The sequence below is a fragment of the Dreissena polymorpha genome, chromosome 2 (assembly GCF_020536995.1).
Source record: "Dreissena polymorpha isolate Duluth1 chromosome 2, UMN_Dpol_1.0, whole genome shotgun sequence".
NCBI lineage: Eukaryota > Metazoa > Mollusca > Bivalvia > Myida > Dreissenidae > Dreissena > Dreissena polymorpha.
Window position 1 is genome coordinate 115,581,940 of NC_068356.1, and position 54,120 is coordinate 115,636,059.

Sequence of the window (54,120 nt, forward strand, 5' to 3'; positions counted from 1 at the left end):
AATTCCATCTCGCAGAAAGTTTAGGGTCAGTTCTCGGTCAGTTGGTTTCTAGTTTTTATCATTATAATATAAATAACAATAATGTTAATAATTATTATTATAGAATAATAATAATAATGTAAATAATAATAACGGTAAATGATAGTTATAATGATAAAAGAAATGAAAGTAAAAAGTCCTGTCCAGCATAGGATTATTGTTAGCTAAGTTATAAATCGTTTTGTGGTATAAATATATCTTTGAACTTCGTTAAAAATGAATGAGTTGTTTTCATCCCCCATAACATTCAAATCCCCCATAACATTGGCCACATCGCAGCGTCAAGGTACAGCGACATGATGTTACACTTTTCACTCTAGGGAAGTTGGGATTACTCTCTGCATGTTCATAAGACACATTAACGCATAATTATGCTCAGTTACATTGCACATTAAATTCCGCCCGCAGAAAGTTCAGGGTCTGTTCTCGGTCAGTTAGTTCTAGTTTTTATCATTATAATGATAATACTTATTATTATATTATTAATAATAATAATATAAATAATATAACGGTAAATGATAGTTATAATGATAAAAGTAATGAAAGTAATAAGTCCGGTCCAGCATAAGATTATTGTTAGCTAAGTTATAAATCGTTGTGTGGTATTAATATAACCATGAACTTCATTTAAAATGAATGTGTTGTTTTTATCCCCCATAACTCTGAAATCCCACATAAAATTGGCCACATCACAGCGTCAATGTACAGCGTATAGGATGTTACATTGTTCACTCTAGGGAAGTTCGGATTACTCTCTGCAGGTTCATACGACACATAAACACATAATTATGCTCAGTTAAATAACGCATTAAATTCAGTCTCGCAGAAAGTACAGGGTTAGTTCTCGGTCATTTAGTTCTAGTTTTTATCATTATAATAGAAATAACAATAATGATAATAATTATTATTACAGTTATTATAATGAAAATCATAATAACGATAAATGATAGTTATATTGATAAAAGCAATGAAAGTAATAAGTTCTGTCCAGCATCAGATTATTGTGAGCTAAGTTATAAATTGTTGTGTGGTATTTATTTATCTTTGAACTGCGTTAAAAATAAATGTGTTATTTTCATTATTTAATGAGGGGTCACCAAAAAGAAGCAGTTCACAATTAAGGGGATGAAAAGATCTTAGCGCAGTAAAAAGAGCTATTCGTTGCAAACGGTAAGTAGGACCATGAAAAAAAGTAGTACTCAACATTTTCGACCTCATTTCCGGATGTACATTAGGAAGTATTTACTTAGGCCTTTAAACCCTATCAGGGCATAGGCCGCCAACAACTGCTCTCCAACGTCTCCGGTCCTGTGCCCTCTTCAATTTCTCCCCAGCTGAGGCCTAGTATCCCAATGTCTTCAATGAGGTCTCCAAGAGTTATTGGGCCTTCCTCTCTTCCTCTTGCCTTGTGGATTCCAACTTAGGGCCTGCCTGGTAATACTGGTTGCTGGTTTCCGGAGTGTATGGCCTATCCAGCCCCATCGTCTTTTCTTGATTTGTATGTCTATAGGTTTCTGCTTGGTTTGGTCTGGCCAGTGTGTCCTAAGAATTCGTCTGAGGCAGCTGTTAATGAAGGTTTGGACCTTTCGTGTGGTGGTTTTTGTTGTCCTCCATGTTTCCTATCCGTATAGTTAAACTGATTTAACACTTGAATTAAAGATCCTAAGTTTAGTGTGTGTTGATATTGCTTTGGCGTTCCAGATATTTCTGAGTTGGAGGAAGACTGCTCTTGCCTTGCCGATCCTTGCTTTGACATCAGCATCTGTACCACCATTCTTGTTCACAATGCTACCCAGGTATGTGAAAGCTTCAACCTCCTCTAGTTCCTTTCCTCCAAGTGTAAATGGGCTGTTGTTGGTAGTGTTGATTTTTAGAAGCTTGGTCTTACCTGTGTGTATGCTCAGTCCTATCTGATCAGAAATGGTTTCCAGAGAAGTTTTGTTTTGTATCTGTTGGTGTTGGTGTGATAGGAGTGCCAGATCGTCCGCGAAATCTAGGTCCTCTAGCTGCGTCCACATTGTACATTGGATTCCATTTCTTCCCAATGAGGTAGTTGTTTTCATAATCCAATCGATTGCTAGCAGAAATAGAAACGGTGATAGGAGACACCCTTGTTTGACCCCGGTCTTCACTTGGAAGCTGTCTGTAAATTGGTTTCCATGAATTACCCTGCATGACATTCCTTCGTAGGAGGCTTTTATTAGATTTATTAATTTGGTAGGTATTCCAATATGTCGAAGAAGTTTCCAAAGTATTGCTCTATTTACACTGTCAAATGCCTTTTCATAATCCACCAAATTTATGTATATAGGTGAAATCCACTCTATTGATTGTTCAAGTATTATGCGTAGTGTGGCAATCTGGTCTGTCACATGAGCCATATCTTTTAAAGCCTGCCTGGTTATCTCTTAGTTGAGGGTCCACTGCATCCTTCATCCTATCCAATATGATCCTGTTGAATACCTTACCTGGTACGGAAAGTAGAGTTATTTCTCGATAGTTGGCGCAATTACTAAGATCTCCTTTTTTCGGTATTTTGACAATATATCCTTCCTTCCAGTCTTCTGGCATTTCCTCATCTTCCCAGATCTTTCTTAATAAAGGGTAGAACATCTGAACTGATGTCTCTATGTCTTCTTTCATAGCTTCTGCTTGCTGGGATTCCATCTGGCCCAGTTGCATTACCATTTTTCAGCTGCTTTATTGCTTTCCTAATTTTTGCTTTTGTTGGTGGTCCAGAGTTGATAGGCAGGTCAGCTTCAGCAGGAAGTATTTTAGGTGGATTCTGTGGAGTTGGTCGTTTCAATAGCTCATTGAAGTATTCAGCCCATCGCTCAAGCTGTTGTTCTATTCCAATGGTTGTATTTCCATCCTTATCTTTTACCGGTCTTTCTGATTTGATGTTTAGGAAGCTAAATGATTATTATATAGGTCTGAGTTTAAGTTGCTCAAATTATTTCTTAAACGGGCATGTAAAATTGATGATTGTTTCTATCTCCGGTATAAAAGTACATGGGATTGTCGTCGCATTAATTAAATAATTATTTCAGTGAAGATTTAAATTTTGAAATAGTGTCAATGTTTCGGATATCAATTTGTAAGGAATTCCATAGATCTATAGCAGATGATAAGAACGCGCGTGAATAAATTAAAGTTCTTCTTGATAATATAATGTAGTCTTCCGCGTTTCTAAGATTTCGAGATGACTGTTAATGAGCTGTTTGTGAAAGAAGGCTTGTACGGTAATTTGGGCATTGACTGTTATGCATTTGAAAAATATTTATTAGTTGTAGATAACTTCTTCGTTTGTCAAGACTTGGCCATTTAACTTCAGAATAAAGATTTCTAAGCGAGACGGATCTAGCTAGACCGATAAAATACGCGCGGCTTCGTTTTGGATTATCTCTAATAATTCCTTGTCGCACAGAGTTCATCCATCCCATACAATGCACGCGTATTCTAATAATGGTCGCATGTGTATGAAGTGTATTTGATTGATTGAGACATTTTCTCTGAGAGTTTATGCTTTACGCATAAATCCGGGGATTTTCGACACGGATGACAAAATATTATTAATACGTTTGTTCCATTCGCCATCGCTGCTCAAAGTCAGACCAAGATGTTTATGATTATCAACAAAAGCAACGGGTACATTACCACAAATTAAACTGAAAAAAAGAATTATTATTTTATGGTATAAATAAAATTGCTTCAGTTATCTGGGGATTAAAATCGACAAGCCATCGCTTGACTCATATGTTAATCAGGCAGAGGTCATGGTTCAAAATACTCTCGAGATCAACTATTGTAGATGTAGTACATACGGAATATTACGCTAGTCGATTGTTCCAAGAGTTTGCATAAGTCAAGTGGCTTGTGTGATGACGTATCACACGAGAGGCGGAGCCTCGAGTGTGATGCGAAATTGCACAAGCAACGAGACTGATACAAATACTTGGAACAATTGACTAGCGTAATATCCCTTTTATTAAATACAACAACTAACGAAAACAGGTAACAATCGTATACTTTTGCTTTATCAATATTGACTAAAACGGTACGCCATAGCTTTTTTAAGACGCGTATGAATACAGTTTATGTAAATTAACGTGTAAACATTTGAACAGGGAAAACACAGATTTCCGACACGCTTACCTTAATGACATCGTTAATCGATTGTTTTAAAAAATGAAGTTGACAACTTTAATCCAATGTTTATAACAAAAACGTTGAAACGATATGCACTTCCACTTCTATTCTTCCATGTCTTCATCGAAACTTTAAATTAACACTACTTTATTGTAATCATTTCGAAATTTACATTTATGCTTGATAAACACACACTCCGAAATACATTTTGCATTCGTTCGATTTTTTAAACAAATAGTTTACTGTTTAAAACACCACGTCCGGCATGTCCTTAAATTCCAGAGAGTTTAAATAAAACTATTGTGTTTCGTCACAGAAATGACGTCACACGATGTACTACGTAATGTATTTCGTTTAAATATAAAATAGGCGTTTCCTATTTTTGGTGCGCATAATGTGACGTCATTAAATGGGTCGAAGGAAGTTGTCCGGCTAGTATTGTAATACGGAATCGGAAAACAGCGAGTAGCATAATACGGGATTTATTTCAACGATTGATACAACCCGCATTTTGTTAAACGCATTAAACAGGTATATAATAAATGATAATGAAGTATCGTAAGCCCGGGGGGGGGAGTAACTTCCCAAATTTTAGGGTAGGGGTGTCCCACTGAGACTTCCGAAATGTGACCCATTTTGATACCGTAACTTTGATAAAGTAGACCCATTTTGATACAAGATTTTTTTTAAGCAGACCCATTTGTATACGATACCATTGAGAAAGTGGACCCATTTCAATACAAGATTTTCGATAAACTCGACATATTTCAATACTAGAATTTGATAAAGTTGACACATTTGATACTTAAATTTTTATCTCTATCATATCAATACAGTATACTTATTGAATTTGCTTATATATTTTTATTTGTAAATTCCATATATTTTTGATACCCATTTACATACAAGAATGAAATTTATCATGCCCATTTTGAAACTGATACTTTTAAATTTATATGCATTTATATACAAGCAAATGTCTGATTTCAATACCCATATCTATACTGAGATGCTCAAAACCATACCCATTTCTATAATTTTATTCGAAAAACACACCCCATATTTTCGGCACACCCCTATATACCCGTATATAGGAAGTTACCCCCCCCCCCCCCCCCCCCCCCGGGATCGTAAGCAAACAGACGTGTAATACTAATACGATTTTTTCAACATATCACAAACAAAAATCAAGTAAACCAACGGTCCTAATACTGAGCCCTGAGGGACACCTGCATTTACTTCTAATAACTGAGACTTGGAAACATTTTTTGGAACGGAGGGACAAGTAACTTTCAATCCATTGTAGTATATTTCCAAGTATGCCATTTTTGTATTAGTTTGAATAAAAGTCCCTTGATGCCAAACTCGGTCGAAGACCTTCGATATATCACAAAATATCATACAGAATAAGTTTATAGACTGTTGAGAGCCCTCTTAGAAATCCGAATTGTTTGCAACAAATGAAGTAATTTGCTATAAAATGATGATGTAAGTGTTTATATACTACACGATCCATACGTTTTTCTAAACAGCTTAAAAGAGAGAATGGACGAAAGTTTGAAGGTATGTTTGGGTCACCCTTTTTAATAAGGGTATCACAATTGTATTTTTTCCTTAATGAAAGAAAAGTGTATTCGTGTACTAATTTATTCAGCAATTAACATAATCGTTTCGAAATAGACTCCCATTTACGCTTTAGAACTAGATGACTGATTAAGTCTTCACTAAAAGTTTTGTTAACTATTAAAATTTTGATTATGCCCATTATTTAAGTTTCAGTACTAGACACATTGTGAAAACTGACAAATGGAAAGTGAGTAGGTGACATGAAGAACTCCCGCAAAATGTGTCGAAAGTTTAACTGGAAACAAAATAATTGTTTAAAGTGAAATTATGGGCTTTTTTTCACTGTTGAATTGAGCTGAAAAGAACAGGTCAAAAGAGTTAGTTAAAATGTGGTGACTAACCAATTATCTACATCTCATCTTGCTAACAGTTGTTCATAACAATTATATGTTATATTCGATATTTTACATGACTGTCCCAGCCCTCTAAGCCGAGCGGAACTGTCTTTTTATTAGGATCGGAGTCAGTGTTCGTGTGTCGTATGACTGTCCCAGTCCTCTAATGCCGAGCGGAACTGTCTTTTCATTAGGATCATAGTTACTGTTCGTGTGTCATATGAATAGATATCGTTGCAGGAAAACGAATCATTTCTGTCGTCAGTTGTCAAACGAAAGTACGGTAGTATTCAAATGCATTATTTTTCTCTTTCCGGGATATCGTTTTAGTATGTTGATGCTGCATTAAAGTGATATTATGCGCATCTAACAGTATATGCTATGTTTATAGGTGTCTATCGCAACCGATGGTTATTTTTGGTGTTTTCACTTCATATACACTTATATTTGTTAATGCAGCATCAATATACTAAAAGAATATCCCGGAAAGAGAAATATAATGCATTTGAATACCAACCGTATTTTTGTATGACAACTGATCATACATGTACGATGTGAATCTAAATTTAGTTTTTAGTGCAGATTCGTTCATTCGACACAAAGACACACACAAAAATTACGGATCATTTTAATTTTCTGCAACGATATCTATTCATACGACACACGAACACTAACTCCGATCCTAATAAAAAGACAGTTCCGCTCGGCTTAGAGGACTGGGGCAGTCATGTAAAATCTCGAATAAAATATACAAACAACTGGTAGCAAGATGAGTTACAGATAATTGGTCAATTACCACATTTTAACTAACTATTTTGACCTGTTAATTCTTTTCAGCTCAATGCAACAGTGAAGAATGCGCATATCACTTTAACAAATATAAGTGTATATTAAGTGAAAACACCAAACATAAACAACGGTTGCGACAGACTCCTATTAACATAGCATATACTGTTATATGCGTCTAATGTTGATTTTTCTTCATCGGACGTATATATAGTTAAGTTTCCTTGAGATTCGACAGATTTAAGGGACGGTATTACCATTTACATCAGAGTGCGAATGTGAGTTTATGAGATGTTTTAATATCTTCCAGTATTGTTTTGAATTGGTCGATAGTAAATTAGTTAGTGTAATTTATTTCAATATTTGAATTAAATTGTTCCTTTGCATGTTAAATCATATTGTTGACACTGTTACGACTGTATTTTAATTTTGCCCAGTCGTTAGCAGAAGGTTGTTTTATAGCGATAGTTTTAAGTCTTTCTCGTTTACGCGCAAATGTATGTATCACGGCGTCGTACTAAGGTTTATCATTACTGTAACTAATCTAAATGAAATACAAAGTTTCATCAGTTCTAAGAGATTTCTACGTAAATAAAACAGTAGCATCCTCTACACTCGTAAGTGTAATACAATTCCAATTTTCGATGTTAATTAAATAGTTGAGAATCACTTCGCTTGTACAACCAGACATGTCTCTGCATCGGTGTACTTAGGACTGTTTGAACTTAAATATGCGCAGCCGTGACGTGGTGATCACTAATAGAAGTGTCAATTGAAATTACCTCACTGTTCAGAACAATTTAATTATCAGAGTTAATCATGGGGTCAATTAAAGAAACTATATTGGTGGTGACTTTGGTTGCTTCAGTTATAACGTTGCTTAAATTAACGATGATCAATGACTGTTAAAGACGGGTTCAATTTTTAATTTGGTCTTCGTTCATATCACCAAGCATAATAACATTTTGGTTCCTATCCAAGGCTGTATCATTATAAGTTTCATGGTCATTCCAAAGCGAAACATCAGAGTCAGGAGGAGGATGAAAGCAGCAACGTTAAGCGGAGAGGTGGCCTGTATTAAATTTTAATCGATAATGTGTGCATACGCGGACATTCTAACTCAATTACACGCCGCGACAGCATAGACTCATTTACATAAATTAACAAGCCGCTGCAGTGAGGTGTAAATATTTTCGGTGAAAACTGCATTGAAACCTGTAATTTTAAAAACATAATCGAAACCAACATCAGTAAGATGAGTTCCCGTGAAGCATATACTGTCAAAATCACACAGATTTCTTGCGATATAATCGAGTTTGTTCCGCATTGACCGCACGTTCAAGTGCTAGACACTAAGTGCCTTGTAGTCCGGTCCACGATTTGGCTAAATATCCCCTGACATAAGTAAAAGAACGCGTAAAGCGTCAATTAATATAAGATTCATTTCGAAGACAAACGGTCGAATAATGTACCTTTAGTATAACGCACGCAAGAGCCCAAAAAAGAAGATAAATAGTAATACAAAATCGCGTGTTGCACTAAACGTGTAAACTTATATTTTATGACAAAAATAGTTTCTTGAACAAGAGATGTGTTTGTCAGAAACACAATGCCCCCTACTGCGCTTCTTTGAAGCCATATATTTGACCTTTAAGGATGACCTTGACCTTTCACCACTAACAATTTGCAGCTCCATGAGATACACATGCATGCCAATATTAAGTTGCTATCTTCAATATTGAAAAAGTTATCGCAAAACTTTAACCAAGGTTAAAGTTTTGTGACAGAATGACAGACAGACAGAGAGACAGACAGGCTCAAAGCAATATACCCTCGATCATTCGATCAGGGGGCATATAATAAAACAAGAAATGTGTTTGTCAGAAACACAATGCCCCCTACTGCGCTGCTTTGAGGCCATATATTTGACCTTTGACACTTGAAGGATGACCTTGACCTTTCACCACTCAAAATGTGCAGCTCCGTGAGATACACATGCATGCCAAATATTAAGTTGCTATCTTCAATATTGAAAAAGTTATCGCAAAACTTTAACCAAAGTTAAAGTTTTGGAACAGAAATACAGACAGACCGACATACAGTACAGGCCAAAAACAATATACTCCCGATCATTCGATCCGGGGCATATGATAAAACAAGAGATGTGTTTGTCAGAAAACACAATGCCCCCTACTGCGCTGCTTTGAGGCCATATATTTGACCTTAAATGACGACCTTGACCTTGACCTTTCACCACTCAAAATGTGCAGCTCCGTGAGATACACATGCATGCCAAATATTAAGTTGCTATCTTCAATATTGCAAAAGTTATCGCAAAACTTTACCCAATATTAAAGTTTTGAGACAGAATGACAGAAAGACAGACAGAAAGGCCAAAAACAATATACCCCCGATCATTCCATCCGAGGGCATTAAAAAAAAACACAGTCATTCGGTTAGCAGCAAGAACGTCACCGATTATGTAAAAGATAAGCACAAAAACATAAATTACTGAATGGCCGTGAGGTAATAGAAAAAATAAATTAGATTTCGTGTAACTTCTTGAATAATGCTGGACATGACTAATAAGGTACATAAAAGAATAAGGATCAGCAAAACACAATGAATTATGTTGCAGATGAGAGAGTTGGATAATATAGGTTTAGAGAAAAATTAAAGGATGTTGTAAGATATTAGTTAGCATAAACAACGAGCTATACGTTTTGAGTTCCAATCAACGAAACTACAAGTAAAATGATAACATGTTTTGGTTCAGAAATATCAACGGTTACAAACAACTCCTCAATGCGAGTGGTATAAGAGTATACATTATAAATACTGCATAGTCGACCAAACCTTACAAATCATTTCTAGGTTTACATTATAAAAAACTATTAACCTGAAAGGAAAAATAATGGAGAGCGTAATTGCGGACATATCAACAACATTGAAAGATTAAAAGAACATGAACAATAGAGCCGTGTATCAAGACCAAAATCCCTACGATTGACTATCTATGCAAGTCGGAAAGCATAGATAGTGAAAAGGATCAACACTTTGATTTAGAGTTAGTTATCAATATAAGTGTTAAATTGTAACATTGTGTGTAGTTAACTAAAAACATCGGCATCAGTATCCCGTAGTACAAAATGAAATACTCCTTTTCGCCATTTGTTCGAAACGAAACAATGGAAGGCAAAAGGAGATTAATACATGTATTTGTATAGCGTATATATCAAAATTAGTTCAAAAGTGTACATGATACATGTTAACATAATGACATAACGTGTAACAGCATACCTATTATCAATAGCTACAGTAAAAAAGCTACAATAAATTGGAGTCAGCATATCTACTTTGTGTTTAAAATAGGAGACTTCAATCATATCTCAACTTATCCCCAGTTTACACGGCTAGTATCTTTTATAAATTACGACACATTACTATCGGGATACAAAGGGATGATAAAGGATAGTGATTGCTTTAAATAAATAACAATACTACTACAAAAACCGTGGACCTAGGTCAGCACGTTATGTAACGCAACAAAAATGTTTTCAATAAAATCTGAAAATCACTATTCTTACTCAATAAAAGTGATGGTATATTAATGCATTTTAGTAAAACTTTCAGGACGACCACGGTGTTCGCATGGTTAATACAGATAACTATTAATCGCGTGGTGAGTGAGAAATCATGTAAAAGACGAGCTTTGATAGCAAAATTAATATTGTGTCATATTAAAAAAGATCATGATGTCCGTAAAAAAAGAACAATGTGTAGACTTATTATTTAATATGCGATCGTCGATACCTTAGTTTTGTTAAAAGGAATTCAGGTAATTTAAATTTCAGCGATGCAAGTCGTCAGGTCTGAATAATTTTAAGTCGTCATTATGGTTGACTCTATGGATTTTTGAATCCGAGTACTTGACTACGATGTTACCGTCAGATGACCATGCACGAAGTAGTCGACCGGATTTCGCTACGGCCCTTGCGTTGAATAACAGGATGCTTTTCTTGGACATTAGGTCCTAATTGATGAACGTGTTCTTATAGCCAACGTCTTTTAGTTTCGATCGACTTAGGTACAGTTTTGGTCTTGCTCTGTACGAGGTTAACTTGACTATAATGTCCCGGGGTTTGCTTGGATTTGGTTTCCCGGCTCTGTGAGATCGGTCTATTTATGACAAGGACAGACCGGAACAGTCAATGGACAGTGGAAAAATGAATTTACTATCGATAAACGTTTTATGTTTATAACACAGTATTGCTTTCAAGATATAAAATTACAAAACTTTAGGTAAAAAAAGCAATGAAAACCTATCGGTAAATGCCGAAATAGTACAGTGTCATGCGAAGAGGGAAAACTCGCGTCATGCGAAAGTGGGTATTTTGCCATATGCGGCCAGCAAAGCTCAAATCCAGCCTGCGCATCCGCGCAGTCTGGTCAGGAGATACCTAATGAGACCACACACCCTTGCTTAACTTTATAGCGGACATCGTATTGCCTGACATAACGATGCAGTGCACAGGTTTGACTTGAGCTATGCTGTCCGCACACGCAATAAGACCCATTTTCACATGACGTGGCTAAAAGTTGTGATTTGAATATGAGGAAAAAACTGCTTCTTAATCAAATATTTACATACCATATATTTCGATGTTGAACAAATTAATTCATAATAAACCATGTGAGGATGTGATCTCACGAAGTATACTTTTATATTCGAACACTTTCGTGTGGTTTAATTACACGTGCACTAAAGAACAGAAATACCACTCACAAGTGAAAAACGGCAACAACAACAATTACACCTTTGTTTTCTATTCAATTATTAAGAAACGTTAATTTCTGCCTTTAGTTCTAAGTAATGATATACGCCGAATCTTTAAAAAAAAATATTTTTAGTTAATATTTGTTTTAGAACCAATATTGTGTCTTTGTGTCGTATGTACAAATGAGCAGACTAATCTGGAATTGCAAAAGTTTTAATTGTCTTGTGGACATGACAGAGTTTCCCGCTGCACAGCAGACAATTATTTGTATTTTAAAAACCATTTATTTCCTGGTACAACTTCTTCTGAACTGTTATTGTAGTATTTTGTTAATCGACGTTTCATCTGTTTTGAAAAATAGACTGGAAGATGGTATATACTCGCTTTAAACATTCCTATCACAGCGCTTGATTAGACAAATGCTACCGTATTATATATATTTTCATGTGCATCTATATATAAAACATATCTAAGCACTCCGAAAGTGCATAACAACTCTAACAATTTCAATTCAGGCTTGCGATAGTATTAAATGGACCATGCTAGTGTACACGTTTGCGCATTAAAGGGGCCTTTTCACAGATTTCGGCATGTATTGAAGTTTGCCATAAAATGCTTTATAATGATAAATGTAAACATAGGATCTAAAATATCTGTCACAATCTGTGAAAAGGCCCCTTTAAAGAAATAAAATAACGTAACCCTCAACTGGGCTCGAGCCACTAACCCCTGGAGCACTTGAGTAAAAGTCAATCGCTTATACCACTCGGCCAAATTATTTAATCGTTCCTATTGCAACGCTTTATAATTTTCAGGTTTGTAAATCGTCAAAATGCATATAATGGATATTTAAGAGCATGGTAATGTTCAGTATTACTGTTTTCTTGCAAATATCATAACAACAACGAAAATTTGCGATTCTGAAATTATTTTTTTTATTTTGTCAATATACCAAAACGTGAAAAGGCCCCTTTAAACTTTCATTAATTTCTAACCGACAACTTTATTTTTATATTGACGCCTAATATATAGTTTGGTGTTTCGTTTCATTGAAGTGTTCTGGTTCATGGTTTCTAACGTGCGTTACTGTTATGTTAAACTACCTAATAGGGACAATTAACAGTTACAGATCCAAATAATGTGGTACTTTCTGTAGTAGGTTCAAGCTCTGCTAATTGAAATGTGTTTGATTTTTGGTAATCACTAACACTCGCTCGAGAACAGACAGTTCAACATAAGACATTTTTACATGTGAATGAAAACAAGGCGCTTATATGATTTTAATCAGTCGGACAAATGTATATTATATATCAAGGATTTCTCCAATTACGTTTTACACAAAGTCGGTTTTGCAATCGTTTACGCAATTGCGGTATGTTCGACCGGGTACGAGGCTTATGTACAAGTGAATACATACACTATAAAAAATATGGTGACTTTAACATAACATTCTCGTTCATATGCATTTAACGCTTAAAGATTGAGAGAATAAAATCTTAACACTAAAAGCGTGTAAACTCACTTCAAAGCCAATAAATACGATGGTATAACTTTTGATGAACCAAAAACTGTAATACATTTAGAAGTAGAACCAGATCATTAAGCAAGATAAGAATTATTGGGTTTCATTGTTTCTGCACAGAACTCCTCAATGTGCTCTCTATAGAAATTTGCTCCATTATTATAAACAAATTATTTGACATTTCTCTGTCATATTGATTCAAATGTTGGTTAAAGATTGCGAAAATAACAAAATGACATTTAAATAATATATACTCGCTTAAAATAACATTTGTCATTCTTTTTCTTATGCTGCATTAAAAATGCGAGAATAAAATGTAATTAAAATATATATAAAGTAACCATATAAACATACGTGTAACAAAATAAAATATACACTTTGCATCATTGTCTTGTAACGTTTTGTTGAGCGAAACATTGCCGGTGTATATGTCAACGAGTTATCCTATTTTCAATATAGCCATAAAAATCTAATATTTAGTTAAAAAGTGAGGAATAATTGTAAGCAACTTTCAGAAACATAGTGAAATATGTATTTTTATTGAAATAATAAAAGTCCACTGAAAGAGACATCTAACGTAACTTGTCAATTTCACAACTAAATTTGTGTTCGTCTGTTGCACAACTAGATCAGAAAGAGCATTTGTATGCTATGGTTAACAGCCACTTATTCTGTGAAACTAATCATAGTTCAAAGTCACCACTTTCATTAAATAATGACTGATATGTATGTGTCAATAAATAAAATTGTAATGTATCATCTTATAAAGTTAAAATAAATGACACAAATAACAGCATTTCTGTTACATTGTTTGAAATGCTACCAGTACGTGTATAGTACCAGAATCCTTAATGAGAGACCGAACAAGAAACAATATTGACATGTTTTGTCATGATCTCGCTAACAAACGAAGGAGAAGAGCGACATTTGGTTGAGCATATCGTGTACATGACTGACATCTAGCAGGATTAACTGTTGCATTACCTCTGACGTGCAATACAAGGCTAGGGATTATGCAACCTCGCAAGGTAATACCTTTATGCTACAGGGCGTTCGAGTCAAGGCTGGATGTATGCCTCATTTAAAGATGGGATAAGTTGAAGATTTTAAAGCCTCAACGTCTGTCATTATCAAGAAGCAAAGCTGCAAACCAGATATCGGTCTACACGTATTTCACAATGTTAAATTATATTATGAACTTCCACAATCTTCTCCCATCATCAGGAAGAATATGTGGAATTGATGAATCTGTCTTTTCAACTGAACACAATCCACCTAAAACAATTTGTAGCCATAGATTACGTCAGCACGGACGAAATAAGTCACCGTCATCAGAGTTGCTAATAATCATGGCCGCCGCATGCCACCTCTCAACATATTTCAACGGAATTGGCAGTGTGTTTAGCTGTTTAAAGGTAGTGCTCGTGGGTAAGCCGGTAGCATTTCAGAAAATGCATTTTAATAGGGGATTATTAAAAAGGACTTGACATGCCATTTCAACAACCACGCTGTACTATTAATAGGTGCAAACGTGCCGAAAACATTGATATTGTATGACGGTCATAAGTCACACATGCCACATGTTATTCTGTAGTACTGTTTGTACTTCCACCATACTGATTTAACTCTTTGGTGTTGGTATGTTTGGGCATATGAAACAGTGTTACAATCGTGTTTGCATTGGAATCTTGAAGTATGTATCACTTACAATAATTTTCCAGGTTGACTCCAAGAGTCTAATGTATTCTGAAAATCGGGCACATCTCCATTCATTTCACCCCCACCTACTTTAATTATCGTATCAACAATCTACATACAACAACCAGAAATGTATTCTCACAATCGTGATGTTCCATCATCAAGTCCTTCTGAAAACACAGACAAGATAGCCAAAGTCCAGAGAGCGCTCACCTGAGACTCAAGAAAATGTAAAATCTCATCTGCTTTTTTTATTTTTGTGTAATAGATATGTCATCGGGCAAAGATTTTTAAGTTTTAATACCCTTTATGACACACATATTATGTGGAACAGTGAAGTGTTGGGAAAGCTCAAGTTTGATAATGAGGCAAAGAAGGCTTCTGGTTGATTGACAATCTGAAATCACTAAATAAAAGTCGAGTTGACATATTGTCATGTACAAGAAAAAGTGCACCTCATGACATTCAAGTATTTTATCGGCATTTGCTTTAAATATCCCGATAATCTATGATAATATAACAGCAAACGTTCTTCGCGAGTTGCATAATTAGTATAAACATATTATTAATTGTTTGTTCGAAATGTTTAAATAAAGTCACACAAGAAAATTTGTCAGGAAGTAATGTTTTAAACGGAATGGAACCATGTTAAAACTCGACATGAATATCAATAGAAGAAAATAATCTTTGAAAGTCAAGTGATTAGGAACAATAAACATCTTTTAAAAAAAGATATACGTCGAGGATTGTGGTCGATGTTGATGAACGATCAAAAGTTATATCTATGACATACAATGTAGCGAATGCCTTTTTTTTCGAAGTTCTTAGCTAAATCACACGCAAATCAATTACGGGGTGTTGCGGCAGATTTCGTGGCTTATTTTACTTTTTTAGATATTATTGATCAGATATCTGTATTTGCAGGATAAAAAAACAAATAAATAAAAGCATATAGGTCAGCCGGCAACACGCGAATCATCTATAAATTATACGCGCGTTCTTCGAACAGATCTGTGTTAATGGTTTGTCGGACATTGTTATTTGATTCGATTATTAATAGTATCGTTAATCATCGCGCTCATGCTTAATAAATCGGTCTATGTGGTGGAATATTTCTAATTAAATAGATCAAAACTGGTACTTATCATGCAATTGTTGAAAACAAATTAAGAATCTTTGATTGACATACCATAATAATATCGCCAAATATCTTCATTTAATATTTTTCTGATCAAAATTAACTTCAAGTTCACAAAGTTAACGCGATTGCGTTTATATAACGATTTATTTTACTTACCGCGAACTGACCCTGATACCTTGCGGATTGGAATGCAATGCATTAAAGCATATTGTTTAGGTCCCAGATAAAAGTGACGTCTGCTGGGAGGACTGCTTGTTTAAAGTTTCATACATTAACATGTCGGTCATTTTCGAAAACAATTTAAACTAGAAATGGCGCGGCAGAGGCCGACGCGTATCCCCACGCCGCATGTTTGACCCAAGGGCGCCCCAGGGTTGATCATGGGGCCATGCATAGTTGAGATTGACTGTATTGTCATAAGAGAAGTTCAGTATCAATTAGAAGTGAATGGGTGTAAAAATAAAGAAGTTATAGTAAAAGGCAATTTTGGGAGGGTGTGGCCTATGTGGGCGGGGTGCCCCAGGGTTGGTAATGGGGCCATGCATAGTTGAGATTGACCGTATTGTCATAAGAGAGGTTCAGTATCAATTTGAAGTGAATCAGTGTATTAATGAAGAAATTATAGTAAAAGGCAATTTTGGGCGGGTGTGGTCTATGTGGGCGTGGCGCCCCAGGGTTGGCAACGGGGCCATGCATAGTTGAGTTTGACCGTTTTGTCATAAGAGAGGTTCAGTATCAATTTGAAGTGAATCAGTGTAGAAATGAAGAAGTTAATGTAAAATAACCTAAATTTTTTTTATAGTAAATGGATTTTTTTGGTGGGTGTGGCCTATGTGGGCGGGCGCCCCAGGGTTGGGATTGGGGCCATGCATAGTTGAGATTGACCCTAATGTCATAACAAAAGTTCAGTATCAATTTGAAGTGAATCCGTGTAGAAATGAAAAAATTATAGTAAATGGAAATTTTTGGTGGGTGTGGCCTATGTGGGCGGGGCGCCCCAGGGTTGGGAATGGGGCCATGCATGGTTGAGATTGACCGTATTGTCATAGGTGAGGTCCAGTATCAATTTGAAGTGAATCGGTGTAGAAATAAAGAAGTAAATGTAAAATAACCTAAAAAAATGAGTGATAATTTCTGACGCGGCCCCACCCCAACCCCTATAACTTTTGACCCAGGGGTCAGATCAAAATTCCAAATAGTGCACCGTCGCACATATGCTCATAGCTACCATGTGTGTAAATTTCAAGGTTCTAGTGCTTTTAGTGTAGGAGGAGATAGTGGCCAGGACGGACGGACGGACAGACGGACGGACAGACGGACGGACGGACGGACGGACGGCGGAGATCACCACAATATCCCCACCTTTTTTTCAAAAAGCGTGGGGATAAATAGTTTTGTCAAATCGTATATGAGGTTATTGAACAACAATACCTATATGATCTAAAATATACGAGTGCACAGAATGCAACTGTAATAATTACTTAATATAAGGACAATCTTCTAAATATAAAGGGGCACACACAAACTGTATAGATGTCGAAAGTTCAATGTGAAACTGCTCTATCTCTCAAGCCTTATAATTATAGATAAAAGTGTTTCATGCTAAACACGCAGTTACCATCGTTGTTAAACGCACTGTAGTATCCCTTGTCATACCCTATACTTCCCAAAAATAGAAAGTCGATTGAATAACATTAATGCAAATGTGAAAACTGTATGTAGGTTGCACGTTTTCTACTTCAAAAAAGTTCAGGGCTACCGGCGGGAAATTTTATATTCAAATTGATTGGTTGTTTACAAAGTCAGCTAAGGCGAAAAGCTGGGTTAAAAAGCTATGCCGAAAAACAACGGGCTTATTACCACTTATTGTAAAGGTATTTCAAGTTAATATTACTACCTAGTTTATGAAGCCTTATTACAGAGTATAAACGTCAGCCGAGTTATAATACAAACACAATGTAATGAGAATTGATTTGATCAATATTTAAGAAGTTTGGCAAATGATGTAGTATTTTAATCACGATGTAATCAATGAAAACGGCAAACAAAATTACCATATGAAAAGCTACATATGATCAGATAAAACTATTAATGTTTGTACTTGATGAGTTTAACAGGACTTTGGAATAGTATAAACAAAATACAGACATGCCGATATATTGTCAACTCTTGTTAGAATAGATAATTTCAATAAAAATTCTTTTGACACATAAATATGTCATTTTCAGGCACATTATTTTCACAATCTTTTGATAATTGACAACATTTTCAGAAGAGTATCATGTATATGTACATATTTTAACCATAGTTTAACTTATGTGTTTCAACTACACTGGAACAAGTCAGTTACTCAGTATGTTATAAATCTGTTCTGTACAAGAGGCTGTCAATGCAATTTTCGATAGGTTTTCATTGGCATTTTGTAAAGATCAAATGGGGGAGATTAAAATTTTCAGCCCCTGACATGTATATAGGAGAAAAGGTCCAATAAGATTCAAATGAAACAGTTCTTATTGTTTTACTGGTTTAAACACTAAATGATAAACACTATGGCATTTTCTGGGAAAGTATTAATCCGAAATAAGGAGATTATATGAGTAATTCAATATTATCAGATAATTTGGTGTGTTTTTTAATCAATCCAAAGTATCATCACTATAATCATTATAATAATCATAATCAGCCAAAACAACTTCAACATAAGACAACCATAGCCATCACTTTAATAAATAGTCATCCTAAATAAGAAGCAATACTAATATATGTGTTAAAATGTTGCGCGTTAGCAAAAAGTACAAGGTTAACTAAAGCCTCCTGTGGTAGCTATATTTTTCATCAGATCAGATTACTTTTCATATTCAGATATTTTGAGAAAGTTTCATGAAAATAAGGAAAAACTGCGACTTCTAAAGTGTTTACAAGGTTTGCCTTTAGCTTCAAGGTGTATTGCAATCCAGCTTTCTGCCTTTTGCCATGAACATATATACAAAAGAAATATGGCCAAGACAGGGAATCATACAATAATACAAATTAAATATGAGCAAATATTACAATCATAACAAATAATGTGTGTGCCTATCAAATACAATTATGTTCGCTAGCATGCAATATACAACAACTAGACTATTTAAATTCTAACCTCTAAGTTTGAACGCTTCGACCAAATAATTTGCAATGTTTTTGAGTTTAAGAACATTAGTACAAGACATCATTGATATGTATTACTTATGGTAGGCCATGATATCCGGATATTATATTTTATACGTAAAACGTTATATAATGGACATCATAATAAAAAGTGATATTCGGATTCACAAACATTCTGGTTACAGAGTTTACACGTGCGTTCTATTCGGGACAACCTACTTTATCTACCAACTTCTATTTCAAGACAATTGGAACTTAATCGAAATTGGCTCATTTGGGTACTTGACTTTTCATTCAGACTCTTAACCATATAAGGAAAACACCCACACCCTGGAGGCTTCTCAACATTCAGGATCAAATATCAAATTTGGCATAGATAGCGTAAAAAAGAGTCTTCTGAACAAGTTTAATGATGATTGGACAACAAATATGCCTTTTTGAGTGATAACATTATTTTACTATAGCCTCATGAGCTAAACTGCACCGCCCCTTGCGGCCATGTTTTTCAAAATATCGGAAATATTTGTGAACTCGGTCGAACTACCTCAACATAACTATTCTGAACAAGTTTCAAGAAGATTGGAATAAAACTGTGACTTCAAGGATGTAAACAAGACTTCGTTTACGCACTTAAGCAATATAAGAAAAATTGCCCGCCCTCCCACTAGGAGACATGTTTTTCAAAGGACCGGAATCATTTTCGTATTCATATTAGCTGAGACATCACCAGAACAAATATGCTGACCAAGTTTCATGAAGATTCGACACTTAATATGACGTTTACAGTGTCAACAATCTTTTTTCTTTCATATGTGCTATTGATATTGGTTTTGGCCTCACGTGACCCGGTTTCGAACTCAGCCAAGGTTTTATCGGGACAAGTATCGTTTTCTAGTTTTATGAAAATTGGAACATCAATATTGCCTCCAGAGTTTTAACATGGTAAATGATGACGACGCACGACAAACAAAAGGCGATAACAAAAGCTTACCCGTTGTGCTTAAATAAAACGACAAATTTAAGATAACAATTAACAAAATCACGTTTTTGTGAAGAAAAAAAGACAAATCACGACTGCTCATGTAAAGCAAAAGAAAACAGTTGACCAAACATAATCGATGCAATAGTATCTATTGCCACATGCAAATATTAAACAGATTGAATAGATGCAGCTACAAAAGAAAAATGAACTGGAATAAAACCAAACACGTAAGGAGCATGTATCTAAATGTAAATACAATTTATCAGATGATGAGTGCTGCCACAGTTGCATCAACATAACCAACGACATCTGGACTGTCCACACAATCTTCAACGTGAAAACACCTCTTAAGACGGATGAAGAATATAGGACGGACTTTGTGTTTGCGAGCATGAATTAGCCCCACAGTTGAATTATATTCAGACTCAATTCGTCATGTAATGGGGTCAGTGCGACAGCTGCAAGCTATGGTTCCACCTGAGCCGATGTTCAGATAACCAAATGTTAAGAAGGGAAGGATATTTGTGTGCAAGCAATGTCCAGAAAATAATAGAAATATTACTGAATATGTTAATTACGACTACGTTACAGTTTAAGACAATCTTTTGTACACATAAATTTTAAATACACAAACGTGTTTTAAATCGAGTATATGTCAACAATATTTTTTCTCAAACAAAAAAACTACATGACTTTGAAATAGCAATTTTAAACAACAAATAACTATCGGATAACGGAACCATTTATCGAAGAGTGTTTATTTCAATTCAATAGTTTAATCCTAAACGACTGAGTTTACCCCGGAACAGATAGATTTTAAGATTTTCTGTTGCAGAACAAAACATGTAGCTTTGTGTCGTATGAATAAATCTGCAAAACTAATTGGGATTTCCCAACAGCGAACATGTCTTGTCGGAACTTATATGCAAATTAATAAATCTCTTCTATCGTTTATTTTCTGGCACTTCATCTCCTGAACTTTCTATTTATATATTGATATTGCAAAAGTTCTCAGTTGCCAGCTTGAATTTTGACGAATTCCGACACGGCTACCTTAAGTGACCATTGGCAACGAACCTCAGCTAACTACATACTTCTAGTGCGACCGGAACTGGCAGGCTCGACATTTTATTACGACCGAGTTCTTCGTAACATATATTACATATAAACAGAATAAGCGGTCTTGTGAACCGGTATCGTTTTACAAGTCAATGTCCCAATACATTTCCAACGGATCAGTACAGTCGAGAAATAATCTATGAACTAATAAATTTAGGTTACAAGTGCGGCGGCCATTTTTGGAATGTCTACGTGCTTAGAACGTAACCGGGGTAAATCGTGATTTTGTTACGTAAGTCTACACATTTTAACATCGGTATTTGATACTTACCTCATGGTCTCATAGTTTGCAATTAACAATTTGACTTTTCTTCAATTAAGCTGACTAAAGCTCAGTTTGAGCCTGAGTGTGAAGCGTGAGCTAAGTTAAAAAAAAACAGGGCTCCTGAAGCTAAGCTGGTCGCATATGGCCTAAGGCCGCAGCTCATTTACAACTTATATTTCAATTTTAACATCTTTTCGTTATTAAAATGTGTATGTATAGTGAAAAATGATATATTGATAGTCTGTGTCAACTTATATTAGACGGATCCTCATTTTAAAATAATGTAAATAACATAATTTCCAGTCACAATTGTATAAACATATTGTTATCAGGAAACAAACAATGTGTTAATGCTTGAGCGCCTTTAAAGGAATTGTCATCGGTTCTTTTGTAAGTTTAATGTTATGTATGTGTTCGTTCGAATGGGCACTGATAATATCCTTATTAAATATTAAAATAGCCGTTCTGTGTAGGTGACATTTTACGTTTGAAGTGGGGTTTTTAACGTTTGATGAAAATTCAGTCAGACTGTAAAGCACCCGACTACAAAATAAATGCATAAAAAGCGTTGAAGCTCTAATGAATGTTCATGATGTTAATTACAGTAAAAAAAAAAAACAGTAAATAATTTCGATTTCGAACACACTGGGTGTGAACGAAATATAGACTACTTTTTCACGTGATATTAATATTAAATTCCCTTCGATCGTGTTATGTTCGTCTGAAATAATGCAAAGGAGCTTCAAAAGAAGAGATTCTCGTCGGAACTCAACTAATGCTTTAGTACATTTTTTTCTATCACGGGCTTCTATACCATGATGATTTTTTATTTGAGGTCGTTTAAGTTTTACCTCGTATACTTGCATTAATTGTGTGTGTACCTAATTCAAATTAGAGGAAAGCACATTATTCACCAAGATTCGAATAACAAACCACGTATATGATAAGTGCCCTTTTTGAATCAACAATAGTGTGTTTGTTCTTTCCTTCACGACATACGAGTCTGTTCGGTCTATGACCTTTTCATTACCATTTAGGACAATACATGAAAAGCGTATTATTTTCTAAAAAAAATGTATATTATGTTTAGAGAAATAGAAACTTGCATTTAATGGTAAATTAAATTATGCTTTATTGATTTAAAGTATTTCTTGATAATATTCCCCTGCTATTATAACACTGAGACCCATTAGCATATATAAAACAAGAAATATCTTTAAAAAAGATATACGGCGTAAATAGTTTAATGAATGAGATCAAGGATAGCGAATGTCTTTTTCTGTGCAGTTCTTAGCTGCATCACACGCAGTACGGGATGTTACGGGGAGTTTTCGCGGCTTATTTTACATTATAACATATTGTTGGTCATAAACCTATAGATACAAAACAGAAAACCAAAAGAAGAATGGAAGTGAAATTCAAACATATGAGTCAACCGGCCACACGAGAAGTATCCGTATTTATAGGCGCGTTCTTCGAACAAACTTGTTTTAGTGGTTTGTCGGGCATTGCTATTTGATTCGATTATTAACAGTATCAATTATCATCGTGCTAATGCTTAAAGTGATATTATGGGCATTTTGCACTGTTGAATTGAGCTGAAAAGAATTAACAGGTCAAAATAGTTAGTTAAAATGTGGTTACTGATTAATTATCTGCAACTCACCTTGCTACCAGTTGTTTATAAAAATATATTTTATATTCGATATTCTTACGTGACCCACCCAGTCCTGTAAGCTAAAATGATCCGTAAAACAATTTCGTGTCTTTGTGTCGTATGAACAAATCTGCACTAAAACTTAATTTAGGTTCAACTCGTAAACGCATGATCAGTTGTCAAACGAAAGTACGGTTGATATTCAAATGCATTATTTTTCTCTTTCTGGTATATTGTTTTAGTATGATGATGCTGCATTAATTAATATAAGTGTATATGAAGTAGGAACATCAAAAATAATCAACGGTTGCGATAGACACCTATAAACTGTTACATGCTCATAATATCACTTTAGTACATTAAGCAATATGGACGAATAATTATTGTTAAATTTATCAACAATAATATTTATCATTGTATTGTTGAAAACACATTAAGAATCTATTATTTACATACCATAATTATATTGCTGAATATCTTCATTTAACATATTTCTGGTCTAAAGAAAATTCCAGGTCACCTAGTTCACGGATAGCGTCTTTATTATATAACGATTATTTTACTGGCCGCCAACTCCGGTGATGACCTGTATATAAACTCTGAATGTCCGCGAATTGACCCGATATACCTCGCGGGTTGAAATGCAATGCTTTAAAGTGAGACCTCGCTTCCATTGCTCTTTATACTTTTACATGTTAACATGTTGACAGAAATAAGGAAGTAAGTACTAAATATGAGAACATAGCCTTTAAAGTATAAACGCTCTTGCGCTGGTAATACTCTGAAAATAAAAGGTGTACGCACAAACTGTATTGATGTCGAGAATTGAGTGTAAAACTGTTCTATCTATTAAGCCTTTTCATTCGAGATAAAATTGTTTCATACAGTAAAACAGTGTTACAAAGACGCGGATATGTTTCCAATGTTCTGGTGGTATACTCCAGCCAATGGAATAAATGAAGTGTATTCATTCGTACCTAGCCGCGGGAAATTTTATTGGAATTTTATTGGACACTTACAAAGGTCAGGCTAAGGTGAAAAGCTGGCTTAATACAGCTTACGCCGAAAAAACTCCAATCTACCAGCAGAGTTATCGTCGCATGCTCCCACTTACAAGAGAATGTAATGTAATCGTCGATCTAGATTTTGGTCAAATACACGCGTGACCACTTGTTTTCAGATCTCGACATCTTTTTTTGAAAAAAACAACAACAATTGTATCCGGTAAAAAAACGCTGACACAATGCATGCATCATTGAAATATTAATTCAAATAAGCTCGGTTTGTATATGTTACTTGCTCGGTTGGTATGATAGGGATTTTAAAAGGATGTTTAATTGGTCGATATGGTTTGTTCCTACTAGATATTGTTTTCCCAAAATCTAGCCCATTCCGACGTAAGTCTATATACTAGTACCTTATTTCGAACCCAACTAATCGTTAGGAACAACGTGTCGTTGTTACACGCACTAGTGGCGCATTGAAGTTCTCATATTGGAAAAGATTTGGTCTTTGAATGAAATTGAATAAAATCATGGATTAATGTCATTTTTATTTGTAAATCAGCGGAAAAAATAATACTCTCATATTTATTTCGAAATAATAAATAGATTGTAACGTCACTGCGTTATTGAAAGTTGTGTACGCAACTTATAAATACTAGGTTTAATATCGTAATCGTGTACATCGTAATTTTACTTAAGTGAAATAAACGTTCATTAGTTTGCACAGAAAGTAATATATTCATGTAATGGTAGAGAAATTTTATATTCATGTGAACGGGTCAGCGCTATATCTATAGCTATAACTATACATACTTAGAGGCTAAGTTTTCAAACCACGTACATTTCGATTATTTAGTGCGATTAACCATAAGTTACATAAATAATATATTATAAAAGTAAACTAGAGTATTAAGAGTCATATACAATGTCCCACTAAGAAAAGGTTTTTACTTGTGAAACACGTGCATAAAAAATCCATAATCAATACAGGAAGCAAATAAAGTTTGTTATTGATTGTAATATAGTTCACGTTTATCTAGGTAAGGCTTATATTAACCAATTCCCTTTAATAGATATCTCCAGCGAGCTGTAAACCATTAGGCATGTATACGTTCACCAATAAGCGCATTCAGTCAAAACTAGGTATTGGAAAAACGACATAATCGATCAAATCGAACATATTTAGAACGGCTAGTGGGTATGTTTTGAATATATGCCTGGCAGACCACGATGTGAGCTGAGTTTTATGATGATATACTTAGATAAAAAACGAATGCCCGTCATTGTTAACAGCGATTAACATTTAAAATGTGTCAAAAGATTTATTAAGTGTGATCGGGGTAAGTTTACATTTGAAAAGGACTTAAACTGAAACAGGTATGATTTCTTACTGCGTATTACACTTCGAAATAAATGCTAGACGTGTATACCACGTAGAGAAATGCTTGTTATGAAAGTCAGATACTCCGAAACTCGATATACAATTTTGCCATGTAAATATTTTGGTGATATAATAACTTGTTGACAACTTTATGTTTCATACTTTACATGCACGTACTGTTTGGCATTCAATTCGTTCAATGTCTGGTTAAAATTCTAATACAGAAAGTGTTAAAAGATCGATCCGTTATGTTTGTAAAGTTGAACTAACTAAGGAAAATTTGTAATAAAAATGCTCATTCATATTTAACAAATACATCTAGAGTCATGTTATTTGTTGTCTTATTTTCAACCAATTGTCAAAGCAGGGTTGTGGATTATCTGCTTTATAACTCTCATACTATACACTTAATAAATTGTATGTCCATGTGCAAGTTAATATATATTGTTTATTCATTAAATGGTCATTTTGTAGATTATATAATCGATCAAATGGGTATTTTGAGCATAATGTTAACATCCTTGAACATCATTTAAACAATGCACTTTCATATTTGGTCTCAGCTGAGGTAGTTATTGATTTATAACATGTTTACCGCATAAACGCATGGACTCACATGAACGCATTAACTCGCATGCACTCAGTAACTCGCATAAACGCAATCACTATCATCTGATTATGGTCAAAACTGCGACTACGGCAAAGTTCACATTTGAGCAGGTATAATGCTATAGCAACGTAGCATAGCTTCATATCACTATCACCCTGTGGCAAATAGTGTCTTCAGTTAATTTAATGTACGGAAATATCTGTTTTTATACGCTCGAGTCCGGCCCAGTCTAACTGACGGCGAAAATATAACATACAAATAAGAATTAGTGATATAATTTAAATAAACCATATTTGGCTATATAGTAGTTAAATTTGTTATGTCGCTAATAGGTAAGCTTTTAAACTAGAAACGCTTGTTAATATAATTATCATCCATTATTTTATCAATTAAATACCATAAATGCACTCATCCAAGGCGTTAACACACCAAGATAAGCGTTCATGTGGGCGGAAGTTAAATCTTATTTCAAAAGTAGTTCCTCCCACTAGCCCGTCCTCACCTAATTTTTTGTATTCAAGGTTGAGATTTCGATCATAATTGCCACATTTGATTATTATCGCAAAATTCACATTTCAACATAAGATTGATATGTATCACTTGACAACCTTTTGAAGCATGAAACACACACGCACGCATGCACGCACTTATCCCCACAACCTTTTGAAGCATGAAACACACACGCACGCACGCACGCACGTATCCCCACAACCTTTTGAAGCATGAATCACACACGCACGCACGCACGTATCCCCACAACCTTTTGAAGCATGAAACACACACGCACGCACGCACGCACGTATCCCCACAACCTTTTGAAGCATGAAACACACACGCACGCACGCACGTATCCCCACAACCTTTTGAAGCATGAAACACACACGCACGCACGCACGTATCCCCACAACCTTTTGAAGCATGAAACACACACGCACGCACGCACGTATCCCCCTCCCCCCCCCACCCACAATCACACAAACAATAGATAGAAATAACTACATGTGAGTTCATGTAGTTTATTAAGTACAATAAATTGATTAAAATACGATATTGTATTAATTTTAAAAATTATATCCAAGTTTAAATAATCAAATTTAGGATGATTTAGAAGAGTAGATTTCACATGATCTGTTCTCTTTTAAACATCATTTGGTTCAAAATAGACCACGATAATTCATTGTATTGATATGCACGTCAGTCAATTAAAGAACGACAACTCGTATACAGTAATGGGATAAGCGGAAAATAATGGGGTTAACTTTATATAGTTTAACAACAAGGCTAATTGTGACTTATTTGGTACAGACTTTTTAGTAAATTCAGTCACACTTAATTCACAAACTTAATTGTATGAAAACATGCATCTTAATTATGGACTTTACATCTGATGGTAAGATAAATCAGTATTTTGTGAAATTGTTGATAGCATATACGTCTTGTTTCGATTTCAGATACGAAAATAATGGGGTCTTCTGCTAGTAAGGGTATGTATCTATACAATATTGAGCGCTCTCAACAATCGATGTTGCATGGATTAGTTGTACTTTAAGTATTTAACACTTGTGAAAGCCTAGAAAAATGCAAATCTTTAAAAGAATTTTATTTTAGACCACTCGTACATCGACTCGTTTTCCCGTTTGTAGTTGAACTAAATGTGATGGTGTATTTTCTAAGATTTTGTTACTGAAACAAAACCGGGTGTATATATTATGTTGCACACTGGAAATCAAAAACAATAAAAAAAACATAGTTAATTATAAGTATACAACGCGTAAAATCATGAAGGTTTTATATTGACATTTTTATAGATTATAATTAGACCGGGTTTTCTAACTTTCTGTTTCGGCAACTTTCTATTCCCACTTGAATTGAATTGAATTGTAAGTGCATGCGCAAGGAAGAGTATATAAACACAATACGTATAAAAGTGTAAAATATACAAATACTATTATTCCTTGTGATTGGAGAGTGTTTGAAGTAGTGTTTTGGGTCGTATTTGGAGGTCATGATACTTAGCATTGATTTGGGAATTACGAATCCTCCTTATGCCTGGCCGATCAATCGCCCCCACGTAAACCATATTACAACACTTGTTAGAAACTGCCACGGACTTGTGCTTGTTGCAACGATGTGTTACCAAAAGATAAGGCCTAACATTGAATGCAACAATAGGGTACCAGTGTTAATAAGTTTGCAATACAAACACATTATTACAAGCATATGTTGTGTGAAACTACAATTTTAATTCGTCGACACAATATTCTTGTTAATGTATTTTCATACAGCTGAAAATTATGTTGTTGTTTTTTCAGAGCCCGAACGCGAGCGCCAGACCCTACGGCCAACAGCGGGAAAAGGTAAAGATTAGGGCAAAAATGTACATTTCAAAGCATACATGAAGGGTCAAATTATCCTTCTATCAATAAGCTAGGGGTACGGACGTTCAGATAGACAAACGATGATTAACCCGCTATGTTCCATTGAGTTTCCCTTTGCGGGCCTTAAACAGGTCAGACAGACGAACAAACGGACATTTTGAGTAAACTGACTACTTGTTCATACGTATAGGCTTCCTAATTGCCGACGATCATTTTTAGTTAAGCTAAATTTATCTTCCAGAAATATGTTTGAAAAATAAGGTCCAACAGAGCCAAGAGAAGCCATTTAGCATTACTGTTTTGCTTTGCATCAGCCTATGTTTCGTTTTGAAATGCCATCATTGTAGTGTAAATATTAAATTCAGCAAAACCATTATTGAAGAGTGTCCACAATTTGGAAACAGAGTACTAATATGTCGGTACACTATTTGGGGGCTTTCTTGTTCCACATATGTTTAGAAGCGTATCGCGGGTTTGCACGACTTACTCACTTGTCTGTGTTACTGTCCATTGTATTTGTTCTACAGAAGGTGTGGAATACCAAAGACAGATATCACACTCGAGTTCCTCTTCCGGCCCAAGTATGTCACAATATGTCCTTCGTTGTTTTCGATGTTGTTATATAATCAGGCACCATATAGTTTCTTACCCCACCCACACCTGTGTACACATTTTGTTCAATGTGCACCTCCCGCTTGACGCTACCGCTCGTACCATTTTCTCCTTAGATATAGTTTGTTAACGAACAGCTTAATTAGTAGATATTGCTTGTAAATGTAATTATACTGCAATATTCTTCACATATATTTATCACCCTCGGAAGCCCGGATATGTTGTGAAAAGTTGGATGTGCTTGGAAAAGTTGCCGATAAATTTCGCTGAATTTCGGTAAGGTAAGTAAATCCAGTTCTATAATTGTTTAAAGGCATTTTTGAATTAAAATATATTTTGGTATATGCAAAGGAGGTATTACCATGTATGTTACTAAAATCCTGGTTACTATTATTCAGGATTTATTGAAATATGGCTATTTAAAGTCGAAGATGCAGGGATTTGTCCAATATTTAGCCATATTTACAAATTTACAAATTATTTACAAATATTTACATCTTTCGAACTGCACCAGGTCATATCATGTTTTCATCAACATGTTGAATGTAAAGTCGAATTTTTTCCACCAATACGGTTTTTTTTAAAACCCTGGCGGATATGTTACTCGGGGACATTGGTTGATATAATTGTCGGTGCAAAAACTTTTTCACTGGCATACCTTTAAAGAAATTTGTAAATAAAGTGCTAAATATGGCGCAAATCCCTGCATCATCGACCTGATAGAACTGGATTTACTTACCCTGCCGAAATTCAGCGAAATTTATCGGCAACTTTTCCAAGCACATCCAACTCTTCCCAGCATATCGGGTTTCCGGGAGTGTTAAAGGTATTCAAACCTTTTTCTTTTTTTAAACATGGACGCTTTGAAGCACGATTTGTTGACACATACTGTACACCTCTCCTAAGGGTCAGTAATACATATTGTTTACTGTATCACCATCTCAACGCATACCACATTATAAATACTTTTAAGGTTTCAGACAAAAAATAACGTACTCATAATCACTTTCGTACTATATATGTTCTATACTTGTTATCTTTCAGCAGAAAATCGATTCGATTTATGTAAAAAAAAAGCGCGTTGGCAGCAGAAATGTACTCGTATATTTTGAAAAATTCTGATTTACGTACGTCTGCGTCTGTAATCATTCTGTAATAAAACATGAGTTAAAGTCATTTAACAGTACACCTTCAGTGTGCATCAAACACTTTTGTTTGGTCCAATACTGTTTCCTGATTAAAGTACCGTTAAATGACATAACATGCAATATTTTCTGAATAAGAGCAAACGGTATCTTATGTTTTAATTGTTCAGTCAAGTTCCAACCACACCATGTAAACGTTTGCATTTTGTAAACACCCGACCTTCCATCCTATAAACTAATTTGAATATTCGAGATAAACTCTAGTAATGCAATCTAATATCTATTGTACCTGGTGGCATTGTTTTACTAAATAAACACATAAACAGTCGTTATAAAGTATACGCGTCAGTCAAATATATGTTTTTTTCTATGCCAATAGAATAATGATATAACGGGCATCATTTATTCATTTATTGTCAACCTGCGTGTTTTATCTGGACTATTTCTGATAGCCGGAACCCCGTTGCAAAGAATCAACAGTAACGTAGCGCTGTACAGGGGTAGCGACAATTCAATCGAAACCACGCCTGCAAACACCTTCTATGAACACGTGTTCCTCGTTACCATGGGTACGTATCACGTTTTGTCTATCAAATGGTCGGCAGGTTTATGTTTTAAATGTGAATTTTTCTACTTTTTTTCTTACATCATATGCGTCCAGCACTGGCTCATTCTGCGTAAGAGCTAGCTCTCCGCTTACGAGTCCACTAAAACCTTACGCGACTTTATGGCGGATAGCTCCTTAGCGCTTATTGCATAATTTCTGTTTTCGCATGACGCATTTGACCAGCTTGTTTAAGTAAACAACAACATTAATGTTCATAACGACACAGTTGTGTTTTATTTTATTTTAGGTCGAACCACTGGAGGTGACCTACCAGAAACGTGTGTACTGGTGTCGCAGTCTTCCAAGCGGAAAGAGAAGAACAGTCAGGGCCTCCTTACGGACAACAGTCTCGGGGAAGTAAGATCACTGACAAATGAGTATAACGCTTAATTAAATTTATTGTGTTTTTTGTGCCGAGATTAAATCTTAACGGGTAACGGTGGTTTATTAATGCCTTCAATTTATCTTTTTTCGAGTCCCCCCCCCCCCCATGATTTTAACATATAAAAGCAATATAGAAAAAACTTTTATAATTATCGATTAAATGTCAATGTTGATTAAATTATATTTCATAGTTATTTCAAAAGCCGAAATATGACCTATCGCAGGTTATCTCTTTTTAATTGACTTGCGTAGTCACCGACACAATAGAGTGTTATTAGTATAAACCTATTTATTTTAGCTCGATTGCATAAACAGCCTAAGGCTTATTTGAAACGCTCTCGAGTCCGTTTCCTAGGACTAGAAGCAGTACTTGATGTCTATGGAGGAGACCTAAAAACGCTCCCACAGTGGGGAGTCGTGACCTCCCGGGCGCTAGGCGGACACTTTATGCATAACGCCACGGCAACCTCATCCAATGTTATTATAATTGAATGCAATAAATTAACTATAATACGTAACAACCAACACATTTATAAATTTTAAACTTTGTTTAAGGACGTTTTTACATTAAAAATTTGACTACACAATTATTGTATCTAATGTCTAATCTAGGCTGTGTATGAGCGGCTGATGATACAGAACCCCAGCGTCAAGCTGGTCCGCTCCAGTCCCGGAGGCACGTGGTATACACCGGTAGGGGCGGCCCGAGATTACCCTGCAGACGAGGCATGTTCATTGAAATACATGTACCATTGCTTCGTCCGCTGGAAAACTGTGAAGAGAGATGCCAAGGTAAACTTAGCGTCCTAGACTAATATAATGCTGATGTCTTTTATTATTCATAGTAGAAGTATTCTTATTATTGCTAGTAATTTAATTACAAGTACGATTATTATAATAATCATAATCATAATCCTAATAATAATAACAATTATATTATTATTATAATTATTTTTATTAAGTATTTATATTTGCCTAGTTTTCGTCCATGGACAAGGAGTTAGAAAAAAGCAAGGAGGTGATATTGCAGCAGACACAGATGTGTCTGCAGCAGCCGGAATTGTTTGCCAAACAGAACGTGTACCACCAGTTGGTTGGCATCTGTATCGACGCCGGAGACGCCTTGCTAGGTAAGGTTTTGCATTCTTTATATTAAAAACTTATCAATAGAAAAAAGAACACGACTTAATGGATGGTCATCATTCGAAGTCGATAAAATAACAAAACGTGTGTAACGCTTTTCATCAATTATTTGAAAAATACGTTGATTTCTAGCACAGGTGTTGATGTTTCGCTAATAATAGTTAAACCCTGCGTGGCGCAGTGGTAGCTCATGAGCTTTAGTTTTCATAGGTCCCGAGTTTGTATCGCCGATACGTGGATAGTTTTTATTAAACAGTTTTTCTTGTTTTTGTTAGTTGACACTATTCAAAACATTACAGATTTCTTAGTGAACTTATTTCACTACATTTTCAAACATACGAAAATCTGTGAACAAATTTCTTTTAGGTCACAGCGTCTTGTTACATAAACAGTTTTCACACAAAATATATTTGTAAAAAGTACCTACGATTACCGGTATATAAACCAGTATATTTGTTGGTGTTGAGTGCAGCAAGACTTGACACTGAAGGTCAAATATAAAGGTCATAGGGTCATGCAATTAAAAACAAATAATTAAAACAATTTCAAATATTAACTAACACTTTTTAATACATGTTTGTTGGTTGTTTTAATTTTCCTTATTATATCACGACAAAGATGTTTTTCTTAGTTTTCTATAAATATAAATATAACGCGGGTTTGTCGTGTTCAGACAAGGCAAGTGCTTATCCACGAGTTCATTATGGGGCTGGTTCCCGTACTGGAGGCAGAAAGGCTGTCTCGCCCAGTGCCTCTGTCCAGTCTTGAAGCTGATAAGGACGCGATTGCTCACCGAGTTCAAACTGATGCACGCGGCCGAGACGTCACAAGCACGCGAAACGTACTGAAGCTATTTACGAACTCTGAAACGCTGGCAAAGGTACATCTATTTAATAGTTATCCACGATGTCATATATTAAAGTAAGTAACTTAATAAATAGTATTATGGTTTCATCGGAAGCGGTATTTACATAAATTACAATCATAATCATAATCATCTTATTCATCAACATCACCACCTCAATTGAATATTTATGAAATAATTATTATAATAATTATAATAATCGTCGTCTTCGCCGTCGTCATCATCATCATCATTATCATCATCATCATCGCCGTCGTCGTGTCGTCGTCGTCATCACCAGCATCATCATCAGCAGCAGCATCATCATCACCAGCATCATCATCACTAGCAGCATCATCATCATCAGCAGCATCATCATCAGCATCAGCATCAACCTTATAATTGTTATTGTAACTGTACTTGTCTTCATCATCTTAATTACCATTGCCAATAGAATCATCACCAGCGGATACAACAGCGGGATCATAGTCATTTTGCACTTACAATTTCGTCGGCGTCGCCATTTATTCATGTTTTAACGAGCTTCATCGCCAGTAAGACCATTTGTTTTCAAGTATAACTTCACTCCTTTTTTCAGCTGTTCATGGAGTTCACTGCCCCTGACGATTGGTCCAAGGGCAGCGCGTACGAACGGACACTTCTGGGATCCCTGTTGGCCATGAACCCGTGCCCCCGGGGCAGCGAGGAGGAGTGCGAGTTCTTCTCAAGGAATATCATGGACGCTGGCACCCATGAGACGCACACCACCATCATGTTCATATGGCAGGTCAGTGATTGTTCTAATATGGTTATTGGGCAATAGACTAGACTAGTTGGTATCTATATTTCTTAAAAAAGAGTTTGGTTTTAACCAGCATGAACACACACCATACCTGGATATGATTGATTTAATCCACCCCACGTGGTATCGTTTAAAAGACGGTTGCATGACATTCCCGTTTGATTATTTCATTACTTGGAGACGGCTGTCTTCATACTGGTCAATACAGGTGATACAAATCCAATACTAACAAATTATTTTTTCTTATAGACATTTTATATATTTATTCTTATTAAAACAGGACTTTATTGCAGATCCCTAAATGCATAATAAAATCAGATAGCACATTATAAATGTGTACAATAATTATGAAAATATACTCATCAAATAAAAGGGCATACACAAATTCACCTACCTCCTAACAAGGAGTGGTCTTGAAATTAGATGCAATAATCTAAGTCCAAGCTACTGACCCTCAGGGTCGCTGTACGTATGTACTTGTAAAAGCTAAAATCATTTAAGAAGAACTGGTCGTGCCTTTTTCATGTTTACATTTTGACGTCATAATTGTAAGTCATAAATTGACTGAGTTTCAAGCGTTGCATATTTACCTAGTAAGAACCATGTGTTATTCTTGATAAATATATTGGAGATTTTCACTTTTTAACAAAAAATACAGAAAACTAAGTAATGCTAATTGCGGCAGTTTTTCTTGTACACTTCAATTTAAATCATGTATTTATAACATTATTGATTACGTTGGAGAAATGTTTATGAAGACTTGGTTTATGCACGAAAAGCCTGTATTCCAGCGCCTTAATTCTATTTGCGATGACATTCACCGGATGCTGAAGTCCATTATCAAACTGAGTTCGGAATTGCGTCATCAAGTCCTTCACTGGATCGGGCGATGTCTGGAGGCCAACAGAGGTACATAGTGTGAATATATGCAGCCGGGTTCTGGAAAAAAAACTGGGCTAAATGCATGTTCGTAAAGTGTCATCCCAGATTCGCCGGTGCAGTCTGCACAGGCTAATCAGGGACGACAATTTCCACTTGATGTCAGTTTCGTTAACAGGAAGTATCTACTGAGCCAACATCCAGTTTAGGCAGGAAAGTTTCGTCCATGATTAGCCTGTGCAGACTGCAGAGGCTAAGCTATGATTACACTTTATACACATGTATTGAGCCCAGTTTTCCCAAAATGCGGCTTTAAAGCTTATTGAATTGTAATTTCTGGCACTTGACATTTCCTGTGTATAGTATCTCCATGCTAGGTAAGCCTTAACATCGTCGCTCGTCATTATGTTTGACAACAATTTATGATAATACACACTTCCACAAACGAACTTGTGTATCTTCAGAAATCAGGCGTTCAACAAATGTTTACTTTTGCATGATATTGTCTTGTGAATGCTTAAATATTATTTCACCGTTTTCAGTGTTTTTATTTTATTTATTAATTTATAATTGTGATGTGATATCCATATTACACAGATTGGAAGAATCAAGTTTTTAATAGTTGCTTTTAAATGACGTTTTGTTAAAACGTCAAAAAGTAAAAAGGACAACATTACTTGCCACTCTTGAATTCCAGACTCACAAAATGTATACTAAAGTGGTTTTCTATGCATGTATTTGCATTCGAATCTGGATATTCATTTTTTGCATGAGTTTAAAGAGGTAATTACAGTATTTTTAGTGAGGAACGCTTCAGTCGATTTAAAACGTTTCCGGTGCGGGAACTACACATGATATATTCATCGTAAGGGTATTTTAATATATTCATGAATAAAGGTCAGTGCCAGTTAAATATTGCAAAGCTACATACCGGTAAACAAGAAAAGCAGCGCGCAATCTATTAAAAGATTCCGTTTCGTATACAGGCAAGACCGAACTATGGTCGGCGCACGACGTTGAAATCTACCAAAAGGATTTCGCATCGGACGGATTTTGTCTGAATCTCAGTCAAGTTTTGCTGCAGTTGTGCGAGCCCTTCTCCAGACCCAACAGCGACATGCTGCTGAAGGTGAAGGCCACTTACTGCCGGGTTACGCCGGCGTCCGACCAGGAGGCCAAGGACATGTGCGTGCATGCTATAGGTCAGTTGAGAAGTGTCCTGGTTGGCTTAAAACACGCTACGAATACCGTGATGTAACAGACTACATAATGTTATAAAAATGTGGCACAATCACTCTGAATGTAATTAATTACGTATCTTTGTCAGTATTTCTTTATCTTGGCTATTATTTTTTCTTTCTGTATTTATTGATGCCAAAGTGAATATCATAAATATAATTGAATCTCGTTTTATAGTGTTTTTGTTTCTTTTTTCTTTGAGTGTTATACATGATATTTGCTGTTGTTGTTACCCAAGTTTAAACCACTCAAATTAACTGATTGTTTACATCCAAACCTAAGTTTCGGTCATTCTGAACCTATCAAGGAAGTTTGGTCTCACGAAAGTATTGTGACGAATTCCGTTGCTTTTTTCACGAAGGGCTTGACAAGGAAAAGACGTTTGTGCCTTACACAGAAGAACAGCGCCTGCCCCAAGAGAAGCAGTACCACTTCATCAGCGAGTGTTTCTTCCTCACCCACCAGGCCCTTCACATCGCCTACAGCATCGTGTACAAGCTCTACAAACTTGCCGGCAGCATCGGGCGACTGAAAAGTCTCGTCGATATGATGAAGGAAGGCAGTGGTTACACGCGCATTGTCGTACTGATCAAGATGCAACTGAATAGAGGTAGGTGAATACCATTTGTTTGGAAGATACATATTAGTATGCGTATATTGAACAGTAAACTGTCAACTTATTCATTCGTCTTGTATGGAGCATCTGTTTTGCTCAAGTTTTCACACAGTCGACATTCATTGCATATCACTACCACATACATTGTTAATTAAAGCGAGACTATACGATTTTGTCAAATATTTATGAATTTATATAAAATGTGTAAAAACTTATTATACATTTATTTCAATATAAATTATAATAAAAGTAAAGAAGAACATGAGTCGAAAAATGCGAAATAAGCCAGATATTTAATTCTGAAATGGAAAATGTCTGTACAGTCTTATTAGCCAGCATGTATATCATGCGTGTACGATGTGAATCTAAATTAAATTTTACGGATCATTTTAATTTCCTGCAACGATATTTATTCATACGACACACGAACACTAACTGCGATCCTAATAAATAGACGAAAGCTTCGGTTATATCTTCGTCACAATCGGCTCGGGGCGCTACTTTGTCTTTGCTGCATTTTATAAAATTCGTTTTCAATGTATAATTGTTCTTGCTTATTTTGTGTTATTGTATCATATTTTTATCAATATTTTACAATTTAAAAAACTATAAAAATCGTATAGTCTCGCTTTAACAGTTTGTGTGTTCGATATCAGCCTTTTTATTTTCACATTCAGAACTATGTTGGTATTACAACATGAAAGCGGCTCTGACTGGTTTTGGTCTTGTCAAGAGTTGCCTGAGCTTCCATATTGCCACGGCGTCTTGGCTGGTCCAGATTGCTAGTCGCGATGAAGTCACAGACTTCCGGGAAATTGCGTTACCACTTGCGAATGAGATACCAAAGATACTGTCCTATGTGCCAGAGTTTATTCTCTCAAATTTCACAATGTTTATATCGTCGTTGGAAGTTTTTTCAGCATTAGATGTTATAAAGGTATATCCGTCTAACACAAGACCACATCATTAACTTAACCAGTTTTGAAAATGTACAGACATGCGTAAAGCTGGGTTCCCACTGCCGATCAGATCAACTCGATCAAGCCCGACCAAAGGGGCGGGTACTGGTCTGGTTCGGTCGGCATGAGTGGTCGGGGGCGGTCGGGTAGGTCGGCATTGGTCGGGCTTCCTACCCGATATTTTTTGACATGTCAAACAATATCGAGTAGCGGTCGAGTAGGAAATTGATCGAGAAGCGCTCGGGAAGTGGTCGTGTATAAGTCGAGTAGAAGGTCTAGTTGATCGTGAAGCAATCGTGTGGCGATCGGCTAGAAATCTTTTACACGATCTGTACCCGATCCGCTCGACCTTTACCCGAGTTATTTTAGATCGCAACACGATCCACTCGACCTCTATTCGAGATGATGTACATATTTACTAGACTGCTACCCGACGGCTACTCGACCGTACACGATCACTTCCAGATTGCTATTCGACCATACACGAGCTCTGTACCCGATCCACTCGACCTCTACCCGAGTTATTTTAGATCGCTTTGTACGACTGTAGTACGACCATCACGAGCTGGTCGTGTGAAGATCTGATGGAAATCGAGCTGAGGTCCACTTGGTCGTGCTGAGATCGTATAGGGCTCGCGTATAGGTCGAGATAATCGAACGGAAATCGGAAAGATGGTTGAGTGGACGTCGTAAATGAGTCGTGTGGAGGTCGTGTGTTATCGAAAAGAGGTCGAGCTTGGTCGGGTTTGGTCTGGAAATTTCGGTGATCGGGATGATCGAGTTGATCGGATCGGCAGTGGGAACCCACCTTAAACCTATTTTCTTTTTTTCTTCAATAAAATGATAAATACATTTTTAAACTATAATTGTTAATATTAGTTAAGTCTAACGGTATTGCAAATTCTCTTATAAGAACACAAGGTTTTTATTAATAAAATATTTAACAGTTATACAACAAATTAAACGGTTGTTTACATATACATGTACATTGATTTCTTGATAAAAGGAAAACAAAGAATGTCTGCATCAATTTATGACCGTGATCCTCGTCTACATGGGCAGTCCACGACGTCTCGTCAACTCAAATATGCGCGCGCAGCTCGCGGAGGCCGTCGAATCGTTTGTTCCGGAACTGAACGAGTCGGACGGCACATATAAACTGTCGGCCAGGTGGGTGTCAAAATTGATTTCTCAATTGAACTTCGTAAGGTGGTAAATGCTCAGTTTTATCGATATAAAAACATTGTTATCCGCCGCCATAGGCGGAGGGATATTGTTTTGGCGTTGTCCGTCCATCCGTCTTTCCATCCGTCCGTCCGTCCGTCCGTCCGGCACTTTTGTGTCCGGAGCCATGTCTTGGCAGTGCTTTGGCGGATTTCATTGAAATTTGGTATGAGTATATATATGGATAAGAGAAAGATGCACGCCAAATGGCAGTGTACACCATCTGTTAATAACGGAGTTATGAACCTTTATTTCTTGAAAAAAAATGCTTTTTTGTGTGTCCGGAGCCATATCTTGGAAGTGCTTTTGCGGATTTCATTGAAACTTGGTATGAGTGTCCAGAAGCATATTGGCGGGGGATATCAATTCAACGAATTTGCTTGTTGTACATTTAAGTAGAATGCTTTCCCATAGCTATTTATTTGTAATGCATTGTCTTCGGTATTGCTGAAAACCATTCTCCTTACATGTGTGTAGTATCATGTTAAATGAAATCATCAAAATATGTGATTATATTAAAAACAACATAATAAATGCGCTTGGCGTATTTAATATGCACTTCTTTTTTCAAAAGCGGGTATGAGGATTCGGTTTTTAAGGAACATCGCCTGATAAGCCACCTAGCGGAGGCAGTCCTCAACGTGTTTGTCAGCATCGAGATGACGGGCCAGAGTGTGGACGACGAACGCAAGTTCAGCTACCGAAAATCCATGCATAAACTGTTGCAGTACATGTGGAAAATACCGGCGCACAAAGACGCTATTAAGGTAGCTATATTTGCGAGATATTAGCATTATATTAATTCAATTGGACATCATTTAGTGAGCGAAATTACACCGTGCTTGTATTCGTTTCCGACTATATAAACAATTCATACAGCTTTATGCATTAACAATTTGAACACTTTTGGCTAGTAATGTTTCATAGTATAATTGGAAGTTCACAGTTGATTCAGAAAAGAAAATACTTTTGTAACTCGAAGAATAAGAAATTGTTTGTGATTTTGTATTGATAAAGTTCAAATGTCCAACTGGATTCTTTGATTGTGGTCATTTGTCTCTGTCGAATGAAGTATACACAACGTCAATACATCTCTGTGTTTATGTGACCTTAAACAATTATTTAAATAATTGGAATCAGCTTAAGCTTTTCGTTTAAGGCCGTATCCAAGCGAGCCATGACTGAAATGAACAACACAGAGGCTCCGCTGTTTCTTCGCTTTGTCAACCTTCTCATTAACGACGCCATCTTTCTGTTGGACGAGGGTTTGGCAGTAAGTGAAACTACTAAGCCTGCGTATCCGCGCAGTCTGGTTCGGAGTTACCGTGCCCGCTATAAAGATACGCAAAGTATCGTGGTTTTCATTAGCGGACAGGGTAGCTCATGACCAGACCGCGCAAAAGTGCAGGCTGGTCTTGAGCTAAGCTGGCTGCATAAGGCATAAGACCGAGTGCAGCATCACGCGGCTTAATTATCATGGTCACGTGTGTATGTTGACAAATCATGTAATATCAAAATGTGTGTGAGTAATCTCTATGACATACCAAGCGTATATGAGAAGTGGTATTTTGAAAGCATGTATCTTTGTTATTGTGCACTCGTATATCAATTGAATGACTAACAACCATTTCCAAGCAATATGTTGGAATCACATAGAAAACAATCGCTTTTTGAAGCATATGCGCGATATAAGAGATCAAGAACTGGAACGCGACAAAGGAAATTGGAACAAACTGTCAGATGAGCAGATGCGAGAAAAAGAGTCGGGTTTGCGACATCTGTGCATGTTGGGGCGATACCGCAACATAATGGCCAACCACACGATATACACCCTGGAGATACTGACGCGAGAAATACGTGACATATTCTGTCACCAAGTCATGGTGGATAGGATTGCAGGGATGTTGAACTACTTCTTACTTGAACTGGTATTTTTATTTTATTTCAAACATATAAGTCTTGTTCTGAGAAAACAGGGCTTCGTGCATGTGCGTAAAGTGTCGTCCCAGATTAGCCTGTGCAGTCCACACAGGCTAATCAGGGACGACACTTTCCGCCTAAACTTGATTTTCGGTAAGGCGGGACTTCCTTGAAACTAAAAATACCATAAAAGCGGAAAGTGTCGTCCCATATTAGCCTGTACGGACTGCACAGGCTAATCTAGGACTACACTTTACGCACATGCATTATGCCCAGTTTTCTCAGAACAAGACACATATAATACATGATTTGTTAGGTATTCATTGAAGAAAATAATCTACACGAGTGTTTGATAAGTTTTTATCAGACAACATTTGTATATAGACATGCATTCAATTTTTGGTCATTACTTTGAAACTTTCAACCAGTTATTTTATAAATCTGTATAAACTAATTGTTGTATTAAAAACGTGTTCATTTTATAATGATGGGGTAACATGGTACCGACAATAAGGTGTAATTATTTGAGATTTCTTGCCGCCGTCTTTGATAACACTCATATGTTTTGTTATAGAACGGCCTTAGTTCATTATACATGTACATGTATTATGATAACGGAGGAAGGGTTGCAAATAGTAGAAATACGCACTGAACGGGGAATCGGTAGGTTGCGTTTATTTGTTGTAAACCCCTTTTATCTTACATATCTTCGATAATTTCACTAGGTGGGTCCTAAACAGACGAACTATAAGGTGAAAGACAGAAAAGAGCACGAATTCAAACCAGAGCAGATCGTTGCAGATATCGCTCATATTTACGTCTATCTCGGAGACAACGCACAGTTTTGCACGGCGGTTCTGGAGGAATCTAGGTAAGTACACTGGGAATGTAAGCCATTTATGCCTAGCAGTCTAAGAAAAAGGCCTTAGTAAACAGCGTAGACACTGATGAGACGCCGCATCATGCGGCGTCTAATAGGGGTCTACGCTGTATGCTTAAAGGAATTTCTGTAAGAAATATTCTAAATATAGAAATAAATATACTAGACATCCCTAATTTTGGAAATAAATTGATCCAATTTAGAAGGATGGGAGAGTCCACTAGGCATAAATGGGTTATTGGTGATTATAATTTCGAATACATGTATTCTTCATTGTTTATTGACCTATTTTAAGACTTAAACTGTTTAATCGTATATGCCCCCCACACACGGAGAGGGAGTTATTAAGCCCTGTTCTCGTCCTTCCGTCCGGCCGTACGCCCAGAAGCTTGGCTTTTGGATTCCTCTTTAATTAAATTGTGTGATCAAACGCAAACCTTCAAAGTTGAATGACCTGAAGGTAAAGATGATTATACAGAGATGAATTAAGTCTGCGACGATTTTTAGCAGAATTATGGCCCTTTTTGTGTTTTCTACTAAATATTATAAAGTCGCACGGAACTTGTGTTTTCAACTCTTCTTTAACTAATGGGTTATTCTCTCTCAATTTTGTATAGGTAAAGTAATCTCAATGTTAAGACGATCGTAAAGAAAAAATATTTTGGCTGCGACTGTCTCTGGCAGAATTATTGCCCTTTGTCTGTTTTGCACGGTTAAATATATAGTCATACAGTTTTGTTTTATCAACTCCCCTGTTATTTTGGATGTTCAAAGAGCATTGATAGATGGTCGATAAGAACGGAATTTTGGCTGAGAAGAGCGGTTTTATTTCAGAAGTATGACACTTTGTCTGTTTATCCACAATGGAATGTATTGTCTCAGAAGCGTGTGCTTTTATTTCCTCTGTAACTACTGGTTGCATTGGATCAAACTTTCAGAGTCGAATAATCCTTATGTGAAAATGATCGCGAAGAAATGAATACTGAATGCAACCTGTTTTGTCTGAATTAAGACCCTTTGTCTTTTGCTAGATTATATAGGGCATTTTTCTGTGTCAAAAGATGTGTTGTAGGGGAATCTGTGTCTGTCGCACATTTCTAGCTTTTCACGAATATATAAGTCGCGTTCTGAGAAAACTGGGCATAATGCATGTGCGTAAAGTGTCGTGCCAGATTAGCCTGTGCAGTCCGCACAGGCTAATCTGGGACGACACTTTTCGCCTTAATTGGATTTTTTCTAAGAAGAGACTTCATTTAAACGAAAAATGTCATAAAAGCGGAAAGTGTCGTCCCTGATTAGCCTGTGCGGACTGCACAGGCTAATCTGGGACGACACTTTACGCACATGTATTATGACCAGTTTTCTCAGAACGCGACTCATATATACCAAGTATAATTCAAACACATAGTGTTTTCAACATTTTCATCGTCAATTATGGCCCATAGATAACTACTAGCTATCGAGACTTATGAATGTTATAATTTGATTTCATCAACATTTGGATCCAAGACACAACTGTTAATTCATTTGTTGGTTGTCAATATTATAAGAACAGTGACATTCGCTTTTTCATAGTGTTAAGTCTTCATACGCTATATTATTATACGGTATATCTATTTAAAGTCTTTATAACGCTCAAAATCAACGAAAATTTCGTTAAGTATTTCGTAAAATAAAGTTAACACCTTTACAGTCAGTGTTCCTTAGTGTTCAATAGCCAAAATTACAACGCTAGATGTGGTATGATTACATAGATTTTTGTAGATACGAGCATTTTGTATCTACAAACATCTATTTTACCAGACCACATCTGGCGTTGAAATTTCGGCAATTGCCATAAGGAACACAGAATTTTACTTGGTTAATTTTATTTTACGAACAATTGTACGAATTTTTAGTTTATTTTGAGTAGTAATGTTACTTTAATCGAAATGTTTGACTATTTCAGATCATTTTCTGAAAGACTGTTTACGGATGCGGTAAAAGTGTTACAAAAAATTGGAATTGCACCAGAATTCGTGGTCAAGTTTAGTCAGCTACACGAAAAATTGAAGGTAAAAGACGAGTGTTTAAACAAAACTTTATTGTCATATAGGATTACTATCTCATCAATAGAGAAACAGTAACTTAGACTTAATATCATTAAAATCCTATATGTAGCAGTGTATTCACGGTTACTAGTGTAGGAATATTGTTGATAAAATATTAATTAAAAGCGTCTATTTCCATAAAGAGCCTGCAATGTAGTCGTCAGCAAGAGGAGGAGGCGTTGGGTGAAGCGCCGGAAGACTTCCTGGACCCCATTATGGGCACGCTAATGGAAGATCCGGTCATTCTACCGGAAACGAAAACAAATATCGACCGTAGCGTCATCAACCGGCATCTGCTAAGGTAAATACGACTTACAACTGTTATAGTGTAATAGTGTCATGTTGCATTGATTGGCCTCTGCTGCGAAGGTAAGTGATTATCATAATGATCGGACGAGTATGTGTTTGTTACTAGACCAAAGTAATGCTTTATTTATAGTTGGCTTTTAATGGCAGAATAGTGTACACACATTGACCTGATCCTTACCTTAACTCAAGAATATTCATTTACTAAGTACGAAACCAACATTTTTATATGTGTACATGTTCGTTAAACTAATTTAAGATTTCATTTTCGAACGACTGAATAAAGTAGTACTACAAACTGTATACCTATCAACCAAAAGACTAGATTTTGAATATCAGGATTCGTCGCATTTTTTGTTTACTTTACATGATAATGACATATTTTTAATACTGTTTGGCTTTAAATGGCAATACTGCGAAAGTCTAATGGTCCAAAACTAATTTTAAGCTCAAATATCTACCAAATAGTTCGATACGATTCTACTCACCCAAATGGCGACATCCGCTTAATGCTCTTGTAAGGGTTAACGGGCAAAAGCTCTATTTCACAGTTATACAAAGTCTCTTACCATAATCTACAACTCTGACCTTCTATACGCCCCTTTTGCTCTATTTAACAATTATGCTAAGTCACTGACAAAAATCCACAACTATGGCTCATTTTGTCATTGTCCAACTGAAATGGTTTGAAGTCATGTCACCCTGGGGTGACTTCAAGCCGATTCTTGTCACCCGGTCGGCTTGAAGGCACCCTAGGGTGACAGGAATCGGCTTGAAGTCACCCTGGGGTGACAAGAATCGGCTTCTAGTCACCCCCGGGTGACTTCAAGCCATTTCAGGTCGACAATGACCCAATGAGAACAACTATGACCTTCTATACGCCCCTTTTGCTCTATTTCACAGTTATACTAAGTCTCTGACCATAATGCACAACTATGACATTCTAAACTTTGCTGTTTTTCACAGACATACTAAATCTCTGACCATAATCCATAACCATGACCCTTTATACGTCCCTTTTGCTCTATTTCACAGTTATACTAAGTCTCTGACAAAAAAACACAACTATGACCTTCTATTCGCCCCTTTTACCCTTTTTCTCAGTTATACTAAGTCACTGACAAAAATCCACAACTAAGACCTTCTATTCGCCCCTTTTCCTCTATGTCACAGTTATACTAAGTCTCTGACCAAAAATCCACAACTATGACCTTCAATATGCCCCTTATCTGTGCGTGCAATTTTAGTCCATAACTCTATATTAACTACAGATACTGAACTATGTGTCGAGGTGTTTCATGAACATTCACTTCACTAACTTAGACTTTTAATTGTGACCAGCTTTTTAGCAGAATTATGTCCCATTTTTTACTTGTTAAAGTCCGAAAAAGGTTTTTGTTCGAGTTGAAATTCAGGTGGAAATTTATAATTTTCAAGTACTTTAAATCGTCAATAGATGCATACAATGGATATTTTAGAGCATGGTAAATGTTCAGTATTACTGTTTCCTCACAAATATCATAACTACAACGAAAATTTGCGAATCTGAAACTTTTTTTTTTCATTTTTGTCAATATACCAAAACGTGAAAAGGCCCCTTTTAACCCCACGCAATCTTGTTAATTGCGCGTTTCGGAACGTTTGTTTGATATGTTTATGGAATAGACCTATGGTTATAACGGCTAATAAATTAACCGGAACTGATATTTACATTTAAGTCAGCAGGATCAGGTCAACGTTTTTCCTTTTTACTATATTTATGTAATTATAGACCTGTTTATAGACCACATTGACGAGTTTAGTAAGATAGCATTGTAGTGTAGCGCATAATTTTAAATTAAAGCCGTTTTTCTTGCTACGAAAATTAAATAATTGACTCTGGTTTAGGTGGTATGCTGTTCAAGTTTTAATCTATGTTATAGTGACCAGCGGGACCCTTTCACGAAGAGTCCGCTCTCCATGAATATGGTGATCCCTAACTTAGAACTGAAGCAGAGAATAGAACAGTGGAAACTGGAACGACTTGGCCACAGCTAGCATTGGCTCATGTACCTTTGTCTTTAAGAACGTTCAAATTGAATCATGGTTAGTGTGCTTAAATCGAGTAAACTTAACTCATTTATGCCTAGTGGACTCTCCCATCCTTCTAAATTGGATCAATTTATTTCTAAAATTAGTGATATCTAGTATATTTATTTCTATATTTAGAATATTTCTTACAGAAATTCCTTCAAGCAAACAGCGCAGACCCTGATGCCTATGCCTTTTTTCTAGACGCTAGGCATAAATGGGTTAAACAAATAAACCTTTCCGTTTTAAGGTGACATAATCAGAAAATAAGAATTATAATTTATAACATAAATTGTTTTCAGTTTATTTTTTTTTTCCCGATAAACAAGCTATTAAAACGTATATCGGTTACATAAATGATAAACTGAACCAACACCAAAAAGATGTGGCGCATATTTTATTATTTTCATTTTAGTTTGTTGTTTGCTTATGTTGGATACACACTATTGAATACTGTGCTTATACATTACAGGGTTATTCGGGAAAATAGTTATGTAAAGCATGTATGATCGTTCTGGTTTTTTTTAAACATCCATTATTTAATACTCTTCTGTATATCTGTTACAAATCAGAAAAAATGGTTTCCAGATAATTCTTTTTTTCGACACCATATTTTTTCAGATCTTTCTTTTGCCAATGCATAAAAAAGTATGAATGTTAAACACATGTTCAAAATATATACACGCTGAACCGTGCGCTTACTATGTAACTGAATAAACAAGCATGTTGCATTTCATTATACTGAACTCATTGAAAGATAAAAAGGAAACACCGAATGGATTTTAGCAGGAATTACGAGATGACTAATCTATTTTTTGGCAATTTGTTGCCGTGTACAATTTTTTACATGGAATACATATCCATATTTTGCTGTTAAAAATACAACAAACTGCTCGAACTTCAACCAAATAGATACAATTATATCAACATAAAACAATGATCAGGAAATTTAAAGGTCACCATGAATTATTGTGTGCGATTCTTGTTTTTTAAGAAATCTAATAATACGACAGTGTACAATTACTCCTATCATTTTACAGTATTTTTGGAAAGTTTTGTTTAAAAATAAATAAAATACAAGTTAAGTCATCTTAAGTGAGGGACAATAAATGTAATGTTTATTTCAGCAATCAGATTTTTAAAGTAGGAAAAAAACATGCACTTGTTAAATTAATTACCCCGACCACCATTTAACAATTGCATATTTTATTTTTTATTTTTTTTTCAAAGTTTTTCCTCGCTCTAAACGCATAATTATGTCAATATTTGGAGCACTTTAAAAATAACATCTTCACTCAACTCTATTCTATTTAAAAATAAAACTTCATTAAACTTCAACGCCAAAAATGATTTTTAGTTTGACTGAGCTTTTATGAAAAATTACCGTAAAGTAAAAACAATCGAACAAACTTCTTCGTCAGATTTATGTTTTGTTAATTTACTTATTGTGTAGATACTATTAAGAATAATCTTTCCTCATTAATCAGTTCGAGAAAGAAGGCAAACCTGTCCTTGCAATTTTACTTTTATATGTATGTATACATTCTATTTGTTTTGACATTTTATTTGAACGCGTATAAACAAACTTTACTTGCTTCTTACATTTGTTATTATTTAAATAAAGTGATGTGTTGATTTAAAAATAACGGTGTTGTCTATATATATATTTGATTAATAAATTGTTCATACAGTTCTAACAAGTATAACTTATGTCCCAACGCTTCCGATGATACGCCTTTATCAGAAGATTACACAGAAACGTGTTGATCTGATAGATGGATAATTTGCAGGCTATGCATTTCCCTGACAGACAACAACACTTACTGAATTATGTTGTGTTTTTAAGACATAATATATAACAAAATACATTTACGTATTACCGTTATTACTCTAAGTTTTCGGACACATTTTTTTCGTGTTTCGTGTCCGAAAATTTAGATACAAAGAAATATTCAAAACGTACTAGTTTCCGAAAATTTAGAGACATATATGTTATGTTTGTTTGTCAATTATTATATTGAAATAAAACCAATAAATAAATGTGCAATAATTTTATTGTGTTGTACTCTCCTTTCTCTGCTTTAAATAAAATACAACTTCACTTATTTGCAATCTTTTACCTGAAATGGTATATAAAAACAACCATACTGCTTCATGAATACGATATCATTTCAAATGCTGTTGTGTGAAACATTGTTAATTACCGGTATACATGGTAATCCTTCAAATGACACAATTGTAATGGTCCATTCCCTTCAGGGCATTCTATGCCAGGTTTAATTACTTTAATCCGGCTGTAAAACTCCATGATTGAAGGGTTCCAGGTAAGCGAAAACAGGACAGAAATCTAGTAAAATAGGAATGTAATTTATACTGCCCGAGAAATTGAAGTCTTTTATTGTGGACGAAAATCCGTATGTCCGAAAATATAAAGTCAAATTATATAGTTAGTCTAAAAAAAGGCGGTGTTCGAAAACTAAGAGTATTTACGGTAATCTGTGTTCGATAATGTTTTAGCTTTGATGGTGTATGGGAGACTTGTAACGAAAATTGCACCAGCATATATCTTAGTCTGGTACGCCGAACACAGATCAAACTCGTGTTATATTGTAGAATAATACAAATATAAATATATAAGCGTTGAAACGCTGCGACAAATGAAAAACGCGTATATGCAATATGTTCAAGCGTTTTCGTTTTTGCTATCGCTACAGGCCTCAGAACGTCCGATATTTTACATGTTCATTACTCATATCAGGAACATACATATTTTGTGTATACACATCACTTTCATTTAAAGATACTCGCATGAAAAAAGTACGGAGAAAAATCGTCACTTTCATTGCTTAAGATAAAATACACGTGTACGTGAAAATTTTCTAAAACTTTTAAGATTAATGAAATGTCAATATTATGATTTCATGATCAGAACATTGTTGAAAACTAAAGTTTTAGCAATATGTTTAGCACTGTTTTACGATAAATAAATGATGATTAAATCTCTACCGGCAATACTGACATTTTTTTGGCGAAACACACTTTCAAATGAAATAAAAGCTGCCAGCATTTTGGGGTTTGTTAATTGACCCGCTTTTACGATTTTACCGCAAATATTTCTAATGATGTATATGTGCGGACTTGCAAAGCTCCAAAAACTTTATCGACATCAATTGGGTAAGCAGCAAAACAAACGACGTTTTGACTAGCCAGATATATTGGTGATTTTAACCCTAATAAGTTTGAAGATGATTTCACATCTTTTATTAATAGTCATTTTAGTTGATTTTTTTCGGTAGTTGTGCGTTTATTGGCAAACAAGGGTGTTATTTCACATAATCGGTACCTTTATTTTCAGAAAAGATTATACCTCACAACTTATATGAAGTGCTTATCAAATGCTGCTCACACAAAAGCTAACACTGATAAATACCTTGGATTAGTTTCTTTTGTTTCCACACACTTTTTTTTACCAAAGAACTCAATGACGTTCGCCCATTTGCCAATTTAATGTGCACTTCTCACTTTTTCCGCTTAGTAAAAGCTTACCCAATCGAATAAGTCATCACTCCCGTTGCATTAATTTCACTTAATTTGCATGACACACCGTCAAACTGTACGTCTGTACTTTACCATTGTTGTCTTGTACTCATAGTCTTCCGTTGCCGCTTTTCACAAGCTTTCGGCGCAGTTCAGTATTCCATTCAGCCCATATTCACTTTGTTTTACTTAAGAAATGGGTGTTGGACGCACAAGTTGGGTGACCTTGAGGTTTGTTATTTACTCCAGCATTGGACTACTTTCATAGATGTTCGTATCGGCTTCACAACCGCATATATAGAATCTTGACGAATACTCGCTAACGTGTCCCGAAAGTCTCCAGAAAGGACAGATTCATGTCATAAGGAATGTCCATACACGAAACAAAGTTGCCAGCGTTTGAGCTTAAGTTAAGGTAACTAATGCCTCTCAATGACAACTGGTCAATGGTGCTGAATATTCAGGTCACCCAACTCTTAAGATATTCATTGAGTATATGATCCGGGTGGTATTTAAGGTAAACCTACGAATGGAATTGTATGTTAATGAATGGCAAAACGAAGTGAAATTTTAAAAAAATATGATAATTGGTTTATTTAAGCAACACATGTCTAATTAAAATGCCATATTTTTTTAAGTTAAACTCACTTTATTTAAATAAATAAACATCGTAATCTAGTGAATAAAACCGCTTATAATACACACACATATATATATATATATATATATATATATATATATATATATATATATATATATATATATATATATATATATATATATATATAAACTATTAAGTCGGTCTGTTTCGAATGTAATTTGATGTTATTGTTGTAGAACGGCCAACGTTTGCTTGTTTATACTTGTCATACATTTACATACTTAGATATGAGTTAATGTATTAATGTAACTTGATTCAGATAGTTTTATAAAGCCACTGCTTAATATTGTAAAACTCATAATACATAGTAACAATTAATCACACACATTAATTATAATATTGCTAAATTCTGGTATATCGAAAGTGCTTACAAAACGGTCCCATTGATAAATTATATTGGTTGATTCTTCTTTTGTAGTGAAACAGAACCTAATAGTCTTACATAGACATAGGACGTGTCCTCGCTGTTCTGAAGGATCTCACAAGTCACAGTAGAACCACTCCGCATGTGTGGTACCGTGCGTTCTGTGAATTCTTTATCATTAGTATAGTTTTTATAGGACGTGTCTACATGTATTTCAAAATATCCAGTTGCAATATTTCTGGAATCTAATGTTTTACTACTCAATTCAAAGGCGGGGTGTGTACCGTTTAAACACACCTTCATTCTGGGGGATATAGTCGAATGTATAAAAAAAAGTTTGTTGACCAAGAGTTTGCGCTGTAATTTAGTCGTGTACTCAAAATAGTTTCCAAAAGGTTCAGGGCTGACGTGGAGAATCAAGGTCGAATGCATAGGTGGAAACCAACATATTGTCCACGCCTAGTGTAAACATAGTTTTCATTTTACTCCAACATATAAAGACCCGTGTATTTTTTATTTAAATGAGTATATTTATCGAAATCTTACCGCAGAAACAATGATAAGAAGTAGCTTAGTAATACTTAAAACACATTCCATCAGCTTAATATATTGACGACTTTCCTCACGTCGCATGTTCGCACGAATGTTGCTGTCCTCTAGTTTATTTAAACTATTGGAAAGAAAAATAGTTTTTTATTATATGGTTATATGAACATATTGAGAACATAGTACATAATACCATATGTCAAAACAATTATCAAAATCAAAATTTGCATTGTCAGTGTTTACGTGTATATATATAATGATTTTTTCAAGTTAATATACCTTACTTGCATTATTCAGGACTATAATTAAACTATTAGATATTCAAAACAACACTTGAATATTTTGGTAATAGATTTACCAATTATGTTATATACTTTCCTAATCTTGTATTACACATAGTTACGAATATAACTTTTGTTTAAGAATAATAATGCTCTTAATAAACAATAACTTCTTCTAAGTGTCTACATATGTGCGTGTGTAAATAGGTAATATGGACGGTGTTGTGTTGGTCGATAGTTTACACGCTCGTTAATTACGGGCGCCACCTCTTTATTTGAGATGCATTCATAAATGAGCCAATGCTACTTCCGAGGTGGCGCTAAGGCCCGGTTGTTTTGAAATATAACGGATTATTTTACAGGGTGATTAGTTTTATATTTTCAACATATTTCGCTTTTTTTAATCGGCCAATGAAGTGCGATTCCGCGAAGATAAGTTCATCCAAAAATGTACATAAACATACAATCAGAACCCATTTAGAAACGTGAGGACCTTTATAAGTTGTGGCATGGTATAGTTCGTAAAAGCAAATCGATGTATTTTGCCTGTGACACAAGCGCATTCACAGCAAATTTAATCGCGCATTACATAAAACAATTGCTTTGAACATGTAACATTTCATGCATGCACGAAAACATCGGCTTCTAGCCGATCTAATAAATGAATTTGCATTTTTCGGCTCGAAGAATCGGAGGTGGCGCCAATGCACTTTTATAGCTATTTTAAGTAACATATTTTATGTAATGGTTTCTATTATGTTTACAGGAATTGCATTTATTTTTGTAAGTTGGCGCATTTGAGTCGCGTGCGTTTTTAATTAGAAAATGTAGTTTTCTAATAATGTCTTGATGGATTTGAACGTTCGTCTTTGTAAGATAAGAACATTTAACAAGTATTATACAACAAAGTTAACAGAAAAAAAGACCTAGCTATCTTCATTTTTTTGGAGTTGATCGTGGGAAAAACAACATGTATGAGCCTCATTAAGATTCGTTGACCTTGGCCTTTTAGTAAATGAAGAATTTGGAATTAGGGACACAAATAATCGTTTCAAGAAGTATTATCTTACATTTATTTCGTGAATTATCATACTGTATGCAAAAATTGCTGTCGATGAACTATTTTGATAATCTTGAGAATTGAGTTATTGGTTTTGTTGTCTATAACAAGTTTTTGGTATATATCGTACAATATGTTTTATTCATGTTGGTGTCTTCTTAATTGAGTTGATAACTTATATATTTAAAAAAAAAACTACATCTTATTTAGTATAGAATTTGTTTATGTTCTGTAAGGACTTGGGTAAATATAACAAATAACAGTATATGTCAAATGTACGTCATTTGATGATGTCATTGCGATACAACTGTTAATTTATACATCCTGCAATTGCGCCACCTCCTATTTTTAGCGCCATCTCCTTAGCATTGGCTCTACCACTTTTGGAAATATGCAAAATGATCTATAACGTCTGCAAGAAGCCAATATGTGAGTACATGCAGCTTCTAATATATGTTGTACGCATTCGTTTGATGTTGTTAGCGATATAATTTGGTGAAAATGTGCTCGTCACACAGGAAAAACTAATCGAAATGATTTTTAAATGCCATTATGCTACAACTTATGATGAAGGTTCTCACGTTTTTAAATGGGTTGAATATATATGTTTTTGTACATTTTTGGATAGATTAATTGTCGCTGAATTACACTACATTGCCCGATTATAATGCGATATATGCTGAAAAACAAACAACATAGAAACCATAATCACCCTGCAAAATTATACAATATCAAAACATCCGGGCGCCACCTCGGCAGTTGCATTAGCTCATGCATTAATGCATCTCAACAAAGAGGTGGCGCCCGTGATTAACGGCCGAGTTTTATAAGAAGCTTTCTTTGTTTGAGAAAGATTTCAGAGGTCTGTACGAACAAAATGGGTTGAAAGTGAAATCGACATAAATACAATTTGTCAGCTGCTAGTTTTCTTTATCATTTATATTGCTTAATAACGCAAAGGGAGACCCAAGAGTTATTTATTAAGATTTGAGTAAAGCAACAGAGAAATACATATAAACACAAAAATATAAAATATGCGAAATTTGACTTAATTTTTAACCACTGGCGAATGAATGTCCAAATGAAACATTTAATACATGTACATACTTAATTAAAGAGCTGAAGGCATTGTAGTTGTTCGCTCTGTGAACGTTTTTAATATTACTTACAGTCACAGGACATGAAGTTCGACTTTTTAACGTAGGCAAATCGAACGGCCACAAAAAATGCAAACACTACTTCTGAGTCTTCACGACTAAATTTTGTGCAGACTTACCCCTGTGACTTTTCAGGGAATTGTGAGACAAAGTAGGTCAAATTTACTTCGGCTGCCC

The 54,120-nt window shown here is 35.4% G+C and overlaps 1 protein-coding gene across 1 annotated transcript; it reads left to right on the forward strand.

Annotated features, from left to right (window-relative positions):
• The first annotated feature begins 32,351 nt into the window (after window positions 1-32,351).
• Window positions 32,352-48,387, forward strand: LOC127868608 (ubiquitin conjugation factor E4 A-like). Its single transcript, XM_052410482.1, has 15 exons — window positions 32,352-32,495; window positions 33,182-33,388; window positions 33,951-34,139; window positions 34,946-35,063; window positions 36,020-36,235; window positions 36,634-36,882; window positions 37,566-37,825; window positions 38,854-39,017; window positions 39,646-39,838; window positions 40,231-40,344; window positions 40,748-40,999; window positions 41,717-41,862; window positions 43,820-43,925; window positions 44,105-44,262; window positions 46,190-48,387. The coding sequence occupies exons 2-15, from the start codon at window positions 33,212-33,214 to the stop codon at window positions 46,302-46,304; spliced, it is 2,457 nt and encodes an 818-aa protein (XP_052266442.1). The 5' UTR covers window positions 32,352-32,495; window positions 33,182-33,211; the 3' UTR covers window positions 46,305-48,387.
• The last annotated feature ends 5,733 nt before the right edge of the window (window positions 48,388-54,120 follow it).

What these genes read in the sequence shown, in the direction of transcription:
- LOC127868608 (XM_052410482.1), top strand. Translation starts at nt 33,212, where the DNA reads ATGGGGCTGGTTCCCGTACTGGAGGCAGAAAGGCTGTCTCGCCCAGTG. An exon ending in TGTTGGACGAGGGTTTGGCA is followed by an intron (nt 40,345 to 40,747) that starts GTAAGTGAAACT and finishes CGCTTTTTGAAG; the next exon opens with CATATGCGCGATATAAGAGA. An exon ending in ATCAACCGGCATCTGCTAAG is followed by an intron (nt 44,263 to 46,189) that starts GTAAATACGACT and finishes TCTATGTTATAG; the next exon opens with TGACCAGCGGGACCCTTTCA.